This window comes from Triticum aestivum, chromosome 5D (assembly GCF_018294505.1).
Source record: "Triticum aestivum cultivar Chinese Spring chromosome 5D, IWGSC CS RefSeq v2.1, whole genome shotgun sequence".
Classification (NCBI taxonomy): domain Eukaryota; kingdom Viridiplantae; phylum Streptophyta; class Magnoliopsida; order Poales; family Poaceae; genus Triticum; species Triticum aestivum.
Genome location: NC_057808.1, coordinates 63,205,380 through 63,277,468, shown reverse-complemented (window position 1 = coordinate 63,277,468; position 72,089 = coordinate 63,205,380).

Sequence of the window (72,089 nt, the reverse complement as noted above, 5' to 3'; positions counted from 1 at the left end):
CCAGAATTCACCGGCCGATTTGAGAAGATCAAAGATCAGTGGCCCGCATTTGTCACCAAAAAGAAATCTGAGAGAGCAGTGAAGATGTCAGTGACAAACAAGAAAAATGCTGCAAAGAAGAAGCATCACCATCGCATGGGGTCAGGTGGCTACCTAAAAGCCCGGTCGTTGTGGGACAAGGCTGAGAATGACCTCATTGATAAAGGGATCGAACCAGAGACGCGACACTGGCCAGACCGTTGTAGGACTTGGTTCTTCGGGGTTGGGGGAAAATTGGACCCTGTAACAGGGAAGTGCGTTTGGACCAACGAGCAGCTGAACACACCCATCGAGAAGCTTCAGGAGTATATCGAAAAAGCGCAGCAAGGGACGTTCGTTCCGGACAGAGAGAACGACGAGCTCACAGAGGCCCTCGGGAATCCTGAGCACCCCGGACGGACACGAGGTACGCCAGGCTCCCTTTCGTGGAAGGCTGGATTTCCCGACGTAGGCGGTTACAAACGCCGGGAGAGGAAGAAGAAAAAGGAGTTGACCCAACTACAGGCGCTGCACGCAAGGGTACAAGCGCTAGAGGAACGAGACACAGTTCGCAGCACGCGACCTGCCGAAGCTACACCCGAAGCTACCCCGCCATCTCAGCGGAGAAGCAGCGTGGCTTCCACGGAGCTGCTTCAGGAGCCTGTCTTCATGGCTCCTACTAGCTACCCCGTGGATGCTATCACGGAGTCTCAGCATTGCCACCTTATGACGCAGTGGATGAATTTGAAAGTCAAGGCGGCTGTTGGCTCTGTTGCACCTCATGAACCTGGCGCAAATTTTCACTGCCGGCCAATTCCAAAAGGATATGCTAGGGTGATGGGGATGAAATCGCAGAAGGATTTGAGGACCTCGAGCTTGACCACCCTACGGGTGACGGGGAGACTCGACTGGGTTCTTGTCTGAAGATTCCATGCCTATGGCAGAAGGAGCTCATCAACCTTCCGAACTGGACGCCTCGGCCTCCTCCTCCTCCTCCGGTGAGTCAGGGCACTCCACCTCCTCCTCCGACAAGTGATCAGGGCACTCAGCCTCCTTCTCCGGCGTGTGGCGGCACTCTGCCTCCTTCTCCGCCTGCGCCGGCGCGCCCGAGCAGCCAACCTCCTCCTTCTCCGCCTTGCCAGCAAGGGCGGAAGAGACCCACCGCCGCCCCGGCTGCTCCGGCGCGTCGTAGTCCTTCTCCTCCGCCTCGTAAGCAAGCACGAAAGAAGATAGCCGCAGCCGCTCCGTCTGCTCCGGCGTCTAGCAGTACAGCCAGAGGCGGGAGGCAATATAGATATGGTCCTTCTCTGAAGACTCCGCCGAAGTTACCATACGAGAGGACCGTGGAGGAAAACGCGAATATCGTGCGAGCCGAAGTGACGAACTTCTTTGAAGGGGTGAAAGCAAAGAAACATCCACCTTCGGAGGAGAAGATAGATCCGGTGAAAGCGAAGTGCACTCTGGCTGCCCTGAAGAAACCACCAAAGTCTCCGCCGAAAGCCAACTATGACCGCATTATTGAAAAGTCATTTCTCGAAGCAAAGCGGTCGGGAAGTACTATCAGTGATCAAAGGTTAGCAGAACAATGAGCTGGGAAACAAATTGCCCAGCTCGGCGAACAAGCGGACCAATCGTGCCCCCCGCTCAAGGTGTCTAGCGACATCGTCACTAATGATCCGAGGATGGTGCCCGGTTATAGCAATCTTGGAGATTACCTGCCCGACGATGTACATTATGATTTCTTGGAGGTGGACGAACACAGATACGAGTACGGGAAGCCTCTCGTCAAAGATGAAAAATCTCTAACAACGATGATGCGAAGATTCCATGATTGGTACATGAAAACCTGTAGAGAGTCTGGGGGGACGAATACTTTGACGCTGTTCGTTAAAGAGGAGCATGACCTCGTTGGAATTGATCTGTTGCATGTTCCCTTTGAGGAGTTCTTCCAGTTTTTCAATCAAATGGCCCTCGATAAATTAACGGTCACTTGCTACTGTCTGTAAGTAGTACTATTTCTATCATTAAGTCTCTATATATAGGTCAGCTCTTTCATTGCATGTATTTTTAATTATCCTCACTATATTATGCAGATTGAAGCTCGCCGAATTGAAGAAAAGACAAATCAGTGATATTGGGTTCATTAACACAAATCTCATAGATGCAAATGAGGTTAAATTTCATGCTGAAGATACCAAGGCCAACTTGCTACGATCGTTGGTAATAAATGAAAACAAAGATATAATACTCTTTCCTTACAACTTCAAGTGAGTGTTACTGTCTTGTGCATATTTGGTTTCCCTTATTAGTCCAGGTTATAGAAATGTAATTGATGAGTTATGCATGCGTGCGCAGCTTCCACTATATTCTCCTAGAGATTAAGCTTGAGCGGAGACTAGTAACCGTCTTAGACTCGAGACGAAAAGATCCTAAGGAGTATGCGGACATGACTGAAATGCTCGAGAAGTAAGTTAAATCAATCATTATCGCACCATATCAGCAACTTTGTTCATTTCCTGATAACAAGTAATTGTTTTCTTTGTCTGGCAGAGTTTGGAGAAAAATCACCAAAAAAGCTCCGGGACTGCCGAAGAAGCTGCAATGTAGACACCCGAAAGTAAGTACTACTAGCATGTTCCGCGCATCTCCTAGTGATTCAAGCGCTAGTTTCATCAATACCATTTATAGCATGCTTGCTTATCAGTTTGATTAATTGACCTCTATTTCTTGTAAAGTGGTTGTGGCAGGAAGTCGGGAATAATTACTGTGGATACTACGTTTGTGAGTCCATCCGCCACATGACCTGTGAGTGGGGCTACTCTGACGAACAATATGAAGTGCGTAAGCAATAATATTCACAATTTTATTTTATTACCATCATTTGTGTTGAGTTTAATTTATTCATATATATGTATTGACGCCCTTCTTCAAATTAGATCTTTCAGATGCGGAATGAACTCCTACCAGCAGATCGTATGCGAGCAATTCAGGAGGAATTGGCGGCATTCTTCCTTGACCACGTGATCGCTAAAGACGGAGAATACCATGTGGACGCTGAGTTCATATATAATTAGGAGATTATATTGTAAGAGGTAATTATATTGTATATATGTAGCCAGTAGCGTCGGATAGATATACGAGAACTTGTTGTTCGACCAATCTCTCGGAGAAGGAGAGGTGGTCGATATCACTTCTCTCTGTATGCGTATGTTCACGACGATCTTCTGTTTCCTTCATTTGCTTACTAGCTAGCGTGTCGAGTCCTCTCTATATGTATAATACGTAGCGTACGTTGATCAAGCACGGAGATAAGAGAGGACACTTCTCTCTATTAATTAGCTAGATAACACAATATATGAAACACCTAAATTAACCCCCCAAAACCCCTAAACCAACCTCAGCTCCTGCCAGCTGCTGAAGCGTGGATGCATATTAGTCTCGGTTTGTGTCACCAACCGGGACCAAAGGGGCTCCTGCCTGGGCTCGCCGCACGGGCCACGTGGAGGCCCATCTGTCCCGGTTCATGTAAGAACCGAGACTAAAGGCCCATGGCATTAGTAACGACACTTTAGTCCCGGTTCAACAACCGGGACAAAAGGCCCTTATGAACCGGGACAAATGGCCCTTTTTCTACTAGTGTATCATATCATGATACCATATTATATTAAATATTGTACTACTTTGTGTCATGTATGGCAATTAATAAGACAACCTAAGATACTAACTTATAATACTAGTTAATATGTACGTGCAATGCACGTTAATTTGGAAGTATATCAAGTGCATGTGGATATTAAGTAGGATATTTTTTGCGTATTATTATGTGATTAGCACTATATTTGGCATGAAATTAACTGCACGCTAAACGTGTTGAGCGCTCGACATTGAAGCAGTCTATGTTGGATTGACATGATTTGATGGCCGAGATTGATTGGATCTTCCTTTTTGGTCTTTTTATATTGGTATAGATTATATACTCTCTTCGTCCCAAGATTCTTGTCTTAAATTTGTCTAAATACGGATGTATCAAGTCACGTTTTAGTATTAGATACATCCGTATCTAGACGAATTTAAGACAAGAATTTTGAGACGAAAGGAGTATTATGAAAGTAGTATTATACACTAGTATCAAGTGCATGATACTAATATATAATACTTCCCATTACGACTAGCCTAATCCATTTTCTACGTATGGTTTGGTTGCATGTATTGCATCACGAGGTTGTTTGATGCATGATGATGTTTGATTGGCAGCAGTGGAGGGTATGGCTGTAAAGGTGCAAAGCATGGAGTTATGTTTTGTTGCACTGCCGTGGTAACCTCTTCTCGTTAGTGTTGAACTTACCATACAATACACAATATAGACATTACCAAAGTTAACATCATTTTACCAAAGTTAACATCATTTTAGAGCAACCTCAACACGGCGATCCAACTGGATGCGCGTTTTGTCTGTTTTTCGTCCGTTTGGATCGGCCAGGCGGACGGGCACATCCGCTTTTCGATTTGGGTCGGTAGTGCGCCCAACGAGAGGCAGACCCATATTTGTCCGCGTCCGAAGAAAAAATGTATAGGATAAACACATGGACGAAAATAAACACATAATTAAACATAAATGGCCGGTCAACCGCCGATCAAAGTCCACGTAAACATTAATTAAACAATTAAAAAACTTCTGTACGCTGCCCTAGGCGTCTGCCTTGCCCTTGCTGCCGTTGTCGCTGCTGGTGAGGACGATGAAGACGGGAGGCGGCCCAGCCCACCCGATCACGGCTTGATAGGCCGCCAGGGCAGCCTCCTCCGGCGTCTGCTGCGTCGGCGGCATTGTGGCGAGGCGGGCGTGCTCCTTCTCCACCTCCCCCTCAAGGCGCAATGCCTCCTCGTCGCGGCGCAATGCCTCCTCGTCGCGGCGCATCTGCCGCACGCCGTCGGCCTTCTCCTCAATGAGCCAATGCGCCTTCCAGCGCTCAAGTAGGGCCTCCTCCTCCTCCGGCATCATGACGTAGTGGACGGGAGGCGCGCTCACCCACTCACGGAACTCGCCGGTCCACGAGTAGGACTCCTCGGGCCAAGTGGGTGGCGACAACGACCACTTTCGCGTGGGCGTGGGCTCGGGCTCGGGCTTCGGCTCGGCCTTGGGCTCAATGAAGGGCAGCGGTGGCGGGACGAACAACGGAGCGTCGACAGAGTCCCCCACCATCGACAAAGGCGAGGGCTTGGTCCAACCCATCTTAATGTGTGTCCTCCTCGAGCCGGCTCGCCTCCAGCGCGCGCTGCAGGGCCTCCTCGAGGGCGGCTTGGTACGTTGCCTCCGCCTCCTCCTCCTCTGGCAAAACCTCTGGGGGCGATGGCGGAACGTCATTGACGGTGTCTTGGACTAGGGGGTACCAACCTAGTTGTCCCACAGTCCTCGGGCCAAGCTTATGGGCCACCATTCTCACAAGGAAGGACTCCGGAAGCCTCATACCTCGACGCGATCAAAATAGCCTCTATCGAAGACTTAACGTGTACTCCAAGGACATCTTCGGTAGCCGCCATATGCATCTTAAGATCAGCAACCGACCATGTAACCCTAGGTACCCCCTTGGTGTGTATATAAGACAAGGGGTTTAGCCTGTAGAAGGGATCCGATCATAGTCACATCCGTCCTAGCCCTTAGAATAGAACACTACTTACAATCTCAAGGTAGTAAGATTGTACTCGATACACAATCATCAATACAATCAAAAGCAGGATGTAGGGTATTACCTCTTCGAGAGGGCCCGAACCTGGGTAAATACTGCTTCCTTCGTCCCTTGTTACCCATTGATCCGAGATCCATAGCTCAGGATCCCCTACCCCGAGGTCTGCCGGTTTTAGTACCGACATTGGTGCTTTCATTGAGAGTTCCGCTGTGTGATCAAAAGAACGATCGATGGCTTCCTTGCAGATCAACTGCAACGCTGGTTGCGGTTACATCTTTGTCCCCAGCTAGCTCTTCGTGTTCGGCGGCATGGTTCGGTATGCCGACTCGGCAGGCCGCCTAGCGCCCGTCAAGAATTACACCCCGGACCAAGTCGTCACCTTTGGGAGCTTGGAATACTTAGCAGACTCGCGTGGTGAGCTCATCCTCTCTGGTTAGGCACCAAGTCAGATCGATGACTCTTCGGCTACCGTGGGCTCGACCTTGGAGCCGATGTCCTCCCTGGACTTTGGGCTGGATTCCTTGGCAGCTCTGACCCGGAATGAGGAACCAATCACCCCCGCTCCAGGTGACCTTGTCCCGGTGTCAAGCCTCGACACCGGTCTGAGGCCAAACCCAGACCCTACGTTCGATTCAGGTCCGACCTCTTCTGTTGGTGGTCCTGAAGTGACTCTGGCCAATCAGCATGCCGAGCCCGCATTAAGCGGCTAACGAACCATGCTTTAGATTAGCCCGACCTACAGCCAGGTTGTGAACTCTGAGGACCTATCTCACCTTAATGAGATGTTGGGTCGCATCCAGAGCTTATCAATCTTGGACGATCACACATTAGTTTACGACAAAATCAGACTTAAAGCCGACAATCGGGAAATTTACATCCCACCCACCACCCACGTAGTCGCCACGGTCGATGACTTAATCGACGTGTTGGACTACGCCTCTGAATGAGCCACTGACATGGATGAAGACGTCAACGACATACTTGAAACAACTACACCTTCAGCACATACGGGCCGATGGACGACAACATCCAGTTACGACGTATATATGGTGGACACACCTAAGAACCCATCGAGGCGTCGACGCAGGCGCGCGAAAGGTACCAACGGGGGCCCTAGTGGGCATGACGCCGTCGTCACTGACAACGGTGCAGGGGCTGATGAAGACGAAGACCAGGGAGAGGGCATTCAAGCCTCCCCAGGATAGAAAAACAACCCCATGGGAGTAACTGAAGATGAGGACCCCGATGATCCCTTCGACGAGGCCGACAACAATTACTAACACGAATCCGAGGAGGACGAAAGCCTCGGAACCGAGGACTACATAGTCCCCGAGAACCCATTTGAGCAAGAGCGGTCCAGGCGGCGCCTAGTACCCACCGCCATGAGTATGAAGAGGAAGCAGCAATAGCTGCAAGTCGATCAAACGCGCTCAACGACAAGTGGGTAGAAATCCTCTCAGCCAAGCAAAATCGAAGAAAGGTGCCAGACTGCGCCCAAAATCCTACCCGCGCAGGCATCTGCTGCCAGAATTTGATGATGAGGTAACCAACAATGTGCTCTTAACACACGGTCGGGCCGATCAACCTGATCGACCCCCTAGAGGGCATGACAAGCCAACGAGGGAAAACATACATTCCCAAACAGCGACACACCGTCACGGTGAGGATCCTATTGACTACCCCTAACCCTACGCCGTGTGACGAAGGATAGAAGAAAATCAAGTGCCTACTCGATCTATTTACGGGTCAAGGGGCCGGGCACCAGCCGGGCTCGACAGTTACGAGGCCTGGTTGGACATGCATGACAGGGCTCAGGATAAAGCTTATGCATGGTTGTCCACTGACATCCGTCACAATACGACTCAGTTTCAAGGGCCCGCTCACCCGATCTGTTTTACAGTCAGGTGCTACTTATGAGCTGTGTTGGGATTTCCCCGGAGAGGAGAGGATGATGCTGAAGGAAATATGCCCTAGAGGAAATAATAAAGTTGTTATTTATATTTCCTTATATCATGATAAATTTTTATTATTCATGCTAGAATTGTATTAACCGGAAACTTAGTAGATGTGTGAATACATAGACAAACAGAGTGTCACTAGTATGTCTCTACTTGACTAGCTCGTTGAATTAAAGATGGTTAAGTTTCCTAGCCATAGACATGAGTTGTCATTTGATTAACGGGATCACATCATTAGAGAATGATGTGATTGACTTGACCCATTCCGTTAGCTTAGCACTTGATCGTTTAGTATGTTGCTATTGCTTTCTTCATGACTTATACATGTTCCTATGACTATGAGATTATGCAACTCCCGAATACCGGAGGAACACTTTGTGTGCTACCAAACGTCACAACGTAACTGGGTGATTATAAAGGTGCTCTACAGGTGTCTCCAATGGTGTTTGTTGAGTTGGCATAGATCGAGATTAGGATTTGTCACTCCGATTGTCGGAGAGGTATCTCTGGGCCTCTCGGTAATGCACATCACTATAAGCCTTGCAAGCAATGTGACTAATGTGTTAGTTGCGGGATGATGCATTACGGAACGAGTAAAGAGACTTGCCGGTAACGAGATTGAACTAGGTATTGAGATACCAACGATCGAATCTCGGGCAAGTAACATACCGATGACAAAGGGAACAACGTATGTTGTTATGCGGTTTGACCGATAAAGATCTTCGTAGAATATGTAGGAACCAATATGAGCATCCAGGTTCCGCTATTGGTTATTGATCGAAGATGTGTCTCGGTCATGTCTACATAGTTCTCGAACCCGTAGGGTCCGCACGCTTAAAGTTCGGTGACGATCGGTATTATGAGTTTATGTGTTTTGATGTACCGAAGGTAGTTCGGAGTCCCGGATATGATCACGGACATGACGAGGAGTCTCGAAATGGTCAAGACATAAAGATCGATATATTGGATGACTATGTTTAGACATCGGAAAGGTTTCGAGAGAGTTCGGGCATATACCGGAGTACCGGGGGGTTACCGGAACCCCCCGGGGCATATATGGGCCCTAATGGGCTTTAGTGGAGAGAGAGAGAGAGGGGCAGCGAGGGAAGGCCGCGCGCCCCCTCCCCCTCTGGTCCAAATTGGACTAGGAAGGGGGGGGGGGGCGGCGCCCCCCTTTCCTTCCTCCCTCTCTCCCCCTTCCTTCTCTCCTAGTCCAACTAGGGAAGGGGGGAATCCTACTCCCAGTGGGAGTAGGACTCCTCCAGGGCGCGCCATAGATGGGCCGACCCTCCCCCCATAGACACACAAGTTGATCATTGATCTCTTAGCCATGTGCGGTGCCCCCTCCAACATAATCAACCTCAGTCATATCGTTGCAGTGCTTAGGCGAAGCCCTGCGCCGGTAGCTTCATCATCACCGTCGTGCTGACGAAGCTCTCCCTCGACACTCGGCTAGATCGAGAGTTCATGAGATGTCACCAAGCCGAACATGTGCAGACCGCGGAGGTGCCGTACTTTCGGTACTAGGATCGGTCGGATCGTGAAGACGTATGACTACATCAACCGCATTGTCATAACGCTTCCGCTTACGATCTACGAGGGTACGTGTACTACACTCTCCCCTCTTGTTGCTATGCATCACCTTGATCTTGCGTGTGCGTAGGAATTTTTTTGAAATTACTGCGTTCCCCAACAGATGCAGTATAGTAGAGATAAGAATTTTCCTTGGTTAAGAACCATGCTTATCAATCCAGTAGAAGAACCACGCAATACCTCGTGAACAACACCTACACACAAAATAAAAATACTTGCACCCAACGCAAACGAGGGGTTGTCAATCCCTTGGCGGTTAATTGCAAGGATCAAATCTTGTAGTGATAGATAGGTAAATAAAAACACAAAATAAAATAACAATAAATGAATTGCAGCAAGGTATTTTTGGATTTTAATATATGATAAAGATAGACCCGGGGCCATAGTTTTCACTAGAGGCTCTAGTGAACTCTTTGGGTGTTAATTACATGGCGATGTGAACTAGATTATTGACTCTAGTGCAAGTGGGAGACTGATGGAAATATGCCCTAGAGGCAATAATAAAATGGTTATTATTATATTTCCTTAATAATGATAAAGGTTTATTATTCATGCTAGAATTGTATTGACCGGACACTTAAATACATGTGTGGATACATAAACAAATACCGTGTCCCTAGTGAGCCTCTACTAGACTAGCTTGCTGATCAAAGATGGTTAAGGTTTCCTAACCATAGACATGAGTTGTCATTTGATAACACGATCACATCATTAGGAGAATGATGTGATGGACAAGACCCAACAGTTAGCATAGCATATGACCGTTCAGTTTATTGCTACTGCTTACTTAATGTCAAATACATGTTTCTTCGACCATGAGATCATGCAACTCCGCGAGTCCAGAGGAATGCCATGTGTGCCATCAAACGTCACAACATAACTGGGTGATCATAAAGGTGCTCTACAGGTATCTCCGAAGGTGTCTGTTGTGTTGGCATGGATCGAGACTGGGATTTGTCACTCCGTATGATGCAGAGGTATCTCTGGGCCCTCTCGGTAATACAACATCACAAGAAGCTTGCAAGCAAAGTGACTAAGGAGTTAGTTACGGGATGATGTATTACGGAACGAGTAAAGAGACTTGCCGGTAACGAGATTGAACTAGGTATGGAGATACCGACGGTCGAATCTCGGGCAAGTAACATACCGACGGATAAAGGGAACTACGTATGTTGTCATAAAGGTTCGACCGATAAAGATCTTCGTGGAATATGTAGGAACCAATATGGGCATCCAGGTCCCGCTATTGGTTATTGACCGGAGAAGCGTCTCGGTCATGTCTACATCATTCTCGAACCCGTAGGGTCCGGATGGTTAACGTTTGTTGACGGCATAGTATTATATGAGTTATGTATGTTGTTGACCGAACGTTGTTCGGAGTTTCGGATGAGATCACAGACATGACGAGGAGCTCTGAAATAGTCCGTAGGTAAAGATTGATATATGGGATAATAGTGTTTGGTCTCCGGAAGGGTTCCGGAATTCACCGAAGGGGTTTTGGATGTTTCCCGAAATGTTCGGGTAAGAGAACACTTTATTTGGGCCAAGGGGTAGAGCCCACGAGGGTTTTGGAAGGAGCAAAAGGAAGTTTTGCGGAGGCCAGGGGCCATACGCCAGGGACCCTGGAGTCTGGGGCCAGACGCCAAGGACCCTGGCATCTGGTCCTGAAGTCTGAGTAGGACTCTTTCCTTGCAGGCAAAACCGACTTTGAGGAGGCTCTTTCTCCAAGTTTCGACCCCAGGACTCAACATATAAATAGTGGGGCAGGGCTAGCACCCGGAAGACATCAAGAATCACCCATCCGTGTGCTGGCAACCCCGTCCCCTCTTGTTTATCCTCCATCTAGTTTCAGTTGTGCTTGGCGAAGCCCTGAGGAGATTGTTCTTCACCACCACCGCCACCACGCCGTCGTGCTGCCGGAACTCATCTACTACTTTGCCCCTCTTGCTGGATCAAGAAGGCGAGGATGTCATCGAGCTGAACATGTGCTGAACGCGGAGGTGCCGTACGTTTGGTACTTGATCGGGACGGATCACGAAGGTGTACGACTACATCAACCACGTTGTTAAACGCTTCTGCTTAGAGATCTTAAAGGGTATGAAGATGCTCTCCCCTCTCGTAGCTATGCATCTCTATGGATAGATATTGCGTGTGCGTAGAATTTTTTTGCAAGGCTCCCCAACAGTGGCATCATGAGCCAGGTCTATGCGTAGATGATATGCACAAGTAGAACACAAAGGAGTTGTGGGCGGTGATGTTCATACTGTTTACCACCAATGTTTTATTTTGATTCGGCGGAATTGTGGGACGAAGCAGCCCGACCAACCTTACATGTCCACGTACATGAGACCGATTCCACCGAGTGATGCAACTTGTTTTGCATAAGGTGGCTGGCGGGTGTCTATTTCTCCTACTTTAGCTGAATCAAATTTGACTATGGCCGGTCCTTGAAGAACATTAAAATAGTAAACTTGATAAATCACCGTTGTGGTTTTGCCGTAGGTAAGAATGGTTCTTGCTAGAATCCCGTAGCAGCCACGTAAAACTTGTGACAACAAACTAGAGGACGTCTAACTTATTTTTGCAGGGCATGTTGTGATGTGATATGGTCAAGACGTGATGTGATATATGTTGATGTATGAGATGATCATGTTTTGTAAATATCGACAACCGGCAAGAGCCTTAGGGTTGTCTCTTAATTATTGTATGAAATGCAAGCGCCATGTAATTGCTTTACTTTATTGCTATGCGTTAACAATAGTTGTAGAAGCAAATAGTTGGCGGGACGGCCCCGAAGCAACGATGGAGATCAAGGAGTCGCGCTGGTGACGATGGAGATCATGAAGTTGCATTGGAGATGGAGATCAAAAGCACAAGATGATGATGGCCATATCATGTCACATATTTTGATTGCATGTGATGTTTATCCTTTATGCATATTATTTTTCTTAGAACGACGGTAGCATTATAAGATGATCCCTTCACTTAATTTCAAGATAAAAGTGTTCTCCCCGAGTATGCACCGTTGCTAAAGTTCATTTTTTCGAAGCACCTCGTGATGATCAGGTGTAATAGATTCTACGTTCACATACAACGGGTGTAAGCCAGTTTTGCACAAGTAGAATAATTGGGTTAAACTTGACGAGCCTAGCATGTACAGACATGGTCTCGGAACACAAGAGATTGAAAGGTCGAACATGAGTCATATAGTAGATATGATCAACATAGAGATGTTCACCATTGATGACTGCCCCATCTCACGTGATGATCGGTCATGGGTTAGTTGATTTGGATCATGTATCACTTAGATAACTTGACGATGTTAATTTAAGTGGGAGTTCATTAGTAATTTGATTAATTGAATTTAATTTATCACGAACTTAGTCCTAATAGTCTTTGCAAATCTATGTTGTAGATAAATGGCCCGTGCTACTATTCCGTTGAATTTTAATGCATTCCTAGAGAAAGCTAAGTTTAAAGATGATGGTAGCAATTACACGGACTGGGTCCGTAACTTGAGGATTATCCTCATTGCTGCATAGAAGAATTATGTCCTTGATGCGCCGCTAGGTGACAGACGTGGTGCAGGAGCTGCTGCAGATGTTGTGAACGTCTGGCAAACTCGAGCTGATGACTACTCGATAGTTAGGTGTGCCATGCTTTATGGCTTGGAACCGGGACTTCAAAAGCGTTTTGAACTCCACAGAGCATATGAGATGTTCCAAGAGTTGAAATTGATATTTCAAGCTAATGCCCGAGTTGAGAGATATGAAGTCTCCAACAAGTTCTTTAGTTGTAAGATGGAGGAGAATAGTTCTGTCAGTGAACACATACTCAAAATGTCTGGGTATCATAACCACTTGACTCGGCTGGGAATTGAGCTCCCAGATGAGTGTGTTATTGACAGAGTTCTTCAGTCACTGCCACCAAGCTACAAAGGCTTCGTGATGAACTATAATATGCAAGGGATGACGAAAACAATTCTCGAGCTCTTCATGATGCTGAAATCGGCGGAGGTAAAAATCAAGAAAGAGCATCAAGTGTTGATGGTTAACAAGACCACCAATTTCAAGAAAAAGGGCAAGGGAAGGAAGGGAACTTCAAGAAGAACAACAAGCAAGTTGCCGCTCCCGTGAAGAAGCCCAAAGCTGGACCCAAGCCTAAAACTGAGTGTTTCTACTGCAAAAGAAATGGTCACTGGAAGCGGAACTGCCCCAGATATTTGGTAGATAAGAAGGATGGCAAAGTGAGCAAAGGTATATTTGATATACATATTATTGATGTGTTCCTTGCTAATGCTCGTGGTAGCACCTGGGTATTTGATACTGGTTCGGTTGCTCATATTTGTAACTTGAAATAGGAGCTGCGGAATAAACGAAGATTGGCTAAGGATGAGGTGACGATGCGCGTCGAAAATGGTTCCAAGGTTGATGTGATTGCCGTCGGCACGCTACCTCTATATCTACCTTCGAGATTAGTTTTAGACCTTAATAATTGTTATTTGGTGCCAGTGTGGAGCATGAACATTATATCTGGATCTTGTTTATTACGAGACGATTATTCATTTAAGTCAGAGAATAATGGTTGTTCTACTTATTTGAGTAACATCTTTTATGGTCATGCACCCTTAGTGAATGGTCTATTCTTGTTGAATCTCGATTGTAGTGATACACATATTCATAATATTGATGCCAAAAGATGCAAAGTTGATAATGATAGTGCAGCATACCTGTGGCACTGCCGTTTAGGTCATATTGGTGTGAAGTGCATGAAGAAACTCCATGCGGATGGACTTTTGGAATCACTTGATTATGAATCATTTGATACTTGCGAACCATGCCTCATGGGCAAGATGACTAAAACTCCGTTCTCCGGAACAATGGAGCGAGCTAATGACTTATTGGAAATAATACATACCGATGTATGCGGCCCGATGAGTGTTGAAGCACGCGGCGGGTATCGTCATTTTCTAACCTTCATAGATGATTTGAGTTGGTATGGGTATATCTACTTGATGAAACACAAGTCTGAAACATTTGAAAGTTCAAAGAATTTCAGAGTGAAGTGGAGAATCATCGTAACAAGAAAATAGTTTCTACGATCTGATCGCGGAGGTGAATATTTGAGTTACGAGTTTGGCCTTGATTTAAAGCAATGTGGAATAGTTTCACAACTCACGCCACCTGGAACACCACAGTGTAATGGTGTGTCCGAATGTCGTAACTGTACTTTATTAGATATGGTGCATTCTATGATGTCTCTTACCGATTTTCCACTATCGTTTTGGGGTTATGCATTAGAGACAGCCGGATTCATGTTAAATAGGGCATCGTCGAAATCCGTTGAGATGACACCGTATGACCTGTGGTTTGGCAAGAAACCTAAGTTGTCGTTTCTTAAAAGTTTGGGGATTATGTCAAAAGGCTTCAGCCTGATAAGGTCGAACCTAAAGCAGAGAAGTGCATCTTCATAGGATACCCGAAAGAAACTATTGGGTATACCTTCTACCACAAATTCGAAGGAAAAATCTTTGTTGCTAAGAATGGGTCCTTTCTAGAGAAGGAGTTTCTCTTGAAAGAAGTGAGTGGGAGGAAAGTAGAACTTGATGAGGTAGTTGTACCTTCTCTCGAGTTGGAAAGTAGTACATCAGACAAAAACGTTCCTGTGATGCCAAACCAACTAGACATGAAGCAAATGATGATGATCATGAAACTTCAGATCAAATTACTACTGAACCTCGTAGGTCGACCATAACACGTTCCGCACCAGAGTGGTACGACAATCCTGTCCTAGAAGTCATGTTGTTGGACAACAGTGAACCTACGGACTATGAAGAAACTATGATGAGCCCAGATTCCGAAAAATGGCTTGAGGCATGAAATCTGAGATAGGATCAATGTATGAGAACAAAGTGTGGAGTTTGGTGGATTTTCCCGATGATCGGCAAGCCATTAAGAATAAATGGATCTTTAAGAGGAAGACAGACGGTGGCAGTAATATCACTGTCTACAAAGCTTGACTTGTTGCAAAAGGTTTTCGACAAGTTCAATGGGTTGACTACGATGAGACTTTCTCACCCGTAGCGATGCTTAAGTCTGTCCAAATCATGTTAGCAATTGCGGCATTTTATGATTACGAAATTTGGCAAATGGATGTCAAAAACTTGCATTCCTTAACAGGTTTCTTGAGGAAGAGTTGTATATGATGCAACCGGAAGTTTTTGTCGATCCTAAAGGTGCTAACAAAGTGTGCAAGCTCCAGCGATCCATCTATGCGCTGGTGCAAGCATCTCGGAGTTGGAATATACGCTTTGATGAGGTGATCAAAGCATATGGTTTTATACAGACTTATGGTGAACCCTGTATTTACAAGAAAGTGAGTGGGAGCTCTGTAGCATTTCTGATATTATATGTGGATGACATATTGCTGACTAGAAATGATATAGAATTTCTGGATAACATAAAAGGATACTTGAAATAAGAATTTTTCAATGAAAGACCTCGGTGAAGCTTTACATATTGGGCATCAAAATCTATAGAGATAGATCAAGACACTTAATAGGACTTTCACAAAGCACATACCTTGACAAAATTTTGAAGGAGTTCAAAATGGATCAGTCAAAGAAAGGGTTTTTGCCTGTATTCAAGGTGTGAAGTTGAGTAAGACTCAAAGCCCGACCACGGTAGAAGATAGAGAGAGAATGAAAGTCATTTCCTATGCCTCAGCCATAGGTTCTATAAAGTATGCCATGTTGTGTACCAGACCTGTTGTGTGCCTTGTCATGAGTTTGGCAAGGGGGTACAATAGTGATCTAGGAGTGGACCACTGGATAGCAGTCAAAATTAACCTTAGGTACCTAAAGAGGACTAAGGAAATGTTTCTCGGTTATGGAGGTGATAAAGAGTTCGTCGTAAAGGGTTACATCGATGCAAGCTTTGACACTGATCCGGATGACTTTGAGTCTCAATCTGGATACGTATTGAACGTTGGAGAAATTAGCTAGAGTAGCTCTATGCAGAGCCTTGTAGACATAGATATTTGCAAAGTACACACGGATCTAAATGTTGCAGACCCGTTGACTGAAAACCTCTCTCACAAGAAAAACACATCACACCTTAGAACTCTTTGGGTGTTAATCACATGGCGATGTGAACTAGATTATTGACTCTAGTGAACTCTTGGGGTGTTAATTACATGGCGATGTGAACTAGATTATTGACTCTAGTGCAAGTGGGAGAATGATGGAAATATGCCATAGAGGCAATAATAAAATGGTTATTATTACATTTCCTTAATCATGATAAAGTTTTATTATTCATGCTAGAACTGTATTGGCCGAAAACTTAAATACATGTGTGGATACATAAAGAAATACCGGGTCCCTAGTGAGCCTCTACTATACTAGCTCGTTGATCAAAGATGGTTAAGGTTTCCTAACCATAGACATGAGTTTTCATTTGATAACAGGATCACATCATTAGGAGAATGATGTGATGGAAAAGACCCAACCGTTAGCATAGCATATGATCGTTCAGTTATTGCTACTGCTTTCTTAATGTCAAATACATGTTTCTTCGACCATGAGATCATGCAACTCCCAGACTCCAGAGGAATGCCTTGTGTGACATCAAACGTCACAACATAACTGGGTGATCATCACTACAAAAAAATACACTTCCGTGATGATACATGTTTGTCATAGTAGGTCATGTTTTCTGTCATGCATGTACATCCATGAAGATTTTATGACAGAATCAAGATAGTCATACCTGTGCTATCATAGAAGTGTTCCATGACAATACCAAAATTATCATCACGGAAGTGTCCACTTTACTGGGTCATGCGCGGCCTCGGCCAAACAATACGCCGCAACCCGACCTAGGATAAATAGAGAGGTCCGCACGCCGGACTAAACCTATGCCCCCAGGGGTCATGGGCCATCGCCCCGGGAACTCCTGCACGTTGCGTACGCGGCCGGTGAGCAGACATAGCTACCCCTTAAAAAGGCAGGTGCTTACGCAGTCCAACCCGGCGCGCGCCGCTCAGTCGCTGACGTCTATTAAGCTTCGACTGATGTATATGACACAGAACGCCCATACTATGCCCACGTGATGGTTAGTGCTATCAGGCCATAGGCCCCTCGGATCAAATATCCAAATCGTAGTGGATTAGGAGCACGCGGTAACGAGCAGAGACTCACGATCGATGTGACCCCATCGCCCCGTCTCGAGGACTTGCGGCAAGGGGTAAGGATGCCCGGCTACGCCTCGTAAGTATCTCGCGGGCACCTTCCAGGTCAACCCGACTCCACATCAAACCATAGTAACTGTGTGTCTAACACCAAGGGGAACCCGGAGGAACCACCCTCGGTGGATTCCACTTGATGTAATCATCAAGGTGAACGTAAGAGGAACCACCCTCGAGGTTCACACTTGAGGGGTTGCACGATAGAGTCGTATCGGAAGTTGTTAAGGAGGAAATCACCCTCGATGACCATGACCGAATAGCTACACTACAGAGATCTCATCAGGAGTAATGTATGAGGTACCACCCTCGGCACTCGATGGTAACTCTGCAGAGTCGAGCAACAAAAAGGGGCGTGATGTGATGTGAGGTGTCGGGCTCTGGTCGTCGATCACGTTGCTCGAGTCGTCAATGATGAAGCAGGGGCAACAAGGATAAGGTGGGGGTCTTTGATGGATCACTAACCAACCTATACTAAGCAGTTTGGGATAAGCAGGTAAGGTAACAATAAGCAGGTTACAAAAACAGGCTATGCATCAGAATAGGAGCAAACAACAATAGTAGCAAAATCTAATGCAAGCATGAGAGAATGGAATGGGCGATATCGAGATGATCAAAGGGGGGGGGGGGGCTTGCCTGGAAGCTCTGTTGACAAGGGAGAAGTGTCGCCGGAGACGTAGTCGATCATATGGGCAGCATCGGTCTCGGGGTCTAACGGAGAGAAGAGGGGGAAGAAACAATAAATATAAAGCAAACAAAGCATCACAAAGCATAACATGGCAATATGCTATGCCGAGAGTGACCTAACGTATGGCTACACGATATAGGTGAAGGGGGAATTCAACCGAGAATGTTTTCCCGGTTCCGGACCGGTGTCACACAGATGACCGGAGGGGGAATGTTCCATCTTTAGATAGTTAGAGGCATCTGACAGGTAAATGGACCACATATTCGGATTCTTCTCTCTTTTCTGAGCAACTTTCATATGTAAAATATTTTCATCCGAGTTACGGTTTATTTTCTACGAATTTCTAAAGTTTAAAATTTTTCTAAAATTATTTGTATTAACAGAAAAGGAATTATGATGTCAGCATTGCGTGGGGATGATGTCAGCAGTCAACAGACTCGCTGACCAGGGGCAAACCTGCCATGTGGGGCCGGTGGGACCCACATGTCAGCCTTTGTTAGTCTAATAGTAATTTAAACTAAACTAACAGGCTAATTAGAGGGGTGGGCCCCCGGTGTCTCTAACTAACTAGTTACTAATTAATCAACATATTTTAATTAGCAAAATTATTTATTTTTAGAACGTTTTAAACAAGTGGGGCCTACACGTCAGTCTCACTGGTCAGCCCAGTCAGCAGTTGACTGGGTCAACCCAATCAACTTGGACCCGTGGAGCCCATGGTCAGCCACCCAGAGGTGGGGCCTGGCCTTGCCACATCGGCCGGCCGGCGGCTGGACGCCGGCGAGCACGAAAACGCGATGGAGGGAACTCGGCCTCGTCGGAAAAGCGCTCTGCGTCGCCGTTCGGCGCATGGTTGGGTCCGTTCAAACGAGCGTCGTGCGCCCCGTCGAATGGTGGCATCGGCCACAGCTGGGGAGGCTGGAAAAGATGCCGGCGACGAGCTATGGCGGAAGCACGTTCGGGTTCTCGACGAGAACGATGCTAGGGGGCACGGGAAGGCTCGCGCGCGTGCGTGTTGGGCTCATGGGAACACCAGGAGCTCGATGCCGTGCTCAGGCGAGCACTACAGAGACCATGGCCACAGGGGCGAGGTGAACTGCGGCGGTGAGCTCACGGGTGAGACGTCGAGCTAGCTATGTCGCGCGAGGGGATTAACAAGGAGGAGAAAGAGGTAGAGGAGCTCACCGTGCGGCACGCAAAGATGGCCCTTGGGATATTAGGAGCAGCAGAACGTCGCCGGGGAAGAAGGGGATCGCCGGCAACCCGAGGAAGACGACGACGTGTTCGGCGATGCAGAGCTCCTCGGCTCCCTCCAGCAGCTCCAGAGGACGCGGCAGTCAACAGCAATGCTGACGAGCACGGCCAGACCGCGTCGAAGGCACGGTGGCCACGGAGATGACGAAGACGCGGCGGTGATGGCACTCGGAGGTGGATGGGGAACGAGGGGGTGAGGCAACGAGTAGGCAAAGAGGGCGAGGGGAATCTGGGAGTGGGTGGAGGTAGGTGGGAGAGGACTCGAGGAGCCGGAGGGGGCGCTCTTATCCCCTCCCTCATCGTCGACGGCGAGGCGGTCCGGGGCGACCGCGCCCCTGTAGCGACGGGTCGGTCAAACAGGGAAGGTGACCCGGGGGAAGGGGCTAGGTGGGCCGGCTGGCCGAGGTGGGCCGAGGCCCAAGGGGAGGCCAGGGCTCTCCCACCCCTTTTTCTTTCCTTTTCTTTTTACAAAAAAAAGCTTTGCAATATTTGAGCTGCCAAAAAGGATTCTAAAAAATGTGGGACTTGGCCACATAATTACATTGCAATATTTGGCACTCCCAAAAAGGATTGTGAGGCTTTTGAAATAGTTTGCCACTTTTATAATTTAAAAAGGCATTTAATCTATTTGTTTTAGCCACTGTTTATCCAGTTTAGGGCACTTAGACATTTTCCAAAATGTTGGTTCACCACCAATATTTGTTATGAATTATTTGGCACAAGATGAACAATTTAGATTTCATGTCTGACAAATATGAATTTTCTACTTTAGATTGGATTTGAATTTGAATTGTGATTTGGATCAAGTGGAGATTAGCAAAAGTAACATGATGACATGGCACCATTAACATGGGATTACTGTAGCATGACACTGGGGGTGTTACAAATCTCCTCCACTATAAGAAATCTCGTCCCGAGAGTTAAGTGGGGAAGTTAGGGGGAAAGACTCGGGAAGGACAGAGCTCAACACAAGATTGGTATGTGGGGACTATCTCAGTGAACGTGGCATAGAGGCACCTCTCGAGTTGAACTTCAAGAAAGTCATCGAGAGCAAGGTGATGTGAAATAAGAAGCTTCAACTGGGTAGACAATCGTTTGTTGCCTGAAACAAGGGGTGAAAGGGGTTCAGAGCAATGGGAATAAGTATTGCGTCTGATACCAAAATAGATCACCTCTCGGAAGGCGGATCGGGATTTTCATATGAAGCCAAGCGTGAGAAATAACCTTAGAAACAAGGGTGTATAGGAGAGTCAGGTTTCGATCCTGTGGAACTGTGGGTTATGGGCCCACCATGTGGGTTAAAAGCAGGAAGGCGCTAACATCTTGAACGGTCATGATAGCAAGGCAGATTAGAGGATAGCCTATCAGTTATGTTGGCAACAAAGTTTGGTACCAAGGGCGTGGGACGAAGAGAACCATTTTCCTGCTCGTTAATTCGAGGCGGACCAATAGGCAAAGTTCTCGTCCATCGGTGATACCGAAATGTCAGCAACATTAGTAACATGGCCTCACTGACAAGGTTGTACATCGGGGTGTTTTATAAGCAGGGATTTATTTCTGCTTATATCATATATATCAAAAGAAAGGTTAAACAAACCAATGGAAAGGAAAAGTATGATTATCAAATCAAACAGTCCAATGGAAAGGAAGATGTGTTTACACATAAGAGTTGGGAGTATATCCTTCCCAAGGAAAAGCGGAGCAGGATATACATGATAGGACAACAAGTTCAAAAGCATTTAGATAATGGGGCGAGGGAAGAATCCTGATATTACCCACACAATGGTGTGAGGGTAATTGAACGAGAAATTTTTTGTATTATGCTTCCGATGTCCTTGTTGATATTCGGAATACCACAGTCATGGCTCGATGCAGCAACGATATGGTGTCAAGTAAAGATTGGGTTCAAATATCTCAAGAGATACCGAGAGACAATTCCAAGATTATCTCAGAACGCAAGGAATAACCAAGCACAACCAGGTCTGTGTTGGCAGAAAGTCAAGATGTCATCGATGATATCACAAATCATCGAGGGGTAGGGATGGTATTTCTAGCCAAGAATTCAATTGACATCTCTGAAGATGCCAAAGTGTTGACGGTGATCACGACAAATTTTGTCGAGAGTCTCTATGAAGATACCATCGAGTAGAAAAGGAAGGATGAAGTGAAAGGCTATGAGAACCACGGATTTGACACAAGCTCGAAGTCAAGCTTGTTGTTCGAGGTGAAATGATAAGATGAGGAATATCAATGTAAGCTTAGCTCATCGTCGGAAGTTTCTCCGGGCATAAGGACCATGTAGCACAATTAAAAGTTGACACGATAAAAAAAATATAGCCGATCAGGCTAGGAATGATGTGATGGGGTATAAAACTTCCCCGTATCAAGTACTAGGGGTAATGCCGGAAGGTAAATCAGAGTAGAGGTTGGACGGGGCTAATGATTTGCAGAGGATAAGTATTTTAACTTATCCAGTTAAATGGAATCAAGGAGGAAATATGGTCGGAAACACGATTGCAAAGGATCAATTCATAGATACAAGATAAGCATGTACCAAAGAAATAATTATTTTTACGAGCAACTTCCATGATAAGTTCTACATTGGGTCCATGGGCATGAACACAAAGGTTCAAGGTCGAATGCCACTTCTTCAATGCATAACCTTTCATTCACTCCTTGTTTTTGAAGAAATTGTAGTGCAGAAGATTTATCTAGCGAAGTACCAGAAGAGTAAGACTCGTGAGAACTCTCGGGTTCACACGGATTATGGAAGGCATAAGTTCAACCCATGGGGCATTTTTACGAATCTATACAACCATCAACCAAGCAAAAGATACGAGTTCGAAAGCAAAGTATCGAAGTCAAAGTAGATGATACAATTTACCGAAGGTATTATGTATGAGGGAAAAACTCACAAGATTTTGGATGTGAAGGACACTGTTGGATAACAACCCAACAATGGATCTGGCGATTCACGACAGAGTTGATGTGAATATCGGTAATCAATCAGATGAAGAAGGGGATGCAAAGGCATCGGCTTATAGAAACGTCTGAATGATCGATGCTTGGGTACAAAGGAATTATGATTTCAAGACGAAGTGTCAGAAGCAGAGGCTCTGATCAAAAGATGAGTAAGTTGAATAGACTTAGAGGTGCACCCGATCATATCTGGATTGGGCAAGAACCAGCTCATATCTGGAAGGATGTCTGAGCCGGAAAGAAAATTTCCGAGGATTAATTGATGATTGCGAGTATTCGCACACACGCTGAATCCATAGGAACAAAATGACAATCACAAAGAATTTTAAAGAATATTTCTAGACATATGGAATTAATCCTAATGCAAGCACGCAAGGAGAATCAAGAGCAATAGGCTGCAGAGGATTTTGAAAGATCATATAGCATTTTCAGGTATTTTGGAAAGCATATGAACAACTAGGGACGAACAAACCCCGGTTAAGTGAATTTTCCGCAGTGCGAAAAGAAGCTGCAAAGCAGAAGACACAAAGGATTCTCGGAACAACGGAGAGTACTAGTGGTATCTTGTAATAACAGGAGCAAATAGGGATGAAGGTACAAGCGGCAAGGATGTTATTCAGGGGGATTATCGGTGGTCAGGAACTGCAAGGCAGTTGGCACAAGGTCTCGAGAAACATCGAGGAGTATCTGCAGAATCTTCTGGCGAAGCAAGCAATCATCGGTAATGTCGGGGCTCTCCGGGAGGAAGTGGGTACGAGAACCTAATGTCAGAGTTAGTAAAATGTTTAACCCGAATAGACGAGAGATCAGAGTCCCAGAGTATAGATGAGGAATAAAAGATCCTAATACCACCCAATGGCGACGTGGGCCCGTAAGCCACACAACCATGTTAGTAAAAGTTTTTTTTGTAGTGACTAGACTCGACTTCGGCCAAGGAGTTGGAAGGGGGCTACCTACAGGCAGTCGGCTCTGATACCAACTTGTGACGCCCTCGATTCAATCGTACACTAATCATACACGCAAATGTGTACGATCAAGATCAAGGACTCACGGGAAGATATCACAACACAACTATAGACACAAATAAAATAATACAAGCTTTATATTACAAGCCATGGGCCTCGAGGGCTCAAATACATAAGCTCGAATACACAAGTGTCAGCGGAAGCAACAATATCTGAGTACAGACATAAGTTTAATAGGGATGCCTTAAGAAGGCCAGCACAAAAGAAACACGACCGAAGAGGCAAGGCCTCCTACCTGGGAGCCTCCTAACTACTCCTGGTCGTCGGCGGCCTCCACGTAGTAGTAGGCACCCTCGGTGTACTAGTAGTAGTCGTTGTCGACAGTGGAGCCTGGCTCCTGAGCTCCACCATCTGGTTGTAACATCCGAGAAGAATGGGAAATGGGGAAAAAGGGGGAGCAAAGCAACCGTGAGTACTCATCCAAAGTACTCGCAAGCAAGGATCTATACAACATATGCATCGGTGTCAATGAAATGGGTAGTATATGAGCACTGAACTGCAGAATGCCAGAAGAGAAGGGGCAAGCCTAGCCTATCGAAGACTAGCATCTTCAAGCAGCTCCAAGCATCTTGCAGCATCAGAAGAGATAAGAGTAGCATAAAGTAAAGTAGTAGTAGTGTTATCAACCTCAGCCAGAGATCCTTTCTCGACTCCCTACGAGAAAGCAATCCCAGAACTATACTATCCAGTTCTCATCTCAGGTGTCAGGTTCTAGTTGTATCGATCGGGATACAACTTCGAGTGTCCGTTACCGTAGGACATGGTATCGATAGATGTTTTCTTCCCTGCAGGGGTGCACCAACTTACCCACCACAGTCGCTTAACTCCGGCCGGACACACTCTCCGGCCGGACACACTTTACTGGGTCATGCCCGACCTCGGCCAAACAATACGCCGCAACCCGACCTAGGCTAAATAGAGAGGTCCGCACGCCGGACTAAACCTATGCCCCCAGGGATCATGGGCCATCGCCCCGGGAACTCCTGCATGTTGCGTACGCGGCCGGTGAGCAGACCTAGCTACCTCCTTAAAAAAGGCAGGTGCTTAGGCAGTCCAACCCGGCGTGCGCCGCTCAGTCGCTGACGTCTATTAAGTTTCGGCTGATGTATACTGTCGGCATTCTGGGAACGGGGGTCCCCAGACTTGCCTGCTTGCGGCCCATGGTGTGCCTCTACGAGCGGGCCCGTACGGCCCATCTTCACCAACAAGCATTCGAGACCCATGCGAGGGGCCAAGCCTCGCGAGGCGGACGACACAAGACCTCCTCGGGAGCGACCTCACCAGGCCGGCTCGCGAGGGGCAGAGAGATCAAGGCAAGGCAAACCTCGCAAGGTTCTCATGACCTGAGCCATGACGATCGAGACCAGGCGGGCGCCAGCGCGCACAGTGTCCTTGCTTCCTCTTTGGTGCTAAGGAGGCAAGCGCAGGCGAGGAGTACCGAGGCGTCAAGCAAAGGTTTCCATATCGGTGCAACGATACCAAGACCAGTAGGACGGCAAGACAGAGGTCACCGTGTAGCCCAAGCCGACGTCACCACCAGAGCCTTTGGCAGGCGAAGACCACCTTTAGTCAGGATAGCTTGTACTAGTTGTCCCCTTTCAAATTGGCCGTTGTTGGCTCCCTTCCCGCTCAATATTTGGGGAGAGGACCAGGGCCTCTATAAATAGGGCTAGCCACCACAGTAGGAGAGGATCTGATCTTGGACTGGATCCAACCCATCCTCACACCCACCAAGCACAAGAACACCTCACCTCGAGAGGCAACCCACCACACCACACTGGAGTAGGGTATTACACCACAACAATGGCCCGAACAAGTATAAATCTTGCGTCTCTTGTGTTGCGAGTTCGTCGAGCTAAGCTTAGAGATCCCGGTGAGGCTGAGGGCGAGATTCGGTAGGGGGAGATCTTCGTGCGCACCCCAGTGTTCGAACCTTGAGGGTTTTGCCGGAACCCGAGATCCGACATTTGGCACGCCAGGTAGGGGTGCGCCAGAGTTTTCCTTCCGTCGATTCACGCTCCACCATCTTCACGCCCATTTTGAATGGCTGGCGCCGCTCTTCCGACCGGATCCACGGGCGCCCACGGTGATGCCTGGGGGCTCCGAGCCCTTGCTCCCGCCTTGCGGCAGGTGCAGTGGCCACCCAAGTTCAAGCCAGAGATGCCGCCGCGCTACGACGGCGCGGCGGACCCGTCGGCTTTCCTGCTGGTGTATGAGGAGGCCGTCCTTAAGGCCGGGGGCGACGACATGGTCATGGACAACTGGCTTCCCATGGGTCTCACTGGCGCACCGCGCGCCTGGCTGCTCAACCTCCCCGGATCCATGGTGGCAGGAGCTGCATGGTCTCTTCGTTGCGTGCTACGCGGCACCGGCGCACCACGCGGTCGCGGCCCTCCTCGGCGGCTCGCAAGCACGGCCCTCGGATCGTCACATCAAGCCGTTCCTTCGCCAGATCGGCGCCACTTCCAAGCGCCCGGGGGCTCCGCCGGGCTGGGCCGCGCCCGAGGCCGACCTCAGCTTCGACTCAGGGGATCATCCCGTCTCCACCGTCGGCTCGAGTGAGCTCCCAATGCTTTGCACGCCCACCATCTGCAATGTGTCCGTCACCAAGACGCTCATCGACGGCGGCGCCGGCCTCAACGCGCTCTCCGTCGAGGCCTTCAGCCTTCTTCACGTACCGCTCGAGTGGCTCCGCCCTAGCAAGCCTTTCTCAGGGGTTGGTGGAGGCTCCACCCACTCCCTGGGGTGGATCTGCCTCCCCGTAACCTTCGGCACGCGCGACAACTACCACACCGAGCTGGTCGACTTCGACATTGCCCGCATCGGCCTCCCATACAACGCCATCCTCGGATACCCGGCCCTGGCTCAGTTCATGGTGGCTACCCATCCGGCCTAGAACCTCATGAAGATGCCGGGAGCAAGGGTGTCCTCACAGTAGTTGGGGACACCAAGGAAGCCCTAATGACGCTCCAGCTTGCCCTCAAGACCGCCGCGACGGCGCGGCCCGCTGACGCAGACACCTCCACGCTAAGGGAGCCGCACCAACAAAGAAGAAGCAGCTGTTCACTCAAGACAAGGCAGAAACCAAGGAGGTGCCAGTCGAGGAGGACGGGTCCTTGGAGGCAACCTTTACCATAGGTGCCAACCTCGAGCCTGATCAGGAGGAGGCGCTGGTGAAGTTCTTGCGTGCAAACAAGGAAGCGTTCGCTTGGGAGCCCGATCAGCTGGTAGGGGTTCCAAGAGGGGTGATAGAGCACCACCTGAAGGTGTGCCCCAACGTACGCCCCGTAAAGCAGAGGGCGAGGCGGCAGTCCACGGAGAAGCAAGCTTTCATCATCCAAGAGACCCACAAGTTGGAGGCTGCGGGTGTCATTCGCGAGGTTCGGTACCCCGAGTGGCTGGCGAACCCCGTCGTCGTGCCAAAGAAAGGCGGGAAGGAGCGTATGTGCGTCAACTTCACCAACCTCAACAAGGCCTGCCCCCAAGATCCGTCCCGCTTCCACGCATCGACCAGATCGTCGACTCCACCGCCAAGTGCGACTTGCTGTGCTTCCTGGATGCGTTTTCAGGATATCACCAGATCAAGATGGCGGTAGAAGATGTGGAGAAGACAGCCTTCCTGACCCCGTGTGGTGTGCACTGCTACACTTGCATGCCGTTCGGGCTATGCAACGCAGGTGCAACCTTCTTACGACTCATGCACATGGCCTTGGGTCGACAACTCGGGAGAAATGCTGAGGCTTACATCGACGACATCATGGTGAAGTCTCGGGAGGCGAGAACCTTGATTCAGGACCCGGAGGAAACCTTCGCAAGCCTCCGCCAGGTGGACTTGCGACTCAACCCGGAGAAATGCGTGTTTGGCGTCCCTTCCGGCAAGCTCCTGGGCTTCCTTGTGTCCCACAGGGGGATCGAGGCCATCTCGGAGAAGGTCAAGGCCATCGAAGACATGAGTCCACCGCAAACCCTCAAGGAAATGCAGAAGCTTGCTGGATGGGTGACTGCGTTGGGACGCTTCATTTCCAAGCTGGGAGAGCACGCCCTACCCTTCTTCAAGCTGATGAAGAAGAAGGGCCCATTCAAGTGGACCCCGGAGGCCGACCAAGCATTTCAAGACCTCAAGAGATATCTGACCAACCCTCCAGTGATGGTGGCGCCACGACCTCTCGAGCCCCTAGTGCTTTACCTTGCCGCCACTCCCTACTCCGGCAGCGCGGCTCTAGTGGCGGTTCGGGAAAAACACCAAGCCAAGGCGCATCACGCTGAGCTACGCCCCCAGCAGGGACAGTGCAAGACTAGGAGGGCGCCACAAGGGCCGCAGCTGCGGCAGCAGAGGATCAAGCTCAGCAGGACGACGCCCCAGAACATGCAGGGACCCCGACGAGCGATCAGGCGTTGGGGGCTCCACCACCTCAGGAGGCGCCCCAACTTCCGGAAGGCGCAAGCCTCATCAGTGCACCCGCCCTCGTCGAACACCCGGTATACTTCATCAGCACGGTGTTGCGGGATGCAATAGCACGGTACCCCATGCCTCACAAGCTCTTACTCGCGCTCTTGGTGGCCTCGCATAAGCTCCGACATTACTTTCAAGGTCACCCCATCAAGGTCATCTCGGCCTACCCATTGGAGAGAGTACTAAGGAGCCCCAACTCTGCCAGGAGGGTCACCGAGTGGAACATCGAGCTGCATGCATTCCAGTTGGAGTTCAGCACCACCAGGGTCATCAAGGGAGCCGCGCTCGCCGATTTCATGGCAGAATGGACGGACGCCCCGGCGCTTGAAATAGGCGAGGATCGGTCCCTCTCGCCGGGAAGTGAGGCGCCCGACGGCTGGGTCATGTACTTCGATGGTGCCTTCGCGCGCCAGGGCACGGGGGCTGGAGCAGTGCTCATCTCGCCCACTCAGGACAAGCTCTACTATGCTGTGCAGCTCTGCTTCCAGCAGGGCGCGAAGGTCTCCAACAACATTGCAAAGTACGAAGGCCTCATAGCCGGCCTGAAGGCTGCGGCAGCCCTGGGGGTGAAGCGTCTCACCATCAGGGGCGGCTCGCAGCTCCTCGTCAACTTCTCCCAGAAGGTATATGAGCTGAAGGATGAACACATGGAGGCATACCTCGCGGAGGTGCGCAAGATGGAGAAGCAGTTCCTGGGCCTGGAGTTGTAGCACGTGCCCCGTGGCACCAACAAGGAAGCCCACGACATCGCTAGAAGGGCATCCAAGCGACAGCCCCAAGAGCCTGGCGTCTTCGAGGAGCGGCTCTTCAAGCCATCGGAAAGACCACCGCTTTCAAGAACAACGCAACCTCGGGAGGAGTGTAACGCCCCGAGACCGACACTCCAGACGGCTTCCATGTTTTTCGTTGTCGCCGTGTGATTTATTTATTTATTGCATTCATCATTGCATCATCCGCATTTGTTTTCATAAAACTTGCATCCGCTCGTAGTTGCCGCGTCCCCCCTTGCGTTCATTGACCATTCTGAGTCTAACCGGATTTTCGATTCTCTCTTGTCTGACCGTTTGACCCTCTCTGCACAACCACCGAGCCCCTCGTGTGCGCTTCCGAAACTGTCCCGAACCCAAATCGGGCAGTCATCACCATTGGATCCGGATCATCCCCAAACATCTACAAAACATCTCCGTTTTCTCAATTGGACGCTCTAGCCTACTTATTCTCGACCGCCCGATTACGATCGGACGGACCAAATAGCCCCTAACCTAATCCGTGATGTATATATTCGTCCACCCCTAGCCCATTTTGGGAAACCCTAAATTTTAGGAGGATTGTCCCTCTCCGCCGCCACCCAACCAAATCCTTCTCGGGATCCCTCCCGGACAGACCCGCAGCCTCCAATCCACCTCGTCTTCTGCACCCAACCAACCAGCGCCGCTCGCCATTCTCCTTGCGCCCGAGGCCTCATCCCCGCCGACGACCACGCCAGGCCGTCCTGCCCCTGCCATCTCCCTCCGACCTTCCTCTTCTTCCCTCGTTCCTCACCTCCCTCTCTCTCTGCTTGCAACAGATCGAGGCATGGAGCCGCCCCAAGCTCTTCCCCGATGCCATGGATGGGCGCACACATCGGCGAGCTCCCCAGCTGCCGGATCCGGTGCCTAGGACCTTCCCTGCGCCCGCACCCGCCGTCCTCCGCGCCCAGCAGAACCCGAGCCCCTGCGCTCCTCCTCCTCTGCCCATGCGCCCGAGCTCGCCCCGAGTCTCCTCGCAGGAGTAGCAGCAGCAGTCGGCGACCGGCGCCTCCGCCTCACCATCGGTGACCCCAGGACCGTCGCTTTCTTCTCCCCGTCTCTCCCTTCCTTCCCGTGCGTCTCCCTCTCTCGCTCAGTGCCTCTCTCTCTTCTCTGCCCAGGAGCAGGAACCATGCCTTGGACGCCAAGCTCCGCCGCGGCCGTCCCGTGTGCGCCGCCGTCCAGATCCGCCGGTTCCCTGCTGAGGCGCACCGGTTCTGACCGTTCCGGCCGCTTCCCACCGACCCCGTCGCCAGGAGCCCGCGACAAGTCCGCCGCCGTCATACTGCTTCACGGAGACGAGGACGAACACAAGCCCCTGCCTCCTCGCCCGCTTCGTCAAACTGCGCCCGTTGACTGTGCCCCCACCTCCTCGGTCGATCCCGCCAGCGTGGACGAGCGCCAGGGCCCAGCCGCGCCTTGCCCTGCCGCGTGGGCCACCGCATCCCCGACCGGGCCTTGGCCCATGGGTGAGCTCCCCACAGCTCCTCTCTGTTGGCCCAACAGTGCAGCAAGATTCGGCCCGTAGTGTTTTTTTTTCTGCTGCGGTGATTTTCGCATTTATCCAGGAGTTTACAGTTTTACAAAAAACCCCCTGTTCTTCATGCATTTAATAACTAATAAACCGTGCATCGGATTAAAATGATTTAAACGTGTAAAATGCTTAGAATTTTGTGTAGTTTAATAATATGCCACTTTCACCCATGTTAATTTTTTTTAAAATGTTGTTTGATTAAATTTGCTCGAATAATATGTTAAATGATTTATTTCATAACTAAATAACCGTAGCTTGGATTTAAATAAACTTTATATGTAAATGAGGTAGAAAAATGCATAGATTAACTTGGTGCACTTCATTTTGCTGTTTAACAACATTAAAATTGTGTTTAGGGCAGAACAGTACCAATTCCAAAATATGCATATGGGGCTTTTCCGGAATTGTTGTTTGTCATTCCGGCCTCATTTAAATTGCCTAAAATGTGTAGTTTACTTATGCTTCACCTCTTGCCGTGTTTAATAACATTTAATATCGTTGGGTACATAAACGAGAGAGAACTAAATAATTGTTGTGGTGTTTCGTCAATATGCAACTCGTTGCATATTGCGCTCCACTTAATTTGTAGTATTGTTTGTGCAATTCGCCATGCCATGCTCATTAAACCGGACATGCATCATACTTGTTTGTGCATCATGACATGTGTATGTGGTGGTTGTTTACTATGTTGTTTGTTTCTTTCCGGGTTGCTTCTCTCGTTGGCCTTCGGTTCCGTTCCGGAGTTGTGAGGATTCGTTCGACTACGTCCGTCTGTCTTCTTCATGGACTCGCTCTTCTTCCTAGAGGGATCTCAGGCAAGATGACCATACCCTGGAAATCACTTCTATCTTTGCTTTGCTAGTTGTTCGTTCTATTGCCATGCTGCGCTACCTACCACTTGCTATATCAAGCCTCCCAAATTGCCATGAACCTCTAACCTTTGTCACCCTCCCTAGCAAACCGTTATTTGGCTATGTTACCGCTTTTGCTCAGCCCCTCTTATAGCGTTGCTAGTTGCAGGTGAAGATGAAGATTGCTCCATGTTGGATTATGTTTATGTTGGGATATCACAATATCTCTTATTTAATTAATGCATCTATATATTTTGGTAAAGGGTGGAAGGCTCGGCCTTATGCCTGGTGATTGGTTCCACTCTTGCCGCCCTAGTTTCCGTCATACCGGTGTTATGTTCCTTGATTTTGCGTTCCTTACGCGGTTGGGTGATTTATGGGACCCCCTTGACAGTTCGCTTTGAATAAAACTCCTCCAGCAAGGCCCAACCTTGGTTTTACCATTTGCTACCACCTATCCCCTTTTCCCTTGGGTTCTGCAGACTCAAGGGACATCTTTATTTTAGACCCCCCGGGCCAGTGCTCCTTCGAGTGTTGGTACGAACTGAGCTGCCTGCGGGGCCACCTTGGGGTAACTTGAGGTCTGGTTTTACTCGTAGCTAGTCTCATCCGGTGTTGCCCTGAGAACGAGATATGTGCAGCTCCTATCGGGATTTGTCGGCACATCGGGCGGCTTTGCTGGTCTTGTTTTACCATTGTCGAAATGTCTTGTAAACTGGGATTCCGAGACTGATCGGGTCTTCCTGGGAGAAGGAATATCCTTTGTTGACCGTGAGAGCTTATAATGGGCTAAGTTGGGACACCCCTGCAGGGTATAAACTTTCGAGAGCCGTGCCCGCGGTTATGAGGCAGATGGGAATTTGTTAATATCCGGTTGTAGAGAACTTGACACTTGACTTAATTAAAATCCATCAACCGCGTGTGTAGCCGTGATGGTCTCTTCTCGGCGGAGTCCGGGAAGTGAACACGGTTTCTGGGTTATGTCTGACGTAAGTAGGAGTTCAGGATCACTTCTTGATCATTACTAGTTGACGACCGTTCCGTTGCTCCTCTTCTCGCTCTTATTTGCGTATGTTAGCCACCATATATGCTAGTGCTTGCTGCAGCTCCACCTCACTACCCCATCCTTTCCTATAAGCTTAAATAGTCTTGATCTCGCGGGTGTGAGATTGCTGAGTCCTCGTGACTCACAGATACTTCCAAAACAGTTGCAGGTGCCGACGATGCCAGTGCAGGTGACGCAACCGAGCTCAAGTGGGAGCTCGATGAAGATCTTGTTCATTGTGTTGTTTCTTATCATGTTGATCAGTAGTGGAGCCTAGTTGGGACGATCGGGGATCTAGCAGTTGGGTTGTCTTCTTTTATTTTGGTTCCGTAGTCGGACCTATGTGTGTATCTTGAATGATGTATGATTTTATTATGTATTGTGTGAAGTGGCGATTGTAAGCCAATTCTTTATCCCATTCTTGTTCATTACATGGGATTGTGTGAAGATGACCCTTCTTGCGACAAAACCACAATGCGGTTATGCCTCTAAGTCGTGCCTCGACACGTGGGAGATATAGCCGCATCGTGGGCGTTACAAGGAGCTCCCACAGCCACCTGCCACGGGCGCCCTAGCCTGTGGGCCGACCTCGGGAGCGCGTCTACTCTTGGCTATCGAGCCCCAGGAGGGATGGTGGACCAAGGAATTAAAGGAATACCTGACGTAAGGGACACTGCCGGAGAAGGAGGAAGACGCGGAGCGTGTGGCCCGGGAAGCCACGGCATACTGCGTCCAGGATGGTGAGTTATACAGGAAGTAGCCAAATGATGTTTCTCTGCGTTGCATCTCCAGGGAACAGGGGAAAGAGCTGCTAGCCGACATACGCGGCGGGGACTGCGGGCACCACTCGTCGTCATGAACCCTCGTCGGCAAGGCCTTCCGCAGCGGATTCTACTGGCCTACGGTGCTCAACGAGGCAGCTGAGCTGGTGAAGTCCTGCGAGGCCTGCCAATTCCACGCCAAGCAAATCCATCAACCAGCTCAGGGCCTCCAGACCATTCCACTCTCGTGGCCGTTCACAGTCTGGGGACTGGATATCCTGGGCCCGTTCCGTCGAGCGCCCGGGGGCTACCGATACCTCTATGTTGCCATCGACAAGTTCACCAAGTGGGTGGAGGTGGAAGCCGTCCGCACCATCCCATCTGGCTCTGCGGACAAGTTCATCAAGGGTCTTGTGAGCCGCTTTGGGGTCCCCAACCGCATCATCACCGATAATGGCTCGCAGGTCACCAGTAATCTCTTCAAAACGTACTGTGCTAACCTTGGAACACAGATCTGCTACGCTTCAGTGGCGCACCCCCGGAGCAATGGTCAAGCCGAACGCGCCAACACGGAGGTCCTGGGAGGCCTTAAGACCAGGACCTTCAAGAAGAAGCTCGAAACCTGCAGCAGGGGCTAGCACGACAAGCTCTAGTCCGTGCTGTGGTCCATCCGCACCACCTCCACCAAGCCAACGGGCGAGACCCCATTGTTCCTCGTCTACGGAGCAGAAGCGGTTCTCCCTCACGAGGTCAAGCATCGCTCCGCATGGGTCCTGGTGTTTGATGTGATGCAGCAGGACGCCACGCAGGGGATGGACCTCATGCTGGGGGAGGAACGCCGCCGCGAAGCTGCACTGCGGGCGGCAAGGTACCAACAGGCGCTGCGGCGGTACCACTGTCGCAGCGTCCACTCCAGGACGCTCGAGGTGGGTGACCTCGTCCTGAGGCGGGTGCTCTCCAGGGAAGGGCTGCATAAGCTCTCACCCATGTGGGAGGGCCCGTTCAAGGTCGTCCATGTATCCAGGCCTGGCGCCGCGTGCCTGGAGACGCAGGACGGGGTACCCATCCAGAACGCCTGGAACATCCAGCACTTCTGGAAGTTCTACCCATGAAGAAAGGCCCAGCGCCTGTGAAGAAGACCCAGTGCCTGTGAAGGTCTCCGCTCGTGACACTCTCACGTAATAATGAGTGGGGCTGTACACGCCCCGAAGTCTTAGGAGTGCCGCCCTCGGGCCTCGGGGGCTCCCTCCCACGTCCTAGTGGCAGCACTTAGCTCCGCGCTGGTGAGAAGACATGAAGACTAGACTAGGTGCCGGATGCGGCTTTTCATTTGCTTTCTGTAGTTGGCTCGCCCCCCTTTAATTGAAGTTTGCTTCTGGTGTTCTCTGCTGATTTGGTTCTGCCGCCTTCTGCCTCTGTTTCCGCCTTCAGTTTAGCCTGTACTCTCTGTCGCATTCCTCGCGAGGGGGCTGGACAGGTGCCCTCGTGAGCGCGTTTTCCTTTTTCTGTTTTTTCGTCTGCTTTTCGCGAGGCACCCTCGTTCGAGCTCTCAAGCTGGCGCGCCTCTCCTAATCTGTGCCCCTCGGGTACCGCGACGCGAAGCACTGGGTCAAGGCCAGCAGCGCCAGCGACCAAGGCTCGGTAAACGATAAGCCTCCTAACGAGTTTTTTGTAGCTCCTCAGCGCCTACCAGGCCAAGGAGGCCTCGACAGCACCAAGAAGCGAGCACCTAGCGAAGAGGAGACTACTCCGAGCACGTCAAGCTAAGTTATCTCTACATAAAACGATGATGTTGCGACACAGCACAGGAACGACAAACATAGCATAATAATTGAGAAATCATAGTCCGTTGCACGCCCCTCCGTGGCCCCATACTGGTTTCTTTCTTAATGCAGGAAGGAAAGGAAGAACGAAATAAAAGCGGTGCGTGCCCCCACGGCGATCCGCGAGGGCGGGCTCTTGGCACCGTCCCGAGCTCAGCCAGACCCCTCCTCGCGCTTCATGGATGCGCGGCGACGAGACGAATCGCTGCCGCCTTCGAAGCGGGCGCGGCGGCATGGTGGCTGGTCGTAACCACCACAGCTGGAGCTGTCACCGGAGGAAGAACCACCGTAGCTGGACGAGACGTGGTCGGCACCAAGGGCGGGTTCGCCTTCATCGTCGTCACGACCATCGCCAAGGCCGAGCACCTCGTCGCCGTCGTTGACCTCGGGGCAGCACCCGGCGCCGCGACCATCTTCCCCAAACACCCTCATGTAGAGGGTCGCGTCGCCGTCGTACTTGAAATGAAGGGTGCACTGCCTGCCCAGGCCGCGTGAGCGGGCAAACGTCTGCCAGCTGCGGGCCAGGGCTATGTTGCCCATGGTGGAGACCTCAACCGTGACCTAGGAAGCCCTGCTATAGCAGCCGTCCGCCTGCAGCCAGAGCCCGCTTGGACCTGCGGCCGGCAGCTCGTCGGCGAAGAAGCGCGGGAGCTGAAGCCAGCTGCCGGCCGGGTTCTCCGACCAGACGACGAACTCCGGCAGCACCTCCGCCGAGTGGAAGCGGGGCCGGGGAGGCCGCGCAACCACGGCACGTCTCCCTTCAATTGACAGGGCTGCCACGACCGGGGCGACCCCTACCACGCGAAGCGGCACCGCCGCGGCTGCGGGGGGCCGCGGTGTGCTTGCAGGGACGGACGCGTCCACGCTTGGGCACTGGAGAGCCGGGCCCCTCCTGACGGGCCTTCCCCTTCTCCGCGGCGGAGAACCTCTTCGACGGCGCCATTGGTGTCGCTACTGGCAATGGAGCAAAGAGGGAGAAGAGAGCGGAATGGGAAGAGATGGGCGACGGGGGCTCTGCCCCCCTCCCCATTTATAGCAGGAGAAGGCCAACCAGCGCCCCCACGATCATAGGTAATGATGGGTTTCCTTGCATGCAGCAGGGACTCGTCAAGTCGGGTAGTTACCGAGGCAGCGTGGGGAAGCGGAGGCGCCCACGTCCAATCAACCGCCATGCGTCGACCAAGGCTGCAGGCTGTTGGGGCTCGCGGCGCTCTGCACTTGCCCTTTGGCTTCGCCTCGAAGCCAAGTACGAGCGCGGCTTGAGCCCGGGGGCTACTGTCGGCGTTCTGGGAATGGGGGTCCCTAGACTTGCCTACCTGCGGCTCATGGTGTGGCTCTGCGAGCGGGCCCGTACGACCCATGTTCACCAACAAGCATTCGAGACCCACGCGAGGGGCCAAGCCTCGCGAGGCGGACGACACAAGACCTCCTCGGGAGCGACCTCACCAGGATGGCTCGCGAGGGGCAGAGAGATCAAGGCAAGGCAAACCTCGCGAGGTTCTCATGATGTGAGCCATGACGATCGAGACCAGGCAGGCGCCAGGCGGGCGCCAGCGCTCACAGTGTCCTTGCTTCCTCTTTGGTACTAAGGAGGCAAGAACAGGCGAGGAGTACCGAGGCGTCAAGCAAAGGTTTCCATATCGGTGCAACGAGACCAAGACCAGCAGGACGGCAAGACGGAGGTCACCGTGGAGCCCAAGCCGGCGACACCACCAGAGCCTTTGGCAGGCGAAGACCACCTTTAGTCAGGATAGCTTGTACTAGCTGTCCCCTTTCAAATTGGCCGCTATTGGCTCCCTTCCCGCTCAATATTTGGGGAGAGGACCAGGGCCTCTATAAATAGGTCTAGCCACCGCAGTAGGAGAGGATCTGATCTTGGACTGGATCCAACCCATCCTCACAGCCACCAAGCACAAGAACACCTCACCTCAGGAGGCTGTTCTTCCCCTTGTACTATTCATCCTCAGCCCGAGAGGCAATCCACCACACCACACTGGAGTAGGGTATTACACCACAACGGTGGCCCGAACCAGTATAAATCTTGCGTCACTTGTGTTGCGAGTTCGTCGAGCTAAGCTTAGAGATCCCGGTGAGGCTGAGGGCGAGATTCAGTAGGGGGAGATCTTCATGCGCACCCAAGTGTTCGAACCTTGAGGGTTTTGCCGGAACCCGAGATCCGACATATACGACGCAGAACGCCCATACTATGCCCACGTGATGGTTAGTGCTATCATGCCAGAGGCCCCTCGGATCAAATATCCAAATCGTAGTGGATTAGGAGCACGCGGTCATGAGCAGAGACTCACGATCGATCTGACCCCGTCGCCCCGTCTCGAGGACTTGCGGCAAGGGCTAAGAATGCCCGGCCACGCCTCGTAAGTATTTCGCGGGCACCTTCCAGGTCAACCCGACTCCACATCACTCGCAATTAAGCTCGCGCGGGTCCCCCTCAGGGCCGACCCGTCTTTAGTAACATGGTTCAGTGTAAAGTCATAGTAACCATAGTAACTGTGTGTCTAACACCAAGGGGAACCCTGAGGAACCACCCTCGGTGGATTCCACTCGATGTAATCATCGAGGTGAACGTAAGAGGAACCACCCTCGAGGTTCACACTTGAGGGGTTGCACGACAGAGTCGTATTGGAAGTGGTTAAGGAGGAAATCACCCTCGATGACCACAACCGAATAGCTACTACAGAGATCTCATCAGGAGTGATGTATGAGGTACCACCCTCGGCACTCGATGGTAACTCTGCAGAGTCGAGCAACAAAAAGGGGCGTGATGTGATGTGAGGTGTCAGGCTCTGGTACTCGTCGATCATGATGCTCGAGTCATCGATGATGAAGCAGGGGCAACAAGGATAAGGTGGGGGTCACCGATGGATCACTAACCAACCTATACTAAGCAGTTTAGGATAAGTAGGTAAGGTAACAATAAGCAGGTTACAAAAGCAAGCTATGCATCAGAATAGGAGCAAACAATAATAGTAGCAAAATCTAATGCAAGCATGAGAGAATGGAATGGGCGATATCAGGATGATCAAGGGGGGGGGGCTTGCCTGGAAGCTCTGTTGAAAAGGGAGAAGTGTCGTCGGAGACGTAGTCGATCATAGGGGCAGCATCGATCTCGGGGTCTACCGGAGAGAAGAGGGGGAAGAAACAATAAATATAAAGCAAACAAAGCATCACAAAGCATAACATGGCAATATGCTGTGCCGGGAGTGACGTAACGTATGGCTACATGATATAGGTGAAGGGGGAATTCAACCGGGAATGTTTTCCCGGTTCCGGACCTGTGTGAGACAGATGACCGGAGGGGGAATGTTCCATGTTCAGATAGTTAGAGGCATCTGACAGGTAAACGGATAGCCTATTCGGATTTGCCTCATTTTTCTGAGCAACTTTCATATATAAAACATTTTCATCCGAGTTACGGTTTATTTTCTACGAATTTCTAAATTTAAACATTTTCTGAAATTATTTGTATTAACAGAAAAAGAAGTTATGATGTCAGCATTGCATGGGGATGACGTCAGCAGTCAACAGACTCGATGACCAGGGGCAAACCTGCCATGTGGGGCCAGTGGGACCCACATGTCAGCCTCTATTAGTCTAACAGTAATTTAAACTAAACTAACAGGCTAATTAGAGGGGTGGCCTCCCGGTGTCAGTGACTAACTAGTTACTAATTAATTAACATATTTTAATTAGCAAAATTCTTTATTTTTAAAATGTTTTAAACAAGTGGGGCCTACACGTCAGTCTCACTGGTCAGCCCAGTCAATAGTTGACTGGGTCAACCCGATCAACTAGGACCCGTGGGGCCCACGGTCAGCCACCCAGAGGTGGGGCCAGGCCTTGCCACATCGGCCGGCCGGCGGCTGAACGCCGTCGGGCAAGATAACGCGGCGGAGGGCACTCGGCCTTGTCGGAAAAGCGTTCTGCGGCACCGTTCGGCGCGCGGTTGGGTCCGTTCAAACGAGTGTCGTGCGCCATGTCGAATGGTGGCATCGGCCGCAGCTAGGGAGGCCAGATAAGATGCCAGCGACGAGCTACGGCGGAAGCGCATTAGGGTTCTTGACGAGCACGCCGCTAGGGGGCACGGGAAGGCTCGCGCGCGTGCGCGTTGGGCTCATGGGAACACCAGGAGCTCGATGCCGTGCTTAGGCGAGCACGACAGAGACCATGGCCATGGGGGCGAGGTGAACTGCGGCAGTGAGCTCATGGGCGAGACGTCAAGCTAGCTACGTCGCGCCAGGGGATTAACGAGGAGGAGCAGGTGGCGGAGGAGCTCACCGTGCGGCACGCAAGATGGCCCTTGGGACATTAGGAGCAGCAGAACGTCGCCGGGGAAGAAGGGGATCACCGGCGACCCGAGGAAGACGACGACGTGTTCGGTGATTCAGAGCTCCTCGGCCCCCTCCAGCGGCTCCAGAGGACGCGACAGTCCACAGCGATGCCGACAAGCACGGCCAAGCCGCATCGAAGGCACGGTGGCCACGGAGATGACGAAGACGCGGCAGCGATGGCGCTCGGAGGTGGATGGGGAACAAGGGGGAGAGGCGACGAGTAGGCGGAGAGGGCGAGGGGAATCTGGGAGTGGGTGGAGGTAGGTGGGGGATGACTCGAGGAGCTGGAGGGGGCGCTCTTATCCCCTCCCTCATCGTCGACAGCGAGGCGGTCCGGGGCGACCGCGCCCCTGTAGCGACGGGTCGGTCAAATAGGGAAGGTGACCCGGGGGAAGGGGCTAGGTGGGCCGGTTGGCCGAGGTGGGCCGAGGCCCAAGGGGAGGCCAGGGTTCTCCCACCCCTTTTTCTTTCCTTTTCTTTTGCTTTTTCTTTTTACAAAAAACTTTGCAATATTTGAGCTGCCAAAAAGGATTCTAAAAAATGTCGGACTTGGCCACATAATTACATTGCAATAGTTGGCACTGCCAAAAAGGATTGTGAGGCTTTTGAAATAGTTTGCCACTTTTATAATTGAAAAAGGCATTTAATCTATTTGTTTTAGCCACTGTTTATCTAGTTTAGGGCACTTAGACATTTTGCAAAATGTTGGTTCACCACCAATATTTGTTATGAATTATTTGGCACAAGATGAACATTTTAGATTTCATGTCTGACAAATATGAGTTTTTGACTTTAGATTGGATTTGAATTTGAATTTTGATTTGGATCAAGTGGAGATCAGCAAAAGTAACATGATGACATGGCACCATTAACAGGGGATTACTGTAGCATGACACTAGGGGTGTTACAACCACCTGGATAGTTGTGCTGGTTGTGTTTTCAGGGAAAGAACTGTTGAGCAAGCTGAATTGCTATTGAATAATATATTGAGTTATGATAATGACTAGACACTTCCTGAACCAACTCCTAAGCCAACTTCGAAGAAAAGGGGTATTCTATTTCTCAGTCCTGAAGATATGCAAGAGGCAAAGAAATCTATGAAAGAAAAAGGTATTAAAGCTAAAGATGTTAAGAATCTACCACCTATTGAAGAAATACATGGTCTTGATAACCCGACACAGGTAGTAGAGGTAAACTCTCTCCATAGATGTTATGAAGGTGATATTCCTCATAATAAGTCTGCTAGTCAATACTTGCAGTACAAAAAAAAGACACATCCGTGACATTTTGGGCCGAACGAATTTTTTTTCTGTCATACTTATGACACTTCTATGATGATAATTGTGACAAAACCCGGTATCATCATATATGTGGTGGGCTCCTACTTCTATGACAAAAAATCATGACAGAAGATGGGCTTTTCATCCTGGGCGGGCCGGAGATGCAGCTCATAACATTCTTTGGGCCGTCCATGACGAAAAAAACCATGGTAGAAGCGAGGGCGAGGAAAATATCGGGGTGTTCCCGGTTACGGTGGGTGGTCGGGGCCAAGCGATGCGCATTTCTCTCGTACACGCACACACGTGGGTGAGAGGCATTGGGCTCTGACTGAACCCGAGCGAGGCGTTGGGCTCTAACTGAACCCGAGCTTTTGCACTGCAGGCTACGCGTTACTGAACCCGAGCGATCGATCGATGGCTGTTAACTGAACCCGATCGAGCGATTCCTTCGCTACTGTTGCTAACTGAAGCCGATCGATGCTGCCTCTGGTTGAACAGTGACCGCTGTTGGGGGGGTTTTAATGAACAGTTCCCAGTGGGGGTGGATGAACAGGACCCCGTGGTGTTGCTTCTTGATGAGCAGGACCCTGATCGATCGAGCCGGTTGGGGCTGGATGAACAGGACCACCCCGTGGAGGGCTGGATGAACAGTAGACGATGGAGGGCTGGATGAATAGTAGCCCGTGGAGGGGTGGTTGAACAGGATCCCGTGGAGAGGGCTGGTTGAACAGTAGCTGGTGGAGTAGCGCGCGGTGGAGGCTGGATGAACAGGAGCCCGTGGATGAACAGTCGCAGGTGGAGGCTGGAGGAGGTCGACGGTGGATGAAAAGTAGCCGGTGGAGGCTGGAGGGGGTCGACGGTGGAGATGAACAGTATCCTGTGGAGTCCCGTTTTGCGGTATGCCACACCCCTCGCGATCAACAGGACCCCCGTTTCGACCGTAGCGCTCCAACACAAGTCCGTTTCCTCCGTTTTGCGGTACGCCACAACCCTCCTGATCAACAGGACCCCCATTTCGACCGTAGGAGGTCCGTTTCCTCCGTTTTGCGGTACACCAGACCCCTCCCGATGAACAGGATCCCGTTTCGAACATGGCCGATCGAACACAAGGCCGTTTCCTCTATTCTGCGGTACGCCAGGCCTCATTTCCATCGGCTGTTCCGTCCAAGCCCTCCCGATGAACACGGCGACGCATTCCGTTCCGACCCAGCCGGTTGGCTCCCCATGAACACGATGACGACGCAGTTTCTCCGTTCTGACCCAGCCATGTACACGAGCCCTGGCCGTACGTATGCGCGAGCAGGCGTTCGAGACCCCGCACGTATGTACGTACGTGGCCGTATTTTCTTTCTTGCACACTGGCCACTGTACGTACGTGTACATGCTACATGCGCGCCTCTACTACGACATGTGCGCGCTCTACATCAGCCAGTATGTACATACACGTTCGCGACCGGAATGACAACGCTACATACGCTTCGACCTGGTGGGTCTCGACTGTCAGGCACTTCCTTGCGTGCGAAGATATGGCTGGTGGGTCCGAGCAGTCAGGGGGGCGAATCGTTTTTTTGCCCGGTCGCACTTCCTTGCGTGCGAAGATGTAGCTGGTGGGTCCCAGCAGTCAGGGGGAGAAAACATTATTTTTCAGGGTAAAAAGGATGCAGTTGCATGCATGCGTCCATGGGCGTGGTGCGTCCCCACTGTCAGCCTCTCACGTACAATCATCTTCCGATGACTCTCGGTTGTTGACCACGTTGACCACACCTTGCCTAGCGCACCAAGGCCGGTGGACGACGGTGAGGCCCCTGACTGGAACGACCCGGAGATGCGGAAGACGCGACAGTGGAGTCGCAGATGGAGAGGAGTGGGAAACTTGACTGGTTCGGGTGCGCGGTAGCACTGCCGCGGTGCCGCCCACGGGAGACACGAGCAAGAACAGAGGTTGAAGAAGGAGCACGGCTGTTGGATTAACATCCAACGGTCCAGCTGCTAGAATCATTTGTTGATTAAGTTGACAAAGCCCTGTATACATGTCCGCTTAGTAGGCCCACAAGTCAGCCACCAAATTTGACGGGTCCCAGCTGTCAACGGGAGGAATATTTTTTTTGCATAACAAGGAAGCACCTCCTTCCGTGCGAAGATACAACCGGTGGGTCCCAACTGTCAGGGGGAGGAAACAGCTTAATAAGGAGGAACTTTCCTTGCGTGCGACCATGGACCTCGTGGGTCCCAGCCGTCAGGCTCTCCACGTACAGTCCTCTTCCAGTGACTCTCGTATGTTGACCACGCCGCGCCGAGCGCACCGAGGCGGTGGACGACGGCGAGGCCCCGGACTGGAACGACCCGGAGATGGGGAAGACGCGGCAGTGGAGTTGCAGACGGAGAGGAGTGGGAAACTTGACTGGTTTGGGTGCGGAGTGGGCCTACACCCGACAGAGAATAACAGGAGGTGCGAAGTGGAGGGATGGCCTAGCCGTCGGCGGGGTAGCGTTCCGCTGAGGCGCGCAAAACAACGCCGCTGGACGCCGGAGGCTGGAGCAGGCGGTCCCGGCAGCGCTGGGGGAAGAAGACGAGAGATTGAAGAAGAATGCCGGCCGTTGGATGTAAATCCAACGCCTTGTTAGGCTTTGACCTACTGGCCCACATGTCAGCCAGTCCATTTGTTTTTTAGTCCATTTGGTGGGCTGGGTGAAACAATGATGTAGCATCTATGCAGCCCGTTTATATATATGGTAGAATTTAAAGCCCATTTGCATTTTTCTCGAAATCCGCGGACTTGTTGGGCTGGGTGAAAATATCATGTTGGGCTAGACGGAGAAATGTTATAAAAACATAAACACATGATTGCACGTCTATTACTGCGTTGGTCAGTAAAATCTTTGCAAGCTTATGTACGCAATCACTAGGAGTTAACTTGCCAAGTTATATATAAACAATTATTATTATTATTTTGTAAGAACTTTCAACTTACAAAATAAAATATCATTTTAATTTGATGAGTTAATAGTACGTGGGGTATTATTATTTTTTAGGCTAGACGTGGGACAATTGAGTTGGTTCTAGGGAAAAGTACTGGGAGAAAACTCAGTTTACATCGAAAAAGGAAGTGGGAGAAAATTCAGATATAGGATTAATGAAAACGAAAAATAAAGGAAGTGGGAAGGTCTATAAAATGGTTGGACGAACGACAGGTTTAACGGAACTTATGTTGTTTCTAATATATATATGTAATAAAATAAGATATAAATATAGGTTCAGTTTTGCATTCTTATAGAAAACATAGGTTAAGTTTTGCATTCTTATAGAAAACATAGGTTCAGTTTTGCATTCTTATAGAAAAATAGAACTGAGCTGTGCGTCGTCTTGAAAAAAAACATAACTTGGGCTGCTGATGTTATAGACAAGCTAGGTTGGGAGGCCCAGAGGCCGCTTGATACCTGCTGGATCCAAAAAATGTTGAAACATGTCGTGGGCTGCCCATGTTAAACAACAAAACCTAGGCCATGGACCTGGTGGGCCCGGGACTTTCAGCCTCTCGACGAACAGTTGTCTCCTGATTCCTCTTGTTTTGCTGACCATGTTGGGAACGACATACGGCGGCGCCGCGGCTAGAGCACCAAGGCGGAGGACGACATCGAGACCTCGGACCGAACGAACCGGAGCGGGGGAAGACGTAGGCGGAGGGGAGTACGAGGGTTGACTTGTTCGGGTGCAGGGTGGGCCGGTGGAGGTGCAGCCGCCGGACAATGTGTGGTTGTAGAGGGATGGCCTGGCCAATGCTGTTGTATAGGAAGAGGACGAAAGATTGAACAAAATAAAGAAATACAAATGGATAGGTGGTTGGTCCCATATGTCTGTGTACGAGACCTGCTGGGTCCACCTGAGGAGGGGAATATGTTGGGAGGAAGGAGATTCAAAGCACGACAGCCGAGTGAACTAGTTTTTTTTAACGGACAAGTGAACTAGTTACATACATAAGCAAATAGCCACTAAAAAAGCAAACAGGTTAATGGGTTCTTAAAAGAAATATTTTGGACAAAATAGATAATTACGACACATAGGCTAATGCATGAAACACTCAGATGATAAAGGTGCTTATAAACAGATAAAGTACAACATCTAGACCTTCCTGGCACGCTTGATCATGACGCTGCGGCTATCCATGTACTCGTCGGTTACGGGAAGCAGACACGCCCTCATGTCCAAGATCTGCCTGTACATGTCGTAGCATGCGTATGCGTCCTTGGCCGCGTAGGCTAGATGCAGAGGTACCTCCCACGTGTTCAGGTCCTTGGTATCGTCGTCTTCTTTCATGTTGGCATATCAGGGGTCGATGATGGTCTCGGCGATGTCAACCACGGAGTCCTTCTCCTGCCCGTTGCTGATGATCTTGTATTACTTCTGGATGTCGACAAGCTTGTTGCACCAGATGGCCGAATCATCGCGTTCTTCCTCTCTCCACCGTAGCGAAGGTGCAGTCGGCGCTGCCGATGAAACGGACGAATGCTCCAGAACCTCTGATGGCCCTACAGAAGTGGTAGATGAGAACCTCGTCCCGCACACATACCTGGGCGACGGCGATCCGCTGGTCCCTGTCAGGAGACGAATGGATGGGCACAAGGTCTAGTCCTGCAACCTTGTGCTTTCTCATCCTGTAGGTACTGCTTGAACTCGGCGAGGCAGAGCATCACCGAGTCCGGATCGTTGGTGTACATCACATTCAACTTGGTGCAGCCATAGGACTGAACGGCGAACTCAAAGGGGAACTCCTTGCTGAAGTCCATATCCAGCAGGCTCACCCCTCGGATCGCCATTGGAGTCTCTTCAAGTGAACGAGTGGGTAGGCGGCTACAACAGTTCGTTTTTCAGCTCTTGGGGAACCGGATTCAACAGTAAACCGAGTGTGTACAGGCGACAACAGTTACTACCCCTCCCTCGTTCGCTGCACGCCCGGCAGAAGATGCACCCTCGGCGCATTCAAACGCCTCCATTAAGGAACCTACTCTGGCCACACGTCGGTTCATGAGCGGGTCTGTATTGGTACTGTAATAACAGGAGTTAGTGGTAAATTTACTTAAATTTAATTAGCTTTAATAGAAATTTATACTTAAAACAAGCAATGCATTGGCTCGTTCTATCAGTGCCACATGATCAACATGCACAACAATTAGAATTATTATTCTCAGGACGCACACGATCAACACATTTGTCGCACTTTCACATAGATAATACTACAAAGTTTGAACTGTTTGTTATGGTTGTTGTCCTCTGCATCATCATGCCGTGTTTCCCAGCTTGCAAGATTCAGAACCAACAAATAAGATCCAAATAATAAGTACAACAAAGATGCCTACACATCTCATTGATTCCCAGCTTGCAAGATTCAGAACCAACAAATAAGATCCAAATAATATGTACAACAAAGATGCCTACACATCTCATTGATTCCTAGCTTGCAAGATTCAGAACCAACAAATAAGATTCAAATAATAAGTACACCAAAGATGCCTACACATCTCATTGATTCCCAGCTTGCAAGATTCAGAACCAACCCATTAGATCCTTTTGATAAAGTGAATATCGGGATTAAATCCATCTTGGATAGCCATGTCATACAATCGAAGAACTTGGCGAATGCTCTTGACCGTCACAACATCTGTAGTTGAGTATTCGTGTTTGCACATCACAAATAAGAAGAGCATGCTTACTATTATAATGGCATTCCTTGAACTCAACCTGCAGCTCCACTCGGATGAGGCCAGCCTGGAGTTCCATGATTCAATTCATGCGCCTTTTTCTGCAGTTCACCTGAAATGAAGCAAAGATTGCATCATTCAGCTAGAAAGAAGTACTTGCTCTCGTGAGCTGGCAGGTTCTTCTTTAGTAGTTGCACTAAAATTGAGGAACATTAAGGTTGGCTGTTGATACGTCTCCAACGTATCTATAATTTATGAAGTATTCATGCTATTATATTATCCATCTTGGACATTTAATGGGCTTTACTATGCACTTTATATTATTTTTGGGACTAACCTATTGACCCAGAGCCCAGTGCCAGTTTCTGTTTTTTCCCTTGTTTCAGTGTTTCGCAGAAAAGGAATATCAAACGGAGTCCAAATGGAATGAAACCTTCGGGAGCATGATTTTTGGAACGAATGTGATCCAGGAGACTTGGAGTTCAAGTCAGGGAAGCTTCAAGGTGGCCACGAGGCATGGAGGCACGCCTGCCCCCTGGGCGCGCCCCCTACCCTCGTGGGCCCCTCGTGGCTCCCCTGACCGACTTCTTTCGCCTATATATATCCATATACCCTAAAAACTTCGGGGAATAGAATAGATCAGGAGTTCCGCCGCCGCAAACCTCTGTAGCCACCAAAAACCAATCGGGACCCTGTTCCGGCACCCTGCCGGAGGGGGTCCATCACCGGTGGCCATCTTCATCACGCCGGCGCTCTCCATGACGAGGAGGGAGTAGTTCACTCTCGGGGCTGAGGGTATGTACCAGTAGCAATGTGTTTGATCTCTCTCTCTCTCGTGTTCTTGATTTGGCACGATCTTGATGTATCGCGAGCTTTGCTATTATAGTTGGATCTTATTATGTTTCTCCCCCTCTACTCTCTTGTAATGGATTGAGTTTTCCCTTTGAAGTTATCTTATCGGATTGAGTCTTTAAGGATTTGAGAACACTTGATGTATGTCTTGCATGCGCTTATCTGTGGTGACAATAGGATATCACGTGATTCACTTGATGTATGTTTTGGTGATCAACTTGCGGGTTCCGTGACCTCATGAACTTATGCGTAGGGGTTGGCACACGTTTTCGTCTCGACTCTCCGGTAGAAACTTTGGGGCACTCTTTGAAGTTCTTTGTGTTGGTTGAATAGATGAATCTGAGATTGTGTGATGCATATCGTATAATCATACCCACGGATACTTGAGGTGACATTGGAGTATCTAGGTGACATTAGGGTTTTGGTTGATTTGTGTCTTAAGGTGTTATTCTAGTACAAACTCTATGATAGATCGAACGGAAAGAATAGCTTCGTGTTATTTTACTACGGACTCTTGAATAGATCGATCCGAAATAATAACTTTGAGGTGGTTTCGTACCCTACCATAATCTGTTCGTTTGTTCTCCGCTATTAGTGACTTTGGAGTGACTCTTTGTTGCATGTTGAGGGATAGTTATATGATCCAATTATGTTATTATTGTTGAGAGAACTTGCACTAGTGAAAGTATGAACCCTAGGCCTTGTTTCCTAGCATTGCAATACCGTTTACGCTCACCTTTATCATTTGTTACCTTGCTGTTTTTATATTTTCAGATTACAAAAACCTATATCTACCATCCATATTGCATTTGTATCACCATCTCTTCGCCGAACTAGTGCACCTATACAATTTACCATTGTATTGGGTGTGTTGGGGACACAAGAGACTGTTTGTTATTTGGTCGCAGGGTTGCTTGAGAGAGACCATCTTCATCCTACGCCTCCCACGGATTGATAAACATTAGGTCATCCACTTGAGGGAAATTTGCTACTGTCCTACAAACCTCTGCACTTGGAGGCCCAACAACATCTACAAGAAGAAGGTTGCGTAGTAGACATCGGCTGTCCGGCTCATGTAAGGTGCAACTATAATTTGCTTATCCTTTTGTGCAGTTCCACTAAAATAAAGTGCCATTGTGGTGATAGTGATGGCTCATCTTGCAAAGGCTAATAAAATGTTACACGAGATTACCAGCAGAATTTGACGGAGATTTTGGAAACGCCAATCACCATTTTGTGCAGTTCCACCAAAATTGAGAGATGTTGCCCAAGTGACATTTTAGTTGAACTGCACAAGACACTCATTCAAAAAAAAAGTGTTTTGCGCAGTTCACCAAAAGGTCACAATAGCAACAAGGTGAAATGGATATCCCTATCTGCACAAAAAGATAGAAAGTAAATAGTTGCTGGTCAATAAAAATATACGAAATGAAAAGAAGCATCTTAATTCTGTTCATGGCAGTCACGCAAGGACAGTAGAAATTTTAAAACGTCAGCAATGCTTCATGTTACCAGAAGCATTACGATCAACAATGAGATTCCTCAAATATGGGATTACTTTAATGGTGGCATTGCTTGTTTACCAGATACAGTAAATCAACAGCAGCTAAAGAGTTGGTTTAAGGGCATGGGACCATGGGGACACCAGGACACTCAGCAGCGTAAAGGAGCAACTTACTTATCATACTGGGGAAAACAGCAGGAGTACCATTTGTAACACAGTTTAATTGCATCTTATCACTGGAGGCATTAGATTAACAATAACACTGGTTAGACATGCCCCTAAGGTAACAGTGTGATCGCTTCATTTTACATGTGCCCTTACATTAATGTAACACCCCCAGTGTCATGCTACAACAAACTCCTGCTAATGGTGCCACGTCGTCATAATTAAATTTTGCTAATCATCACTTTGTTCCAAACCGACCTCAAATTCAAATTAAAAGACAAGTCAAAATATTGTTTCTCCAAACTATAATACGAAAATGTTTGCATTTTAGTATAAATCCCCCTGATCTTTGTCATGTTAAAACCAACATTATTTAAGTTGTTAAAATGCCCCTAGAAAATAAACAGTGGACCAACAACCATTTTAACCGACCTTTTCAATCTCTAAAAATGCTTAAGAAACTCCAAAATGCTTGGAGACTTTTTGTACAAGACCAAAATACTGCAATGGAATTATGTACCAAGTTCCACCCCTAGAAAAATTCATTTAGTACTCCAACTAAATGCAAAACAGAGGCTAGAAAAGAAAATAGAAAAGAAAAGTGAAAATACTAAATCCTACTGGGTGCGTGGGCTGAGAGTGCTACAATACATGGGCCAGCCCACCTTGAGGCTTTTCCCTTCCTATACAGTGCAGAGGAGGAGGCAGGGGCGCGCCGTGGCGCACATCCACGCCTCCATGGCCGCGGATGTCGCCGTGTCGATCATCCGCCGACACCCCTGAGTAGGATAAGATCCCCCCGTCGCGGTAGACAAACCCTAACACACCATATCCCTCTCGCTCGCCCTCCTCTTCTCCGTCTAGATCACGCCCGAGCCGTTGTTGCCGCACCATCATCGTCCTCGCGGCCATTGGCCTCCCCGGCGCCCGGGAGGATGTCCAGGAGCTTCAGCATGGACGACTCCTTCGTCTACTTGCTTCGATTCGAGTAGGGGCGCCCCGGAAGCTCGCCATCGCCCGTCTTCTCCGCCACCACGGCCGCCGCATCTCGTCGACGAGCGCGAAGCGTCCGGCCACCTCCGCGCCTTCGGCCATGTCCACGAACCCCACTGTGAGCTCCTCCTCCACCACCCCTACTTTGCCCCCTCGATCCACTCCGTTAGCCGCTGCTCCCGTGCCTGCCGTTTAGTCGCCCCGTGCTTCAGCCGCCATAGATGGGAGTTCGTCCCGTCCACGCACGCACTCGACCGTTCACACATGGCTGCGCTCGCGCACTCGCTCACGCCGTGCCTACCGCCGATCCCCTGTCTCGGGTTGGACGCGCTCGTTGCAAGCTCCCAGCCGCCCCGGCCGCGCTCGCCGGCGCGTGCTGCGTGGTCACGCACGCCCGGGCCGTGCCCCGCGGGCAGCTGCTGCCCTACTGCCGTGCTGCTCGCCTGCTGCGTTGCTGCTTGCCTCGCCGCTGCTACTGCCCTTGCTATTGCCGCTGCGTTGCTACTCCTGCTAGTGCACTACTGCTGATGCTCCGCTTGCTGCTATTGCCGTTGCTCGCTGATGCTCTCCTGCTAGTGCTTGCTGTGCTACTGCTCTATCCTCCTGTCGCTGCTCTTCTAGTGCTGCTTACTGCTGCTCTATCTTCCTGCTACTACGTTGTTGCTTGCTGCTGCTCGTGACCATGGCCGCCTTGGTTCTCCGATGTGTGCTGGCCGTGCCACAACCACTACATGTGAGGACGGCCCTGTCCAATTAGTTTAGTGTTAATCACTAGTTAGGTTAGATACTAGTCATATGACATGTAGGAACCCTCTTTAAATAAGTTAGATTTATTTATTAGATTAGATATAGCCTATGACATGTGGGCCACCACCTCTGTCCTTTTGACCAGTCAAATTGACTTGGTCAACCCGAATTAAAATAAAGCCAGAAACATCATAAATGTATAAAATCTTTGATAAATCACAGAAAATAATCCGTAACTCGGATGAAAAAGTTTTATATATGAAAGTTGCTCAGAACGACGAGACGAATCCGAACACGCGGTCCGTTTACCTGTCAGATGCCTCTAACTATCTGAACATGGAACTTTCCCTCTCCGGTCATCTGTCTGACACGAGTCCGAAACCGGGAAAACATTCCCAGTTGACTTCCCCCTTCACCGGTATCGTGTAGCACCGTGTTAGAACACGTCTAGCTTTGCCTGTTGTCCTGTTATGCAGTTGCTTGCTATGTATTTACTGTTTCTCCCCCTCTTCTTTTCGGTAGACCCCGTGACGATGCTGATGCCCCTGTGATCGACTACGTCACCGACGACCCCTCCTTCTCGTCTGAGCAACCAGGCAAGCCCCCCCCCCTTGATCACCAGATATCGCCTATTCTTCTCTATACTGCTTGCATTAGAGTAGTGTAGCATGTTACTGCTTTCCATTAATCCTATCCTGATGCATAGCCTGTCATTGTTGCTACAGTTGTTACCCTTACCTGCTATCCTACTGCTTAGTATAGGATGCTAGTGACCCATCAGTGGCCCTACACTCTTGTCCGTCTGCCATGCTATACTACTGGGCCGTGATCACTTCGGGAGGTGATCACGGGTATATCCTATATACATTATATACATGACACATGTGGTGACTAAAGTCGGGTCGACTCGAGGAGTACCCGCAAGTGATTCTGATGAGGGGGCTGAAAGGACAGGTGGCTCCACCCCGGTAGAGGTGGGCCTGGGTTCCTGACGGCCCCCGACTGTTACTTTATGGCGGAGCGACAGGGCAGGTTGAGACCACCTAGGAGAGAGGTGGGCCTGGCCCTGGTCGGCGTTCGCGGATACATAGCATGCTTAACGAGTTCTTGGTATTTGATCTGAGTCTGGCCATTTGGTCTATACGCACTAACCATCTACGCGGGAGTAGTTATGGGTATCCCGGCGTCGTGGTATCAGCCGAAGTCTTCGTGACGTCAGCGACTAAGTGGCGCGCACCGGATTGGACTGGAACGCCACTAGGCCAGGTCTGCTTCCGGCCGCGTACGCAACATGCAGGTGTGCATAGGGCGATGGGCCCAGACCCCTGCGCGCATAGGGTTAGACCGGCGTGCTGACCTCTCTGTTGTGCTTAGATGGGGCTGCGACGTGTTGATCTTCCGAGGCCGGGCATGACCCAGAAAAGTGTGTCCGGCCAAATGGGATCGAGCGTGTTGGGTTATGTGGTGCACCCCTGCAGGGAAGTTTATCTATTCGAATAGCCGTGTCCCTCGGTAAAAGGACGACCCGGAGTTGTACCTTGACCTTATGACCACTAGAACTGGATACTTAATAAAACACACCCTTCCAAGTGCCAGATACAACCCGGTGATCGCTCTCTAACAGGGCAACGAGGAGGGGATCGCCGGGTAGGATTATGCTATGCGATGCTACTTGGAGGACTTCAATCTACTCTCTTCTACATGCTGCAAGATGGAGGCTGCCAGAAGCGTAGTCTTCGATAGGATTAGCTATCCCCCTCTTATTCTGGCATTCTGGAGTCCAGTCCACTGATATGGCCCCTTTACACATATACACATGCATATGTAGTGTAGCTCCTTGCTTGCGAGTACTTTGGATGAGTACTCACGGTTGCTTTTCTCCCTCTTTTCCCCTTTCTATACCTGATTGTTGCAACCAGATGCTGGAGTCCAGGAGCTAGAGATCCCGAGGATGATTCTACATGGAGTTCGGCTTCGAGGAGTAGTTAGGAGGTCCCAGGCAGGAGGCCTTGCCTTTTCGATCGTTGCTACTTTTGTGCTAGCCTTATTAAGGCAAACTTGTTTAACCTATGTCTGTATTCAGATATTGTTGCTTCCGCTGACTCGTCTATGATCGAGCACTTGTATTCGAGCCCTCGAGGCCCCTGGCTTGTATTATGATGCTTTTATGACTTATTTATGTTTTAGAGTTGTGTTGTGATATCTTCCCGTGAGTCCCTGATCTTGATCGTACACGTTTGCGTGCATGATTAGTGTACGGTCAAATCGGGGGCGTCACAAGTTGGTATCAGAGCCGACTGCCTGTAGGAATCCCTCTTTCCAACTCCTTGGCCGAAGTCGAGTCTAGACATTGCAAAAACTTTTACTAACATGGCTGTGTGTCTTACGGGCCCACGTCGCCATTGGGTGGTATTAGGATCTTTTACTCCTTGTCTATACTCTGGGACTCTTATCTCTCTTCTATTCGGGTTAAGTGAATTTTGCTAAATCTAACATTAGGATCTCGTTATCACTTTCACCCGGAGAGCCCCTTATTACTGATGATCGTCTGCTACATGTGAAGACCCTGAAGATACTCTCCGCTGATAACCCGAGAACTTGTGTTCATCGCTTTTGCAATTCCCTTTCATCGATAAACTCCTATGGATAACTGCGTATACTCGCCATTCATACAATGTTTCCCAGTTGATCTTGTTACTACAAGATACCCCGAAATTATCTCTGTTGTTTCGAGAATCCTTGAGCTTACTGCCTTGCTGTTCTTTGTCACCTGAATACCCCTACGGATAATTCTCGCACTTACCGAGTATCCGCTCATCCCCAGTTGATTCAAGTATTTCACAAAAGTGTTCAAAATACCATTCGATCTTCCGAAAATCCTCAAGAGCCTTTTTGCTCTTGAAATTCTTGCTTACTTGCATTATGATTAATCTTAAGTCTCGTAATCTTATTGGCATCTCTTGTCATTGTCATTTTGAGTCCGTTAATTCAATTTGTTGCGAATGCTCGCAATCCTCAATCAGATCCTAGAATTCATCCTTCCGGCTTAGACGTCATTTGAAACGTGAGCTGGTTCTCGCCAATCAAATTTTCGTCGATTGTGCCCCTATGTCTATTGAACTTATCCATCCTTGATCAGAGCATTTGTTTCTGATCCTTCGCTTTGTAAATCATAATTCCTTTGCAATTGAGCTCTAAGTTACTTAGTTGTTTCTATAATCCAAGGTCTTTGCATTGATTCTTCCTCGGGTTGTGTGCCGATACTCACCTCGGATCCTTTATGGACCATCAGAACCTTGTTGGATTTTATCCGACAACGTCCTTCATATTCAATCACTTTGGAAGTTCTTTCCCTGATACATAATGCCTTTGGTAAATCCTATTCCTTGATTTGGCCAACCATACTCTGCTTTCGAGCTGGTGCTATTTACTATTGAAGCTTGTGGTATATGTTTCCACGATGCCCCGATGGGTTGAACCTATGCCTTCCATAATATGTGTGAACTCGAAAGATTTCATGAGTCATACTCTTCTGGTATTTTGCCAGATAAAATTTTCAACACTGCAACTTCATCAAACGCGAGAAGTGAATGAAAGGTTATGCATTGAAGAAGTGGGAGTCGACCTTGAACTTTGCGTTCATGCCCATGGACACGATGTAGCTCTTATCATTAAAGCTTCTCTTAAATTAATTATTCCCTTGGTATAAGTTCATCTTATATCTGGGATCTGGCCTTTTGCAATCGTGGTTCCGACTATGTTCTCCTTTAAATACCATTTCTCGTACAAGTTAAGCACTTGTCTTCTGCAGAGCAATACCCCAGTCCAACCTCTACTTTGGTTTGTCGTCGAGTATTACCCCCCTGGTATCTCGAGATTATCACGGAACTGCATAACTTATTATGAGTTCTCCATCAAGTGCTACATTCTCATTGATTCCAATTTTTCACGGGCTTCGAGTTTTTAAACACTCAAAACCACCGATAACTGAATCGAGTCCGCACTGCGATTAAAAAACTCTTAGTAATCCTCTTTACTTATGAGTTTGTACCCGATCACGTCATTCCTAGCCTGATTGGCTACATCATTATCGTGCTGAATTTTAACTGTGCTACCTGGACCTTCCCAGCGCACAAATTTTGACAGTGAGCTAATCTTGCGTCAATCCTCCTCGTCATATCACTTCTCCTTGAACAGCAAACTTGATTTCGAGTTTGTGTCCTAACCGTGGTTCCAATAACCTTTCGCTTTCATCATTCCTTTGACTTGATGTCATCGTCGATCAATTACATCTTCTTGAAAACCTCTCGACAAATTTGTCGTGATCATTGTCAACAATTTGACTTCTTCCAAGTTGTGTGTTGAAATTCAGGATGAGAAATACCATCCTTGCCCCTCGATGAATTGTGTTATCATCGACAACATTCTTGCCTCTCCCCAACACAAACTTGTTCATATTTTGTGTTGTATCTTGATTTCCCTGCTGTCCAACATATGTTATGTTCTACCGTGGAGTATTACCATCTTTGATGTCAAGAATGTCGTGAGCATTACTCCACCTCTTAAGAATTCTTGGTACAGTGATACTTCTCGCCATCACCATTCTTTCTTGGTCCCCGTGTTGTTTCTAAACGAAATACCGACAAATGGTCTGTGATGCGTAAATTCTAAACTTCTAGCAACCCTATTGCTTTGAAGTTATTGGTCTATAGTTTCATTCTACGTCTATGGCTTAATGAATCATCATTCGAACATTGATCGTACTACCTAGCCCATATTTCGGGTGCACATTTCAACCAATGTTTAACTGTGTATGTTTTCCTCGAGCATACATCATTAAGTCATTCGATCTAGTTAGTGTTATCTCCTTGTTCACATAGTTGTGGAAATCCATCTTTTGGAAATCTCAATGGATTGTCGCTGAGTCAATCAGTCACCTCCTCACCTCTCGTTGATTTAATGATGAACCCTTGTTCGGAACTCGCTTCCATAGTTCATCTCCCGAGAATTTTCGATGTCGTTCCGACAATTTGTGTTGCACCTTTCTTCTCAGGCATCCCGAGTCTGAGTTATCCTGACACCAATCAGATCTGAATCTCGGTCAGATATGATGGTTGGAACATATTTCCAAGAGTTATAACATTGGTCTATTTATGACCCGGTAAGGTGATGTCATGCCTAACACACCTGGCCGGAGGACCTATTGTTATAAGTTTCCCTTTTTAGCAAGTTTATCTATTCTTCCATGAGGAAATTGTAAGACTTACTCTATAAGATGTTCCTGATGGATCCTTTGTGTATCCATAGCCTGATCTTACCTAATGACCAGGTCAATGCTATCTCGAAGCATGTCTGTGGTACTCCGATCTTCAATAAAAACATTTGAAGCACAATGCTAAATTTTTGTTATCAATTATTCAAATACCGTTGTTTGGGTAATGTCATGAACTTCCTCTTCCCTAACCTAAATGGTTCTCTTCTAATCATTGTCCTTGGGAAGGATATACCCCTGAAAAATGTGTTTAAACACATTTTCCTTTCCATTGTTCTATTTAATCTGATGATCACCTTTTCCTTTCCATTGTTTTGTTTAACCTTTCTGCTGATCTATATGATCTAAGCAGTAATATTCTGCTGCTTATGTAAACACCTCGGTGTACAACTTTGTTAGTAAGACCCTGTTACTATTGTTGATGACATTCCAGTAGCCACCGATGGACGAGAACCTTGCCTATTGGTCCGCCTCGTTCAACGAGCAGGAAAATGGTTCTCTTCGTCCCTCGCCCTTGGTACTGATGTTGTTGCCGACATTACTGATAGGCTACCCTCTGACATACCTTGCTTACATGATCGTGCAAGACGTCATCGCCCTTCCTACTGTTAACCCACATGGTGGGCCCATAACCCACAGTTCCACAGGATCGGAACCTGACTCATGTATATCCATTGTTCTGAAGAATCATTTGCTTTGGCTTTGTGTGTTGTCACGAGCCACCGTCCGAGAGATGATCTATTCCCGATGCTCTGAACCCCTTTCTCACACTCCGTTCAGGTATCAATCGTTTGTCCATTCGGTTGAAACTTCCTATTGTACCTTCATACTTCGCTCTCGATGTTTTATTGAGTGTCTACTCGAGAGATGTTTCTGCCACATTCCCTGAATTGTTCACCAAATAATTAACCCTATAAGGGTCAGTTCTCCTGAAGTTACTCTCTACTTCCGCACTTAAATCTCGGGACGAGATTTCTTGTAGTGGAGGAGATTTGTAACACCCCCAGCGTCATGCTACAACAAACTCCTGCTAATGGTGCCACGTCGTCATAATTAAATTTTGCTAATCATCACTTTGTTCCAAACCGACCTCAAATTCAAATTAAAAGACAAGTCAAAATATTGTTTCTCCAAACTATAATACTAAAATGTTTGCATTTTAGTATAAATCCCCCTGATCTTTGTCATGTTAAAACCAACATTATTTAAGTTGTTAAACTGCCCCTAGAAAATAAACAGTGGACCAACAGCCATTTTAACCGACCTTTTCAATCTCTAAAAATGCTTAAGCAACTCCAAAATGCTTGGAGACTTTTTGTACAAGACCAAAATACTGCAATGGAATTATGTACCAAGTTCCACCCCTGGAAAAATTCATTTAGTACTCCAACTAAATGCAAAACAGAGGCTAGAAAAGAAAATAGAAAAGAAAAGTGAAAATACTAAATCCTACTGGGTGCGTGGGCTGAGAGTGCTACAATACATGGGCCAGCCCACCTTGAGGCTTTTCCCTTCCTATACAGTGCAGAGGAGGAGGCAGGGGCGCGCCGTGGCGCACATCCACGCCTCCATGGCCGCGGATGTCGCCGTGTCGATCATCCGCCGACACCCCTGAGTAGGATAAGATCCCCCCGTCGCGGTAGACAAACCCTAACACACCATATCCCTCTCGCTCGCCCTCCTCTTCTCCGTCTAGATCACGCCCGAGCCGTTGTTGCCGCACCATCATTGTCCTCGCGGCCATTGGCCTCCCCGGCGCCCGGGAGGATGTCCAGGAGCTTCAGCATGGACGACTCCTTCGTCTACTTGCTTCGATTCGAGTAGGGGCGCCCCGGAAGCTCGCCATCGCCCGTCTTCTCCGCCACCACGGCCGCCGCATCTCGTCGACGAGCGCGAAGCGTCCGACCACCTCCGCGCCTTCGGCCATGTCCACGAACCCCACTGTGAGCTCCTCCTCCACCACCCCTACTTTGCCCCCTCGATCCACTCCGTTAGCCGCTGCTCCCGTGCCTGCCGTTTAGTCGCCCCGTGCTTCAGCCGCCATAGATGGGAGTTCGTCCCGTCCACGCACGCACTCGACCGTTCACACATGGCTGCGCTCGCGCACTCGCTCACGACGTGCCTACCGTCGATCCCCTGTCTCGGGTTGGACGCGCTCGTTGCAAGCTCCTAGCCGCCCCGGCCGCGCTCGCCGGCGCGTGCTGCGTGGTCACGCACGCCCGGGCCGTGCCCCGCGCGCAGCTGCTGCCCTACTGCCGTGCTGCTCGCCTGCTGCGTTGCTGCTTGCCTCGCCGCTGCTGCTGCCCTTGCTATTGCCGCTGCGTTGCTACTCCTGCTAGTGCACTACTGCTGATGCTCCGCTTGCTGCTATTGCCGTTGCTCGCTGATGCTCTCCTGCTAGTGCTTGCTGTGCTACTGCTCTATCCTCCTGTCGCTGCTCTTCTAGTGCTGCTTACTGCTGCTCTATCTTCCTGCTACTACGTTGTTGCTTGCTGCTGCTCGTGACCATGGCCGCCTTGGTTCTCCGATGTGTGCTGGCCGTGCCACAACCACTACATGTGAGGACGGCCCTGTCCAATTAGTTTAGTGTTAATCACTAGTTAGGTTAGATACTAGTCATATGACATGTAGGAACCCTCTTTAAATAAGTTAGATTTATTTATTAGATTAGATATAGCCTATGACATGTGGGCCACCACCTCTGTCCTTTTGACCAGTCAAATTGACTTGGTCAACCCGAATTAAAATAAAGCCAGAAACATCATAAATGTATAAAATCTTTGATAAATCACAGAAAATAATCCGTAACTCGGATGAAAAAGTTTTATATATGAAAGTTGCTCAGAACAACGAGACGAATCCGAACACGCGGTCCGTTTACCTGTCAGATGCCTCTAACTATCTGAACATGGAACTTTCCCTCTCCGGTCATCTGTCTGACACGAGTCCGAAACCGGGAAAACATTCCCAGTTGACTTCCCCCTTCACCGGTATCGTGTAGCACCGTGTTAGAACACGTCTAGCTTTGCCTGTTGTCCTGTTATGCAGTTGCTTGCTATGTATTTACTGTTTCTCCCCCCTCTTCTTTTCGGTAGACCCTGTGACGATGCTGATGCCCCTGTGATCGACTACGTCACCGACGACCCCTCCTTCTCGTCTGAGCAACCAGGCAAGCCCCCCCCTTGATCACCAGATATCGCCTATTCTTCTCTATACTGCTTGCATTAGAGTAGTGTAGCATGTTACTGCTTTCCGTTAATCCTATCCTGATGCATAGCCTGTCATTGTTGCTACAGTTGTTACCCTTACCTGCTATCCTAATGCTTAGTATAGGATGCTAGTGACCCATCAGTGGCCCTACACTCTTGTCCGTCTGCCATGCTATACTACTGGGCCATGATCACTTCGGGAGGTGATCACGGGTATATCCTATATACATTATATACATGACACATGTGGTTACTAAAGTCGGGTCGGCTCGAGGAGTACCCGCAAGTGATTCCGATGAGGGGGCTGAAAGGACAGGTGGCTCCACCCCGGTAGAGGTGGGCCTGGGTTCCTGACGGCCCCCGACTGTTACTTTATGGCGGAGCGACAGGGCAGGTTGAGACCACCTAGGAGAGAGGTGGGCCTGGCCCTGGTCGGCGTTCGCGGATACATAACACGCTTAACGAGTTCTTGGTATTTGATCTTAGTCTGGCCATTTGGTCTATACGCACTAACCATCTACGCGGGAGTAGTTATGGGTATCCCGGCGTCGTGGTATCAGCCGAAGCCTTCGTGACGTCAGCGACTGAGTGGCGCGCGCCGGATTGGACTGGAACGCCACTAGGCCAGGTCTGCTTCTGGCCGCGTACGCAACGTGCAGGTGTGCATAGGGCGATGGGCCCAGACCCCTGCGCGGATAGGGTCAGACCGGCGTGCTGACCTCTCTGTTGTGCTTAGGTGGGGCTGCGACGTGTTGATCTTCCGAGGCCGGGCATGACCCAGAAAAGTGTGTCCGGCCAAATGGGATCGAGCGTGTTTGGTTATGTGGTGCACCCCTGCAGGGAAGTTTATCTATTCGAATAGCCGTGTCCCTCGGTAAAAGGACGACCCGGAGTTGTACCTTGACCTTATGACCACTAGAACTGGATACTTAATAAAACACACCCTTCCAAGTGCCAGATACAACCCGGTGATCGCTCTCTAACAGGGCGACGAGGAGGGGATCGCCGGGTAGGATTATGCTATGCGATGCTACTTGGAGGACTTCAATCTACTCTCTTCTACATGCTGCGAGATGGAGGCTGCCAGAAGCGTAGTCTTCGACAGGATTAGCTATCCCCCTCTTATTCTGGCATTCTGGAGTTCAGTCCACTGATATGGCCCCTTTACACATATACACATGCATATGTAGTGTAGCTCTTTGCTTGCGAGTACTTTGGATGAGTACTCACGGTTGCTTTTCTCCCTCTTTTCCCCTTTGTATACCTGATTGTCGCAACCAGATGCTGGAGTCCAGGAGCTAGAGATCCCGAGGATGATTCTACATGGAGTTCGGCTTCGAGGAGTAGTTAGGAGGTCCCAGGCAGGAGGCCTTGCCTTTTCGATCGTTGCTACTTTTGTGCTAGCCTTCTTAAGGCAAACTTGTTTAACCTATGTCTGTATTCAGATATTGTTGCTTCCGCTGACTCGTCTATGATCGAGCACTTGTATTCGAGCCCTCGAGGCCCCTGGCTTGTATTATGATGCTTGTATGACTTATTTATGTTTTAGAGTTGTGTTGTGATATCTTCCCGTGAGTCCCTGATCTTGATCATACACGTTTGCGTGCATGATTAGTGTACGGTCAAATCGGGGGCGTCACAAGTTGGTATTAGAGCAGACTGCCTGTAGGAATCCCCCTTTCCAACTCCTTGGTCGAAGTCGAGTCTAGACATTGCAAAAACTTTTACTAACATGGCTGCGTGTCTTACGGGCCCACGTCGCCATTGGGTGGTATTAGGATCTTTTACTCCTTGTCTATACTCTGGGACTCTTATCTCTCTTCTATTCGGGTTAAGTGAGGGCAGCAAATCTAATCCTGGAGATCTTTTACTATGTGAGGGCAGCAAATCTAATCCTGGAGACCTTTTACTATGTGAGAGCAGCAAATCTAATCCTGAGACCTTTTACTATGTGAGGGCAGCAATTCTAATCCTGGAGACCTTTTACTATGTGAGGGCAACAAATCTAATCATGGACATACTCTGTTTACTTGTCCACCAGCCGTCAGTTTCTATCCTTTTTTCAACCAATAATAGATCTGTTCCTTATCCAGTTTGTACTGCGTTTTCCCATTATTTCCCTTTTCAACCAAGAGACTGGTTGGGTATCCGGTCTCTACTACTTTCACCATATTATTTCCTCTTTGAATCAAGTCCTAGATCCATGCTACAACTTTCCCCCTTTCTTCGTTGTTTGAATAAAGTCCTAGAATCGAATGCATGAAGTAGCTTTACCTCTAATAATACTAAAAATTTAGGTGTCTTTCGAAGAGCTGATGGGAGTAGAAAAAGATGCACATGCAGACATGTGGGGAGCTGGGGCAGTAGAGCAAGGCCGCTTTCGAAGAACTTATACCTGAGGGTCGTCGGGATGTCGGCGGCGGCAGGTCAGATCTGCGAACAATACAACAGGGAGGAAGAAGGGTCGGAGGACCTCCCGAGCCGGCGCTGTGTCGGAGAGAACGGCACGGGCAGAGGATTGGGCCCTTCCGGTAGCTGTGGGTTTCCTCCCTCGCCGGTGATGACCACGTCAACGATGCACCTAGTCCTCTACACACACCAGCCGAAGGGATCCGGCCGGATCTGTGACCAGCGGTGAGCAGAGAGAAAATGTCGCTACTGCTGTCTTGTTTATATCTTGAGAGGATGAGAGAATGAAGAGAGCAACCCTAGTAAAGCAAGCGCTCAGGACCCTGCGTACATATATAGTGGAGTGATTATCTTTTTCTCTCCACAACAAGCGTTTCAATTTGTGTACGTGGCATTAAAGAAAAGAAACTCTCTATTTAAGGTGACTAACTGCTACTACTACTACTACTACTACTACTACTACTACTACTACTGCTGCTGCTGCTGCTGCTGCTGCTGCTGCTGCTACTACTACTACTACTACTACTACTACTGCTGCTGCTGCTACTACTACTACTACTCCTGCTGCTGCTGCTGCTACTACTACTACTACTACTACTACTACTACTGCTGCTGCTGCTACTGCTACTACTACTACTACTACTACTACTACTACTCCTGCTGCTGCTGCTGCTGCTGCTACTACTACTACTACTTCTGCTTCTGCTGCTGCTGCTGCTGCTGCTACTACTACTACTACTACTACTACTACTACTACTACTGCTGCTGCTGCTGCTGCTCCTACTCCTACTGCTGCTGCTGCTGCTGCTGCTGCTACTGCTACTGCTACTGCTACTACTACTCCTACTACTACTACTATAGGACCCTGCGTACATATATAGTGGAGTGATTATCTTTTTCTCTCCACAACAAGCGTTTCAATTTGTGTACGTGGCATTAAAGAAAAGAAACTCTCTATTTAAGGTGACTAACTGTACGACTCCTACTTACTACTACTACTACTAATAGTAGTATTGTTCACTTGTGCTCCCCGACCCTCCATTCATTGAACAACCCCATGGGTGAATAAACATACAATACTAGTATTTATATAGAACGGGGCTTTTCCCGGGTAGTACGCGCGACAGTTTTCGCGTAGGCGGTTTGACAGAGAGGCGAGGAGGGTGAGGGAGTAGCGGATTCAACTTACTTACTGCTGGAAAGGTCGGGCTATGCGATTTGACGGCGCGTTACTGCTAGAAAGACTTGTGATATGACTACTCACTATAGTCATGAATTACTGGCGGTACGACAGGGGTGATGCCCCCCTTCCGTTCCGCACTCTAATCTGGTGCATGACACGTATTACGTCAACCCGGATGCTACTGGCTGTCCCACATGTCGGCGAAGTAGTACGTAGTAGTAAGAAGGAGCAAAGAATCATGCAGTATAAGTCTTTCTAGAGATTCCAACAAGTGACTATATACGGAGCAAAATGAGTGAATCTACACTCTAAAATATGTCTACATACATCCGTATGTTGTAGTCAATTTGAAATGTCTAAAAATACTTATATTTAGGAACGGAGGGAATAGTAGTACTACTACTCACGTCGGAGGAGTGCGAACCATGGCAGCCCAGTGAATCAGCAGTAGAAAACAATGTGCTGATATGGCCATAAAAACAATGTGCTGATATGGCCATAAAAAACAATGTGCCACGGTCTAGACGGTGGCATGTACAATACTATTCCTCTTTTGCCCTGTTTGGATACTCTAAATCAGTTAGAGGTTAGAGTTGTATTCTAACCCTGAACTAACTTTATCCAATGAGGTGTTTGGATGGCAGGGTTAGATGGAGCGCGGATACGGCAAGGCGCCTTCACGGGCGGTGCGAGAGGGAGGGAGGGAGAGGATGAGAAGCTTCGAGGAAGTGGGGAGGGATCTACTGCATGGAGAGAGCGAGAGAAAAAGATGTCTTTTTAGTGGTCCCCAGAAGAACTAACCCAAATAAGCACCTCTTGGGTGGGTTAAATTTTTTGGATGGGTTAGATGCATCTAACCCAAACTAACCCTCCTGTTTGGATATTTTTGGGTTAGTTGAGTCCAATCTAACCCAAACTAACTCTAACTCATGGATCCAAACAGGGCCTTTGTTTGGATCCCTGAGTTAGAGCTAGTTTGGGTTGAAATAGCCTCAAATTATCCAAACAGGAGGGTTTGAGCTAGTTTGCTCTAACCCATCTAAAAAAAACTAGCCCGGTGGAGAGGTTCTAATTGGGTTAGTTCTCCTCGGGCCCACTAAGAGAGAACTAAAAAAATCTCCCTTGCCCGCACTAAAACAATATGTACGATGAAGCGTAGCTGCGGTTCAAAAAGGAGATCCAAAGTGATGACAGGTATAGGTCGCACGCACCCAACTAGTGGTAGTACTAGACATATGATTGCTTTTTCCATAAAAAAGAGGTACGAGTGCTCAGTACTCCTATTCTATCAACGCGAGTCCCATCTGACAACAGCGTCTGCGCTACAGCTAGCTCTTCTCCCATGGCGAGGCGCTGCGCAACGAGCGCGGCCTCGAGGTGCACATTCTTCATCGTGACCTCCGGCACCTGCAGGGCCACCAGGGCTTGAAAGAGTTCATCACCATGGAGGCCGATGAGGGTGGCAGGCAATGAGGAGCCTGGGCGCGTGGGCTGGAGCAGTATGACAAGGTCGTCTGCGTGCTTCTTGACGGCGGCGAACTTGCGAATGGAGTTGACCATCATGTCATCCATGCGAGAGGCGAAGCCGGCGTCGGCGAGGGCTATGACGCCGGCGGTCGCCAGCACCGTCTGGAAACGCTGCGCGGTGCGGGGCCGCAGGCCGGCGCCTTGGATGATTTGGCACAGCCGACTGCCACTCGCGTCCATCGCCTCCATAGGTGCTTCTGGCTTCTGGTCACTTGGTCTTGGATTGGAGTGAGCAGTGTTGCACAGAGACTAAAGAGGAGTAGATGGATTGGAGTGGTGGGGCGCCTTTATATGAGAATGCAAACTCTGTTGCATTCACATCGTGCTGGCTCTATTCTGCTTCTCCAATTAATTCCCTCTGCATGTAATTTGAGGATGCATCATTGACCGTTCAATGTCCCGGGAACCGCTACCCTCTCCCTCCTTGGCATTCAAGCACCTATGTAGGCGACTGCCGCTCGCGTCTATCGCGTGTCAGGAGACGTTCCCGTCGACGACGAGGTGCCTATTGTGACTTCATAAATTTCAAGATGATTGTACTAGTATACTCAATATTGTGCACCGCGACCAAGGCCGAGAGGAAAACGAGAGAACTACGTATTTATTTACGGTGTGGATTCACTCATTATGCTCCATATGTACTCTGTCTCGGTGTAGTCTAGTCACTTGTTGAAATCTCTAGAAAGGCAAATACCCCTTTCTGGTTTACATGGCTATACTAGCAAGTACTCCCTCCGCTTCATTTTAGTCTGCATATAAGATTTAGTCAAAGTCAAACTTTATAAAGTTTGACCAACTCTTTTGGAGAAAATATCAACATCTACTATACTAAAGCTATACGGTATGAAAATTAATTCATTATGCATCTAACAATATTAATTTCATATTGTGAGTCTTGATATTTTTTTCTATAAACTCAGTCAAAGTTGACAAAGTTTGACTTTGACTAAATCTTATATGTAGACTAAAAAGAAACGGAGGGAGTACTACAATAGTGGGCTCACATAGCAATTTTGTCTCATGCAAGAGCCTGGCTATATGTGTGCTCCAAGGTTCGCAACTGCCACGTTTGGGTTGCACTTGGCTCTTCGCCTCTTTGAGAAGACGAACAATGATCTTACTACTGCTGCTTCTATAGTATTGAATCCACTGCTGCATGTCCGTCCACCGTGAGCGGGAGGGATAGCTTGTTGTAGTACTATAAGCAAAAACCTGTCCTCGTCTGTGAGCCACCGCGCGCATGGGCGAGGGAGAAGTCGTGTACAGTAAAATCAAGCTTCTCCTCGTTGTACGAGTTGACGCAACACATTATAGCACTGGCCCCACATGGTTGCCTCTAAACTTGGCTGAAAGACCCGCAGTGTACAATACTCCATTTGCTGCAACCTCTAACATTTACCCCACCACAAATTAAAATATATATTCCTGTATTGACTAGATGAGCGTGCAAACTAGAATCACCAGGATGACAGGTAGGCCAGAAGATTATTTTAATCAAAAAATAAATCATGGAGCCGACCCCAACGATTTTAAGCTTGCAGGCATGGTACACGCTATCCTAGACTACTCTACACATGAAACTGCCACACAAGCGTCCGGGCCGCGCTTGTCTATTCGCCTCTTCGGGAAGTCGAACAATGGCCCTATTTGGTTTCATGAGTTAGAGTTAGTTTGGGTTAGTTTGGACTCAACTAACTCAAAAATATCCAAACGGGAGGGTTAGTTTGGGTTAGATGCATCTAACCCATCAAAAAATCTAACCCACCCAAGAGGTGCTTATTTGGGTTAGTTCTTCTTGGGACCACTAAAAAACACCTTTTCTCTCACTCTCCCCACAGCATACCCCCTCGTCACCCTGCGGCCCTTCCGCCCGCCGGTAAGCAGTCGCGGCTCCTTGCACGGCCCGTCCCCGTCGGTCTCGGCCAGCACGACTCCTTGCACAGGGATGGCGGATTCGGTCGGCGGGCTGCGCAAGAGGCCAGCACGGTTCCTTGTCGGGCGCGTCCCCATCTGCCTCGGCGAGGCTCGCTCCACCAAATTCGGCAGGAAATAGGGTCCAAAGTAGCCAAATGATGGAGTACTACTGCATTGGAGGAGTACTACAGTATGCTTCTGGCCATCTGACACCGATTGAACTACTGCATGTCCACCGCGTGCGGGAGGGAGAGCGTGTAGCGAACGAAAGCTTCTCCTAGTCCCTCCAGCCACGACGCTCATGGGCGAGGGAGGGACGCAACTTCATTGACTTACTGCTCCTGCCTTTGCGTCTATGACAGGTGGGCCCAACAGGTCGGTGGCCCACCTGTCATGCAGCCAAAGGCAGGTGCGGTTAAGGCGAGAGGGCATTGTAGTAATCAAACTTCTCGGTCTTGTATGAGTTGACGCGACACATCAAAGCACTGCACTCGATATGTTTCAATAATTTGCGTTTACCGATGCATTAATTACAACACATGCATGCATGCCGTGACTCTCCTTTTGATACTTGCATGTGTTGATTTAATGCACCTTGAAGTAGTGTGAATATGTGACGGTAAAGCTTGTAATGCTCCGACCCTAATAAAGCGAGAGATGGTTGTGCACGAGGAGGGCGAGATCATGCAGACGGAACAAGACCCGACGATGGAGCTCTCTATGGTCTCGATGGACCTCACCTTGCTCCACTGCCCCTTGTGCCTCTGCCCCTTGAAGCCTCCAGTGTATGAGGTTCGAATACACCTCGTCCGTTCGGCTGATCGAGCAAGGTGCAGGTTACTTGATTGATGTGTTGTTCGATTGATTTGTGCAGTGCAAGGGAGGGCACCTGGCTTGCGCGGACTGCCGCATCGAGCGCCCCGGGAACCAGCGGCAGTGCCAGAAGTGCGAGCGCGGCAGTGGCTTCGACGTGCGGAACACGGCGGTGGATGCTATCCTCTCCTCGGTGAGGGTGGAGTGCCCACATGAAGGCTGTGGGCTCTACGTCACTTACCACAAGCTCGCCGATCACCAGAGCGTGTGTCCGCTCACGCCCTGCAAATGCCCCGTGCCCGTCTGCGGCTACAAAGGCCCGCCGCCGGTGCTCTCCCACCACATCAGCACCATGCATCCCATGCTGGTGCACAGGATCCAGTACGGCAAGGCGCTCCAGCTGCAAGTGCCACTGTCAGAGCCACAGCTCTTGCTGTTCACGGAGGAGGACGGCCGCGCGTTTTTCTTGGTCGGCGGCATGCTCGACATCGGCGCGCCTATCGCCGTGTCGGTCATCTGCATCAGAGCGGGGGCATCCCCACTACCGCACTACGTGGCCAAGCTATGGGCGAACGGCCCGCCGGGGGAACCGAAAGGCAGGACCGACGCCGTCAAGGTGGAAATGGTGGAAATGGAGGTGACAAACGACAGGGATCCCGGCGACGTCGCCGTGCAGGAGCTGACCTTCTTCACAGTTTTGCCCAAGCTGCTGGCCGGGGCTAAGCTGGTGTCCCTCCACATTCAGATTGACAAGCTCACGTCCTAAATGATTCTACAGTTCTTTTTGTTTATCTTAGTAATATGCTAATATAGGGCTTAGCTCGGTCTACTTTAGCTTAAGAGATGGTGGGTTTTGGTGGCGATGTAGCAATTACCTTGACATCAGATCAGCAGTGAAAGTAATTTCGAACAGTCGAATGGATATTTTGTGTCTGTTGGATATAAAGATCCTTTGGGTAAGAAGTAACAACTTATATGCTTTTTTCGAAACGGAACAACGATACTAGTATAATTTTTGTTGACATGCACTAATATTTTTTAAGTTAAATATTTAGTCAAAATTTGGCACAACTAACAAAGGAGACTAATAAACTAGGACGGAGGTAGTACCACGCTATATTTAATTGCAAACATGTTCACACCGATCACAACCTAAACGGTTTCCCACTTAGGAGCGTATTAGTAGTACTCGGTTATAAAGAGTACTATGCCAAGATGACTGCACATTCCTAATATGTGCCTCCAATTAATATAGTAGTAGTAGAGTACTTAGTCACGTACTCCATAACATCACCGGGCATTGCACGTACAACAATTAGTGGTAGTAAGAGACAAATGCCTATATGCCACGCATGTTCATACTATTTGTGCCTTTCTACTTCACTTATTGCGCTACATTACACAGGTTTGCACGTCCACTAGTGGGTACATGTCCGTCTCGTAGTTCCAGTCCCACGTGTTCTTCATATAGATGGAAAGATCCTTGCATGACACGTGCACCTTGATGCTAGATGTCTCGCGTGTTGGCAAAAGGATGAACAAAGCTCACGTACAAAAATAGAGTGGAAGAACATAGATTCCCGACGACCGAGAAGGAGCATGGAACCTCGTGGTGGAGCGTCTGCACTCATAATATTTTATATTATTCAGCGATATAAAATCAACCAATCATCTCCACAGTGGACTGGAAGAGTACGAAACACGGCAGCCCAGTGTAGTTACATCATACTAGTACATGGCTAACCCACACAATCACCATATTTCTTGGCTTCCGTGCGACACCTATCTCTAGTAATCCAGCAGCCCGTATCGCTTCTCCCTCCTCGTCTCTCTCAAAGTGCGGCGGGCTGGCGTTTTTGCCATCTATTGAGGTTGGTTAACTCATCACATGTTAGTGACATGCCAAGAGTATTCTAAAAAAAATTCCTTTCACGTTCCGTTTTCAAAAAGAAAAAAATCCTTTCACGTACGAATTTGACTGTATGCTTTGAGCAACTTGCATGTCCTATACTGCTCCTGTTTGGATACTCTAACTTAGCTAGAGGTTAGACTAACTCATGACTAACCCTGAACTAACTGTAGCCAAAGAGGTGTTTGGGTGACAGGGTTAGATTGACAATAAATGCACTTGATGGAGAGAGAAAAGTGATTTTTTAGTGGTCCCAATGAGAACTATCTCCAGTTAGCACCTCTTGGGTGGGATAGTTTTTTTGGAGGGTTCGGTGCAACTTGCTCCAATTTAAACCCTCATGCTTGGATACTTTAGGGCTATTTGAGCCCCAACTAGCTCAAACTAACTCTAACCCATGGATCCAAACAGGGCCTATGGCCAACCTCGATGCGGAGCAGTCGCGTGCACCGGAAAGCGGCGCTCTCTCGGCCGTCGCGCCGCTTCAAAGCCGGCGCGAGTGAGAGGTCGCCTCCGCTCTGGCTGGGCATTAATGCGGCACTGACGCTCCAGGGCGACGCTAACCGTTTCACGCGGGAAGCGCGCGCTGGCAAGGGAGTATAGGTTTTGAACCGTTTCAGGTGTAGTACTGGTAGTTTGCAAAACTACTCAGTTATTGCACTCAGTTTCCTAAGAAATTGTGGTAAAAAGCGTTACTCCATAGCCCGCTTCCCTTCTCCTTCCTCTTCCACCGATCGCGCACGTCCGCGGGAAGCGACCGGTCAACCCTTATATAGGAGTGCTAAGACAAAAAGATACATGCATGACCACTAAAATTTCCAGGTTAAAGCGCCGCTCCGGCGGGAGTAGGGCGTATGTTGTTACCTTTGTCCGGGCGACGGCGACCAGAGAAGAGGCGGCGGGAGGGGAATTAATGCAACTACTGTTTGGGTTCGCCGTCCGGCTTAAATAAATGTGCAACATCACATGTACCCGCGGGTGCACAAATTGTAACATACGTGTCTGCTTAAGTGGGCGTCACGTAACTGGTGTGTGTGTGTGATTCTGAGAGACAGAGTGCGTGTGTGTGACTCTACTCTTTGGACATGTACTCAACCTTTTGCATCGGGATATAAGTATAATGGTATTTACTTTAGCTAGTGATTTACGTGGCCATGTTAACGTGGTTGTGTAAAAAATGTCACTTCCTGCTCGTGATTTGCGTTATATAATTACAAGCAAGATGCTTGTGCATCGCACGGAACATCAATATGCATTTTTTTACAAAACACCTGTTGTGATTTACCCATGCAGGAGTAATCCCATGTGTAAAAACTAATGATGTTTCGAGAATTTTATCGGAAAACTGGTATCTCGAGAATGTCATCGAAAAAAAGAAAGATGAGAGATAAGGTGAGGAGGAGTGGAGCGTGGTGGTGACTGGTGGTCGGAATGGGCGGAGGCATGGGGATGGATGGCGCCGGCAAGAGGCAGCGGCCACCATGCTAGATTGTTCCAGAGACTTTCTTTTTTAATTGCTCAGCAATGAGGTTGTGGGAGATAAGGATGTGGAGAGAGGTGCGGGTATCTTTTGTAAAATTATCATAGTTTGCTTTCTATCCGTCAGATATAGATCAGACGGTCTATATTACAAGATGACAGGCACACCATCATCGCCAACTCGGTTTTTTATAAGGGTACAGATGATAAGTTTTCTAACTACTAAAGTAAAGTGGAATTTGTCCATGTTATACAAGTAAATTAAGGTGATTGTTTATCATACGGGTAAGGTTGGATGAAGGGTGGTAGGAACAAATGCTCCGCCTAGAGCATGTGTGTGTGAGATGGAGTCTTAGTGTGTGTGTGTGTGTGGGTGTGTGTGTGTGAGAGAGAGAGATGGAGTCTTAGTGTGCGTGTGCGTGTGTGTGATGGAGTCTTTGTGTGTGTGTGTATGTGTGTGTGGGTGGGTGGGTGCGTGCGTGCGTGTGTGTGTGTGTGTTTGTGTTTGTGTGTGTGTGTTTCGCGGGGTCCTCGGTGTCGGATGTAATTTAAGTGTGCATGGCTTCATCATAGAGAGGTGATGTGTATGGCAGAGGCCACCAAAGATGGGGTGCGAGAGAGAAAATTCCCGTAGAGAGGGAAGAGAAGGTGTGTGTGCGTGAGAGGAGTCGACATCGAGAGAACGTGTTTGTTCGAGAGACACCGAGGAAGACTACTATATATCGATGGTGCATGTAGGTGGGAATTAAATGAAGGGATGGTATCATTGGTTTCGGGGATATAGGGGAAGAGTGAGAGGGGGGGTAGCTAGAAGGAGATTGTTAAGTGTGAGTGTGTGTTTTACCCATCCAGGCGGAAGTTATGTGCACGTAAGAAGAGAACGATTCGATGTGGTGTTAGGGTTGAGGGTAATTAACTACGTATGGAGACATAGAGACCTTGAACGTGCATGTGTGAGAGGTATACATGTATACGTGGGATGTGTGTGTGTGCGCGCGCATGATCAAGATAAAAGAAAGAAGACATAAGTCATAAGATCAACGACATGGGAGAGACGGATCGGTATGACAATATGCATGCATGTGAGAATGCAGGGAAGAAGGCCCGACAATTGAGCATGCGTTTTTGTCTTTAAGAGATAGTGGCGTGGGCTGGAGCATTGTAGCGACCAGACCTCAAATGGCCTGTGCTGCTGTGCACCAGTGTCATCCCTGGATCAGTAATGCTGACACGCACAATACAAATGGAGGATTTATAACAGAGTAGCAATCACACACTTATTACATCGAATATCTCCGAAGAGATTAAGTATGATAAACATGGCTTAAGGCCATCTAATAACGATAACAGCGGAAGACTTGGAAGATAAGTGAGTCCATCAACTCCAGCAGCATCACTGAGTATAAGACCACAACCTAAGGCACCTTACTCGTCGTCTGAAAAGTCTGCAACATGAAACGTTGCAGCCCGAAAACGGGTCAGCACATAGAATATGCTGGCAAAGTAACGCATAGAGAGCAATGAACAATGATAATGCTATACTACATGCATATATGGCTGGTGGAAAGCTCTATGGTTACAATGTTTTTGCGAAAAGCCAGTTTTATCCTACTTCAAAGGAATAAATTTTATTTAACTATCATGGTGGTTGAAACATTGAGAAGGTACCTCCAACTCAATCCTAATTAAGTATCATCATTAACCCAACAATATTATTTAAAGTAACATGATGAGATCAGCGGGATAATCCAAGAACTAGATACTCAAGTTGTCCATAACCGGGGACACGGCTAATCATGATTAGTTTGTACACTCTGCAGAGGTTTGTGCACTTTTAGCCACAAGACTCGATCGCCTCCGCTTGATTCTCGCACTGCATGATGTTTGAGAAACGGATGACCGAGACACAGTCTTTCAGAAACAATCACTCTCTACTCTGGATGGACCGGTACACCTACTTTCCCCTACATCTGCTAGTCCACCTCTTCAAGAGATCCTGTAACCTACTCAGCTATGCTAGAGCCCATAATAGCTTGTGGCTGCACACGGAAGTTTCTAGCATGAATAATCTTATGATCCCTTTGAGCCTG